The 72089-nt window shown below is 43.7% G+C and overlaps 3 protein-coding genes and 1 long non-coding RNA gene across 5 annotated transcripts in view; 2 read left to right on the top strand and 2 right to left on the bottom strand.

Annotated features, from left to right (window-relative positions):
- Positions 1 to 2897: 2897 nt before the first annotated feature.
- LOC115178901 (lisH domain-containing protein FOPNL) lies at positions 2898 to 4280 on the bottom strand. Its single transcript, XM_029740313.1, has 4 exons — positions 4197 to 4280; positions 3753 to 3950; positions 3534 to 3618; positions 2898 to 3397 (listed from the first exon to the last, which is right to left on the bottom strand). The coding sequence occupies exons 1-4, from the start codon at positions 4222 to 4224 to the stop codon at positions 3265 to 3267; spliced, it is 444 nt and encodes a 147-aa protein (XP_029596173.1). The 5' UTR covers positions 4225 to 4280; the 3' UTR covers positions 2898 to 3264.
- LOC115178902 (uncharacterized) lies at positions 3909 to 23419 on the top strand. Its single transcript, XR_003872714.1, has 3 exons — positions 3909 to 4034; positions 8301 to 8426; positions 23182 to 23419. It is a non-coding gene; the product is annotated as an uncharacterized LOC115178902 (long non-coding RNA).
- On the bottom strand, positions 4891 to 39887 carry LOC115178900 (multidrug resistance-associated protein 1). Of its 2 annotated transcripts, none has more exons than XM_029740311.1 (31): positions 39591 to 39887; positions 32406 to 32582; positions 31395 to 31520; positions 28599 to 28736; positions 24694 to 24816; positions 23454 to 23515; positions 23102 to 23233; positions 22379 to 22585; positions 21316 to 21493; positions 20881 to 21042; positions 20663 to 20755; positions 19678 to 19881; positions 16427 to 16573; positions 16249 to 16336; positions 15552 to 15621; positions 15346 to 15472; positions 15008 to 15184; positions 14723 to 14890; positions 14318 to 14471; positions 14117 to 14198; positions 13836 to 13953; positions 13414 to 13621; positions 11773 to 12083; positions 11330 to 11529; positions 9295 to 9421; positions 8925 to 9026; positions 8277 to 8423; positions 7919 to 8077; positions 7657 to 7823; positions 6855 to 7049; positions 4891 to 6676 (listed from the first exon to the last, which is right to left on the bottom strand). In XM_029740311.1, the coding sequence occupies exons 1-31, from the start codon at positions 39630 to 39632 to the stop codon at positions 6568 to 6570; spliced, it is 4500 nt and encodes a 1499-aa protein (XP_029596171.1). In that variant the 5' UTR covers positions 39633 to 39887; the 3' UTR covers positions 4891 to 6567. The 2 variants fall into 2 exon arrangements, with proteins under 2 accessions (XP_029596171.1, XP_029596170.1); XM_029740310.1 differs by having other exon boundaries at positions 14318 to 14513.
- Positions 39888 to 70610: 30723 nt separating this feature from the next.
- LOC115178313 (5-demethoxyubiquinone hydroxylase, mitochondrial) overlaps positions 70611 to 72089 on the top strand; it is a 2991-nt gene continuing 1512 nt past the window's right edge. Inside the window, exons 1-4 of the mRNA XM_029739445.1 lie at positions 70611 to 70807; positions 71189 to 71370; positions 71628 to 71742; positions 72003 to 72089. The exon at positions 72003 to 72089 is cut by the window's right edge and continues 53 nt beyond it. Coding sequence (XP_029595305.1) covers positions 70714 to 70807; positions 71189 to 71370; positions 71628 to 71742; positions 72003 to 72089 — 478 coding nt within the window. The 5' untranslated portion in view covers positions 70611 to 70713. The remainder of the gene's footprint in view (positions 70808 to 71188; positions 71371 to 71627; positions 71743 to 72002) is intronic.

Raw genomic sequence — 72089 nt, forward strand, 5'->3', positions numbered from 1 at the left:
CGCCATTGATACTGTGTCTACAGGAGCAGCAAAAATAACATCTCCATGAATTAACACTCAGTAAACAAACAGGTACAGGAACACCTGTTCATCTTATAGAATATGGTTAGCCATCATATTCATAACTAGTTTCTCTTTAGATGACTTGCTGAGGCAATGGCAGGCTATTCAAGTCATGTCTTTGTTACAGTACAGTTCAATACAACAACCTGTAACACTACAGTACAAGATATCTGACTGGGGAAACAGGAGGCAAGGTAAAGAAAGATATCTGACTCTGTGTATAGACTTGAGTTTCCAGGGCTCAGAGCGATGTCATACTCAGAGTGAGATAAGAATGTTGTGTTCCCTTTTATGGCGAAAGAGGAAATGAGGATGGGGAGACGGGTGAGAGAGGGAAAAGAGAGGCCCGGCCCACGGCAGCAGCAGGCAGATGTTTGTGTGACTTGCGCTGAGTCTAGGCCACACAGGGACGTCACTAGGGTTCTCCAGCTACGGTTCTGAGCTGCCCCACGGAACATGAGGAGGAGGGAGGGATGAGAGGGAGAGGGAGAGGGGGGTGAGATAGAGAAAAAGAGAGGGAGGAGGGACAGGGGCAGGGAAGGAGGAGAAAGTTTCCCACTTCATAATCAGTTTAGGTCAGGGATCATCAACTAGATTCAGCTGCTGGCCCATTTTGTCTTGAGCGGATGGTCAGGGGGCCGGAACATAATTACAAATAATAGACTGCAAATTGACCGCAAGAAGCCCAAACAGATATAATATTTGACTAAAACATAACCATTTCAAACATGACTTACATTTGTACACGATTACATATACTGAGTATAAAAACATTAGGAACACCTGCTCTTTCCATGACATAGACTGACCAGGTGAATCCAGGTGAAAGCTATGATCCCCCTTATTGATGTTACTTAAATCCACTTTAAGCAGTGTAGATGAAGGGGAGGAGACCGATTTAAAGAAGGATTTTTAAGCCTGGAGACAATTGAGACATGGATTGTGAATGGACAAGACAAAATATTTAAGTGCCTTTGAACGGGGTATGGTAATAGGTGCCAGGCGCACTGGTTTGTGTCAAGAACTGCAACACTGCTAGGTTTTTCACGCTCAACAGTTTCCATGTTTTTAAAGAATGGTCCACCACCCAAAGGACATCCAGCCAACTTGACACAACTGTGGGAAGCATTGGAGTCAACGTGGGTCAGCATCCCTGTGGAATGCTTTCGACACCTTGTAGAGTCCATTCCCCAATTAATTGAGTCTGTTCTGAGGGCAAAACAGGGCCTGCAATTCAATATTAGGAAGGTGTTCTTAATGTTTGGTATACTCATTGTATCTCTCTATTATGCATGGGAATACTTTGGAACAGATTTCCAAAATTAAAGTCACTTGGAGCTGATTTGCTGGTGTTTTTACAGTCTTGGGTGGCCAAATAGATTCACTGCCAGTTGAGGAATCCTGGCTTAGGTAAATATAGGGATTAGTAGAAATAGTATTGTTTTCATTCAACTGATATGGATATCTCTCAGAAATAATTTAGTTGAGAGGGAGAAGTGGACGTTTCCCATTTGATAATTTAGATAAACGGATGGATTAGTGAGTATTTCATAAATTGATATAAAGGAGGTGGTAATTTTGGTTGAAAAAAAGCTAATCTCTGTGGTAATTCTATTAATAGAATAGTGTTCTCAGTCAACTTACCTGGTAAAATAACGGTAAAATAAAAAAAATAGACCTTCTACTTGTGTAAATGTGAAAGCAGATAGGAGTTGCATAGTAAAGGGCTATGTCTACTTGGCTTGTCAACAATATGTCGATTTAATACTAAAAGGGTGAATGCATGCTGATTCTGGGCAAAAGTGTCTCTGAATCGGCATCCACTACACTGTTATCAGTTGTTTGAAATCTCCATCATAACTTTCCTAACATCAGAGAGGTAGACTATGTAGATAAATCAACAGAAGTCCACAGGGGACATTGTTCCAAGACAACTTCAACCTATTAGATTTTGGCAGCACTGGGAGAGCATTGCTCAAATCTTTCCTTATACAGCAACAGTACGGTGCTCTGACTGTAAACGTGGAAAAAAGGGTTCCAAGAGGGTTCTTCGGCTGTCCCCATAGGAGAACCCTTTTTGGTTCCAGGTATACACCTTTCAGGTTCAAGAGAGCACCTTTTTTTTCTTCAAAGAGTGTATGGTCATCTGGCCTTAGAGATAGAATTTATAGCAGCCATTTATCAAGTGAGAGAAATCAGCTCTTGTAAAGGAGTTTTATGCACTAGACTAGTTAGATTACATGAGAGATGTGATAGCAGGCAGGCCTATGTCCCAAACGGAACCCTATTCCCTATAACAGTGATAAGGAATCCCTATAGGTCCTGGTCAAAAGTAGTGCACTATAAAGGGAATAGGGTGCCATTTGGGACACAGCAGGATAGATGTGATAGCAGGCAGGCCTAAGTCTTTCATTACATGTGAGCTACAGCATATGTATACGTTATGATCTACAGTACATGCCTATATGCTAAGACCATGAGATAAAACTTGTATAAACATTCAATACCTACTTCATAAATGTAGGTTTTGTTTGTCGTGACCACAATATATATTCGAGACAGTTTATTGCCTCTGTGCACTTCTTCAGTGGAAGGTGTTTATCATGGAGTTTTATGAGAATGTGGGAGTGATGATACACTGTAAAAATGCCTGAATACTCCAGGCAGAATTATTTTGTGCTACTACTGCCACTGTGTGATGAAACATAAAACAGTTATAAAGTGATAAACCCATTGGCTACAAACAATAGACCTAATGCCAAAATAGAAATGATTACCTATAGATCCACATCAACAAAATCAACATGTGAAGCCTATACCTAAAATCGAAATTACAAATATGCTAAAAATGCTTTATTAAAATAAAAATTTATTAAAACAACTATTTATTTGAGATACATCTTCATGAGCAATTGGCACATAAAACGCTTACTACAGTATGTACAGCTATGCGGACATAGCAGTAGTGAAAAACTTACTCCATTTACAGACTCTCAGGGAACAAACAATTGGCCAAATGAAGCAAAATTCAGACCTGTTGATTTTAACCTGTTTTGGCAACATTAACACACACTACTAAGGCTTTCTTGACATCAACTGCAAAAAATAAATTAAAAAAAATAATAATAATAATAATAATTCGCTCAACACCCCCAGTCCCAGTGAAATCTGGAGTGACAGACAGGACACACCTGTGTTAACTTAAGACTCAGGACCAGGGAGTGTGTTAGGGTCTCTGGTCATTGTAGCAGGTGCTGAGCCCCTGAGAAACAGCTTCCCTCCACTGTCTCCACTGCTGCTTAGGAAGTGGGATAGCAAGCCGTACAGTAGAGGCCTGAAAATACACAATATGTATGTCTTTACTAGGCCTAATAGTAGTATTTACAGTTTTCAATCAGGATAGGATAAGTATTTCAGGTCTGGAATCAGTTTCCTGTGGCCTTTTATGAATCATTTCTAGGTAAACTTACACAGATCTGGAACTGGGGTCCTCCACCACTTTCAGCTCATTCGCCATGAACTGTCTGTCAAGTGGTACCTCAGGTTGACCTGATTCTGAAAAACATTGATTTGATAAGGTATTAAAATCCAACTTTTAATTGAATAACGGCGAACCTACCAACGGCACTTATATTCAGTTCTGAAATTGATTGTCATATGGTTGAATTGAACGCATGCATAATATTCACCTGCTGTCAACACTGACGCTGTGTATCGATACTTGTTGAATTCCAGGTAGTCGCGGATGAGCTCGTTGATTAGAAGGTTGTCGTGCGACAGCGCAGGACGCGGCTCGCTCTGATCATCGAGCGCATTGAACACCTCAGCTCTGATCCGAGCCTTCAGCTGACCCAACACACCTCGAGACTCCAGGCTCTCTCTCAGAGCTGGGAGAGAAGATAAGTTGTTGAAAATGGCATCATAAAAACATCTGCAACTTGTGGGGACATATTGATAACGTACAATTTAAGGTGTGTTGTTCTGTACGATAGCCAGGCAAACTTTGATAGCTAGCTAGCGCTACCTAGTGTCGTCTTACACTGTGCGTTGCACGAACTATGAAACAGTTGCAATTCGCTTCCGTTTAATACATGTAATATAGACTTTAAAGTGAAAGAAAGGACAATGCTTACCGCATTTCAGTTCCGTTATGGTCGCCATTGCAACAGGTATAAACAAATGGCGTTCGTGTCCCTCACCGAGTTCAAAGGGTAAACTGTTAGCTGCACAAGGTAACTTTTGCTCCCACCTAGTGGTGTAAATGGGTTACTTGCCTGGGCATGACCAAATCGGTTCCCACAGCGACAAAGTCAAAGGGGTCTATGTCGTAAACATTTATGAAAACAGAAATGAGCTTTTTGTTCTTAATATAAGGTCAGGTATAGGCATAATGTTAGCAGTGTGATTAAGGTTAGGTTTAAAATCACATTTTAAGTAGAGACATTGTAGAAACAGGTGGGGTTTATGACTTTAGCTGTGGTGACTAGTGCCTTTACTGTAAGCAAATTATGCCTACTGTCTGCATTGCAGGAGGTTGGTGGCAACTTAATTGGGGAGGACGGGCTCGTGGTAAAGGCTGGAGTGGAGTTGGAATGATATCAAACACATCAAACACATTCCATTTGCTCTGTTCTGACCATTGTTATAAGCTGTCCTCCCCTCAGCAGCCTCCTGTGGTCTGCACACCCTGTCAATGACAGGCTTTGGAAAATGTGATCCCATTTATATTACAGTCATTACATTACCCAACTGCCTGCAGTCATACTTGGCTCATACTTATATAAGGCATAATTGTATAAGGTTTCACAGACAAGACTCACAAAAACATTATTTTCAAAACAGTTTTATTATTTCCAGCATGAATTATTGCACAGTAAAATGTTCAATCAAAAAAATAACAGATTGAATACAAAAAGTATAAATATAATACAATCTCTTAGAATTTGAAGGCAACTTCCATGTTCATTATATCACAAATATTGTATAGTTTCTTCTTAGCATATTGTCTAAACCAGTAAGACAAAAATATTAAGGTCCTTTGACTTCTTTTGGAAAAGTCCATGTTATAGATATAAACAGGAAGGAATGTCTATTTACAGTTAGTCATAACTGGAACCAAAGGAATAACAACAATAACACTAACATTGAATGGTATGTGATGAGAGTCTGTTACCTCAATATGTCACCCATAGCTTTGAGAATTAGGTGGTCTGTGTGCGTGCGTGCACATGTGTGTCGCACCCATAGCTGTGAGAATTATGTGTGCGCGTGTGTGTGTGTAGGTGGAACGACTGACAGATGTAAAGTCGACAAACTTTTTTCCCTTTTTTTTTTTTTTACACATTTTGTCCATTGTATTGAAAAGTCGTTCTCTTCATTCATGTTGTGTTTCCCGTCACCACTGTAACTGTTGAATGGCCAGGTATTTTAGTCCTACATACCCGACCATACAGATTCTATTGACCATTTTATGTGTTTACTTAGACTGAAATAAACAAATACCGCAGAATAGTTGGATGCTAGGCTAGCTAAGCACCTTGGCTCGCTGTGTTTTCTTCTTTGACCAGACTCATAAAACACTGAAATGGTTGTGTAGGAATCAGACTGATGAGTGTGTTTGTGCGTCTGAAATGGCACCCTATTCCCTATATAGTACAAAACCTAAGAAAGTGCACTATATTCTGTGGAATAAGGTTCAATTTTAGATTGATGACTGTGAAAAGCTTTGTGTTTTCTGGGTTTTACAGGGTCAGCCCTTTAAGGCTAGTGGTCGGTCAGAGAATATTGCTCGACTTTCTCTAGACTTACCCTGTGGTTGGATGGTATGAGAATAGATATGAATTTAGTATAAACTTTTTTTTCTGTCTGATGAGTTGATAACACGGGGCCCTGTTGGAGGAAGACCCAAATGTCAGTTACCATCACTGATATGAACAAAATAGTCGGATTTGGTTGCCTGAGACTTCAACTCAACATCAAAGGTACCCAAGTGTTCTTCAAAAAGATGCTTCATAAAATGTAGCAGATCTACAAAAATTATTTGGTTCACATTCAGAGACAGAACCAAAGTCCTTTGGATTTTTCACTCAATCTGACTTTCAACTCCAAAAGTTTCACTGGCACAGCCTATATACAATACTTTAAATGTTTTCCTAGCAACAACCCATCTGCGTTCAATAAGAGCTTCATAAATTACAGTCTTTGAGATCGGGGCTTGATGTCTCTTTCCCCTTTCAAGCACCAGTTTGAGTGTGCGTAGGTTACATGTCTTTATTGTGACCAGAGAGCACATACTGTTCACTAAATCGTCATCAGCTTCACTTCTGGGTCATCTTTGGTTTACATCGACTTCAGTTCCGGGTCGTTCTAAAAGCATTGCTCTCAGGAAGAGTTTGAACTGCCTGGATCGTGGAGCTTGGAATGGCCGATTCTACGTGTTGTTTGGAAGAGCCATGGCCATCAGAATTTTCCCCTAGCCAGAGCCACCTCGGAGCTGGGTAGCTTTTAGACTAGCCCAGCCTCTCGGCACATACGGTAGAACTGTCCCCTGTTTGAGATGAGGTTGGTTGGGGAGTCCATCTCCGAGATGTGGCCTTTGTCCATCACTATCACTCTGTGGAAGGAAGAGAGAGAAGAAGTGTCAAATTCTGTGACTGAACCATTGATTTTGAGATGTTGCGACATCATTTGACTGGGGCGTAGTAGCTACTAGGTGTAGGAAAGGAATTGATATGCACATCCCAAACTTGAGAAACCTGGCACTGGGCAAAAAGTATAGCAGAGAGCCTTACCTGGTATAGTCCATGATGGTGTTGAGGCGGTGGGCAATGGTGAGCACGGTGCAGTCCTCAAACTGTTGTCTGATGGTGGACTGGATCAGGGTGTCTGTCTCCAGGTCCACAGCGGCCGTGGCCTCGTCCAGAACTAGGATCTTGGTCTTACGGAGGAGAGCGCGGGCCAGGCAGACCAGCTGGCGCTGACCCAGACTAGAGAAGGAGACAAATGAAGGAAGGTTGAATATTGACACTTAAACCTTTGATCACCAAAGCACAGAACATAGAGGTTGACAGATGATAGAACCAGATATAGTAGACCAGATTAAGCAAAAAATAATGTTCAATATAATTTTTAGCCCAGGAATAGGCTCAATCTGGATGCAGGACACCAGCCCTAGCCTATATGCTTTGTGTTTGGTCTTTGGTGGTTCTTTGTAGCTCAGTTGATATGTGTCACATATTGTTACGGGAGCGACGCAGGAGATGAGAAGCAGGTACGGGGAGTGAAGGTTTATTAGCTGACGGACATTAAACGGAACAGGAACAGCGCCTGGACAGGAACACATAACAAACACAATGCGGACACAGGGAACAGAACCAAGGAACAGACAGATAGATATACATGGGGTAATCAACAACGTGATTACCTCGAGCGCCAGAGGGGAAGAGCGGGAGCAGGCGTGACAGATATGCATGCCTAAAGTGTAGGCACGCATGACTGTAAGTTGCTTTGGATAAAAGTGTCTGCTAAATGGCATATATTATATATTTATATATACTATTATGTTATTTGGTCAAATATATCAATTGTCTGTACCTGAGGTTCTCTCCTCCTTCCGAGCACTCATAATTCAGTTTGTCAGGCAGGTTGGACACAAAGTTCTTGAGGTGAGCAAGCTCTAGCGAACTCCATATTTCCTCGTCAGTATATGTGTCGAAGGGGTCAAGGTTCATACGCAGAGAGCCAGAGAACAACACAGGGTCCTGTTGGAGGAAGAAGCAAAAGTCAGTTACCATCACTGTAGTAAGACATTTTGGGGGATTATCAAATAAAATCGATCAATCAATAACTGTAGTACCTGTGGGATGATGGTAATGCGGGATCTGAGGTCGTGGAGTCCGATCTCTGCGATGTTGACTCCATCGATGTAGATCTCTCCCTTGGCTGCCTCTAGGATTCTGAAGATCCCCAGGGCAAGGGAAGACTTTCCAGCTCCGGTTCTGCCCACAATGCCAACCTAAGAATGACAAATGAGACCCTTCGTTAGATAGGATCAAATAGTTTTTACTGGTCAGGTAACATGGCCCGGGAAAATACCCCTGGTCCTAAGTATGATAAAACTGTAAAAGGAGTATGTTGCTTCAGACAAAACTGAATATCATAAACAAAGCATTATGGGTACTGTAGAAGGCTACCTCATTCTAGATTGTACTGACCTTTTCTCTCTCCTGGATTTTCAGGGTGATGCCTTTCAGTGCCCAGTCCAGGCCCTTGCGGTACTGCAATCCATAGTCTTGGAACTCTATAGTGCCAGTCTGAGGCCAGGCCAGAGGCAGGGAACTGCCCTCCACGGTCCACACAGCCTGGTGAGTATAGAGAACAGTTAAGATTAAATGGATCTGTGTCTCTATATCTATGTTCTTTGCTCCTCTATGTCTATAGATCTAAACAGGTTAGTTGCACAACACTTCAGTTACTGTAAACCTTGCTAGATAATGGTTAGTTTGGCAAGACGTCAGATACTGTAAACCTGGCTAAAGAATGGTTAGTTTGGCAACACTTCAGTTACTGTAAACCTGGCTAGAATATGGTTAGTTTGGCAACACTCCAGTTACTGTAAACCTGGCTAAAGAATGGTTAGTTTGACAACACTTCAGTTACTGTAAACCTGGCTAGAAAATGGTTAGTTTGGCAACACTTCAGTTACTGTAAACCTAAAAAAGAGAATGAATAACACACATAAACCAGTAACTGCCGACATAACTTACAATGTTAATGTCATGACTCATGTCATGCATATTACTTATATAACAGCTCATTTCATTGGGGGTATTAGCTAACAGAGAAGGTATGCAGATGCTTACCTCTTTTGCAGTGTCAGCATACTCCTTCACCCTCTCAACAGACACAATGTTGTTCTCTACGTCTGTCCATGATCTCACAATCCAGCTCAGAATGCCAGTCACCTGCACAAGACAATTGCAAGGTTCAAATTAAAACAGAGCTCTCTCGTTTAAGGTAATATGCAGTTAGGATTGTGCAGCACGTAGGTAGGCTATTCTTCTGCTTTTTTTTCAGTTTGGTAAACCACACACCTTCTGATGCAATAAAAGGGATTGCCTGTAATGGGTTTTGTGTGATTGTAGCCGGGTACAAAATAATAAAAGGACTATTCTTTGTTGCTAAATGAGTCGTTTACCTATAATGACTACGGTATAGGGTGTAATATCTTACCTGGAGGGAGTGTGACACAGCCAAACCAACAATGCCAGGGCTCAGGGTGTCTTTCCCCATCACTGAGAGAATAGCTGCGGCTAAGACCACACCGTTACCGACAAACTCAAGATTAACTGCCAACCACCTGCGGATATCAGGAGATGAAAGCCTGATTAGTTGTGGAGAAAGTTTTGGCCTCCACCATTCATCATGGAGGTGTTTTGATTGTGTCAAATCGCCAGTTGGCAACCCATCCCTTACTGGATTAATTGACACATAAACAAACATTACAATGATTCCCAGTGATAATTCCCAGTGATACAGTGAGAGAAAAAAGTATTTGATCCCCTGCTGATTTTGTACGTTTGCCCACTGACAAAGAAATGATCAGTCTATCATTTTAATGGTAGGTTTATTTGAACAGTGAGAGACAGAATAACAACAAAAAAATCCAGAAAAACGCTTGTCAAAAAACGTTATAAATTGATTTGCATTTTAATGAGGGAAATAAGTATTTGACCCCCTCTCAATCAGAAAGATTTCTGGCTCCCAGGTGTCTTTTATACAGGTAACGAGCTGAGATTAGGAGCACACTCTTAAAGGGAGTTCTCCTAATCTCAGCTTGTTACCTGTATAAAAGACACCTGTCCACAGAAGCAATCAATCAATTAGATTCCAAACTCTCCACCATGGCCAAGACCAAAGAGCTCTCCAAGGATGTCAGGGACAAGATTGTAGACCTACACAAGGCTGGAATGGGCTACAAGACCATCGCCACGCAGCTTGGTGAGAAGATGACAACAGTTGGTGCGATTATTCGCAAATGGAAGAAACACAAAAGAACTGTCAATCTCCGTCGGCCTGGGGCTCCATGCAAGATCTCACCTCGTGGAGTTGCAATGATCATGAGAACGGTGAGGAATCAGCCCAGAACTACACGGGAGGATCTTATTAATGATCTCAAGGCAGCTGGTGACCATAGTCACCAAGAAAACAATTGGTAACACACTACGCCATGAAGGACTGAAATCTTGCAGCGCCCGCAAGGTCCCCCTGCTCAAGAAAGCACATTAACATGCCCGTCTGAAGTTTGCCAATGAACATATGAATGATTCAGAGGACAACTGGGTGAAAGTGTTGTGGTCAGATGAGACCAAAATGGAGCTCTTTGGCATCAACTCAACTCGCCGTGTTTGGAGGAGGAGGAATGCTGCCTATGACCCCAAGAAGACCATCCCCACCGTCAAACATGGAGGTGGAAACATTATGCTTTGGGGGTGTTTTTCTGCTAAGGGGACAGGACAACTTCACCGCATCAAAGGGACGATGGACGGGGCCACGTACCGTCAAATCTTGGGTGAGAACCTCCTTCCCTCATCCAGGGCATTGAAAATGGGTCGTGGATGGGTATTCCAGCATGACAATGACCCAAAACACACGGCCAAGGCAACAAAGGAGTCGCTCAAGAAGAAGCACATTAAGGTCCTGGAGTGACCTAGCCAATAACTGTAGTATAAACCTTCGAATAAACCTACCATTAAAATTATAGACCGATCATTTCTTTGTCAGTGGGCAAACGTACAAAATCAGCAGGGGATCAAATACTTTTTTCCCTCACTGTAATTCTTCAGGTGTTCTGCGCAGTACGCACCGCATAAAGAATGACAAATAAATCAATACATAATAGAGATAAGGTTATCCAAGCAATAATAATAACCCTAGAGTCGTGAAGAAAGAAATACAGATACATAAATACAGAAAAATTTCACGGAAGGCATTTAAAACCGGTCTGTTACAAAGAGAAGATTGAAGTGTGAGCGATATAGGCCTACACACAATCAATATGCATACATGCACTTTGCTATAGGCCTATGTCTGGAGCTAAATATTTGTATAATTTAATTATAGGTCGCCCCTTTTCTTTTATTCCAGGCTTTATTTTTTTTAAAATCCGAAAACGGAACAATGTACACCAGTCACCACACCAACTGGATATTTTATTTTTCCAGAGCATGTACTGCAAGGTGAATTTGTTGTTTCTATCAAACCTAACCTGGTGGCCACAAAGCGGGGAAAGTAGGAGGTCTGGTTGAAGTCGACCCTCTTGTTAGCCTGCACAATGAAGCGGTGCTGTTCTCCGAAGGCCCGTATGACACTGGCTCCCTGCACTGTCTCGTTGAAGTGGGTGTAGATGGGTGAGCGGCTCACCGACTCCAGCCTCCGCAGCTGGCAGGAAGTGGCCACGTAGAAACTCTAATGCACAACGGAAAAATAAAACATTACGTTTTAATGAACCGAAAGTACCAAGAGGTGGTGTATGGGTGTGGAAGTGGGTTTTCCACTCCAGCATTTCTAGTTGATTTACAGTATGTAGCCTGCCATTACTTAGCACTACTATGCAAAACCAACAACTTGCAAAATCTGCTATTTTGGTTTTCAAGAGTCTAAAACTATTATTCCCCCACAAAACGGTGTCTCAGTCGGTTAGAAACATACCTGAACAAAGGCGTAGAGAATGGCGAGGGGCAGGATGACGACCGCTGCAAAAGGTGTAGCCAGCATGACGATGATACAGACTTCCATCAGCTTGAAGAGGTAGCCCAGCATCATCTTGAGGCCGTCGGGGATCATGCAGTCGATAGCGTCGATCTCCTTGGCAAAACGGTTTAGGAGGTTCCCACTGGGGGTGGTCTCAAAGAAAGACATAGGGGAGTGGAGAACGTTCTTCAGGAGGTCCATGTGGAGGTGCCGGGACGCGATGATACCTCCGACCGAAATGGCCACCGTGGTGCCGAAAATAGCGATTCCTGAAATATAAAATTAACTGCTGTTATGATCCCTGCTGTTTGGCAACTGTGGTTTATATCATATACTGAAACTCTCAATCTCACAGAAGGACTCTTGGAGGACTAGTACAATGGAGGGTTATAACAGATCCAAATAAACAAACATTAGTGGGATTAAAGATGGAATCCGCATTAGGGGAAACAGCGCCACTGTCCGCCCCAGCACCTTCGTTGTTATTGTTTTTGTTTTGTGGACGAAACGAAGTTGAGGTGTGTCAAGCAGCGTGGTAAAATAAAATGCATTACATTTTCTGCTGTTCAGTCGTGCATGCAATAATGTCTGAGGGGGAAAAAACTGTTCGTTCTTCAGCGTAACTAATTTGTTGTTGTGATAGCCCCAAACGTACGTGGCAGTTTCACCATTAAGGATTCTAGCTAAACTGTAGTCTATGCTGTTTCACCATTAAGGATTCTAGCTAAACTGTAGTCTATGCTGTTTCACCATTAAGGATTCTTGCTAAACTGTAGTCTATGCTGTTTTACCATTAAGGATTCTAGCTAAACTGTAGTCTATGCTGTTTCACCATTAAGGATTCTAGCTAAACTGTAGTCTATGCTGTTTCACCATTAAGGATTCTAGCTAAACTGTAGTCTATGCTGTTTCACCATTAAGGATTCTAGCTAAACTGTAGTCTATGCTGTTTCACCATTAAGGATTCTAGCTAAACTGTAGTCTATGCTGTTTCACCATTAAGGATTCTAGCTAAACTGTAGTCTATGCTGTTTCACCATTAAGGATTCTAGCTAAACTGTAGTCTATGCTGTTTCACCATTAAGGATTCTTGCTAAACTGTAGTCTATGCTGTTTTACCATTAAGGATTCTAGCTAAACTGTAGTCTATGCTGTTTCACCATTAAGGATTCTAGCTAAACTGTAGTCTATGCTGTTTCACCATTAAGGATTCTAGCTAAACTGTAGTCTATGCTGTTTCACCATTAAGGATTCTTGCTAAACTGTAGTCTATGCTGTTTTACCATTAAGGATTCTAGCTAAACTGTAGTCTATGCTGTTTCACCATTAAGGATTCTAGCTAAACTGTAGTCTATGCTGTTTCACCATTAAGGATTCTAGCTAAACTGTAGTCTATGCTGTTTCACCATTAAGGATTCTTGCTAAACTGTAGTCTATGCTGTTTCACCATTAAGGATTCTTGCTAAACTGTAGTCTATGCTGTTTCACCATTAAGGATTCTAGCTAAACTGTAGTCTATGCTGTTTCTCTTCCTCCAAGTCAAAAGGACCTACTTTTATCTTTGGTGTCTTTTCCCAGTAAAATGCATTCACCACTGACCTTGTGCGAAGCCCAGAGCCCCGTAGACGGCCAGCTTCATGTCTGTGTCGACCTGGGTGCCGTTGACGATGGGTTCGTCGGCCCACAGGCTCAGCCAGTAGTTGTAGGCCAGCGAGGCCCCCTGCTGGAAGGCGTACAGGAAGACAATGGGGATGATGAAGGCCATGCCAATGGTCTTGAAGTACTCCATGTACATCTCCAGCCTCACCTGTGGTAAAACAAAGAGGCAATCAGTTGCTAGAAATTGACAAACACCTGTTAATATGTGAAAGGGGAGAAAGAAGCTCCGTTTGTTTTAAAGAAACAATGTACTGGAGCGCTCAAATGGGTACAACCTGTATGGCTATGGAGACTTTATAATTTAGTTTGAACCATTTTTAACCATAAGAGGTGCAGTCAAAAATCAGCTCTTCTAGACTCACCCTCCCAGTGTGTGCCTTGTCAACCTCCATCAGCTTTCCCAAGTCCTCAGGAACCTGCTCCTCGTCTATCTCAGACATGGGCTCCATACCCTGCAGGTTAGTACTGTTGGTGTCTCCCCTAGAGAACATAGAGGGGTTTCAGTTAGGTTTTTATTTTTAAGATGCTTGGCATGCTCAATGTGATGTTTTCTCCAATAGACATTTATTATGCCATTGAATCAATTAGAACCATGATATTATCAGGAAAATGATGATGTAATGTGCACTGGAAATGCACTTACCCAATGAGCTGCTCTTGGGATAGATCTCTTGAGAATGGCATGAAGTCTGTCACACTCAGCCGTGAGCTGGCCCTCCTGGCACCTGCAGCAATGGTACAAAATGTTCATTTACATGGTGAATAGCTTGTTGGTGAGAAGCAACTGTTTGTTCATCAATGGCGATAATGACTTCTCCCAAATTTCATTACAATGAGGTCCTACCTCTCTGTGCGGCGGTCTCTGTGACGCTCTCTTTACGGTCGTTGCTGGCAAACATACGGATGAAGTCTGCAAAGGCCCCTTGGCGGCTCAGCAACTCCTGGTAGGAGCCACTCTCTGTGATCTCCCCGTCCACCAGCACCAGGATGAGGTCCGCCTGGGGCAGGAAGCTCATCCCATGGGTTACTAGGACACGGGTCTGGTAGCATAAACCACAGGAGCAGGATTAATCAAAATAGACGATCAGCAGAACTAGCCTAATACAAATGGTGTATTTGATTTGAAGAATCTGCAAAATCATGCATTTCCATCTCAAAACCACACAAGGGACGTGTAAGCTTCTAATATTGATTTCTACAAGTGTCATTCTGACTGTTAATAGAGATAATATTTTGGTCATATTTTTACCTTATCTCTTAGCACTCCCTTGGGTCCGATGACTTTGTCGAAGATGTGTTGCCCCACATGAGCGTCCACAGCAGACAGGGGGTCATCCAGCAGATAGACGTCAGCCTTCCTGTACACAGCCCTTGCCAGGCTCACCCTCTGCTTCTGACCACCCGAGAGGTTCAGACCCTGGCAGGGAGAACAATATAGAAGAAGACATGACTCCAGATTCCAGAACATACTAGAAGACCATTTGATTGGCCATCTAGTGAAAGGAGGTGGAATTCCAGAAGATTATTTTCACACCTTCTCCCCAATCTCTGTGGAGTCTCCAGCAGGCAGGATCTCCAGGTCAGGCAGCAGAGCACAGGCATCCAGCACCCGCTGGTACCAGGTCTTCTGCTTCTCACGACCAAACATAACATTGTCCTGGACCGTGGCATTCTGGATCCAGGCCTGCTGAGGTACATAGGCCACTGAGCCCTGTGGAGACAGAAAAATAAATAGAAGAACATTAGCATTGAAGAAGAAGAACATTGAGTGTAAACCAGACCCTCACAGACAGATTGTAACACTGAAACTGAAATCCTTAGATTCAATATATTCAACTTCTGTTGCTTCCTATTTTAAGAGAACTTGTTTGCCTTAATTGAGACACTGCCACTCCTCTTCTCTGTCTCTCCAAGCATGGCAGACAGCAGGGAGGACTTCCCGCTACCCACATGGCCTACCACCGCCACCAGTGAACCCTGGGGTACACACACATTAATCCTGTAAACAGAGGAGTGGAGTTGAGTCTCTTAACTTAAACTTCAGAACTTGTGAAAATGGGAATACTGTTATGATTTACCTTTTAAGACATGGAGGACCTTCTTTAGTCCAACTGAACGTTCCATTGTCTATCAACACACCTTCCCCATCTGAAAAGAAAATAGAAAAACAGAGGGAGAGAGGAGAGAGGAACCATTGAAAAAAGACACTAATATTTCCTCTCTGCATACAGGCATAACAGTTTCTGCACCCGTTTATGCACCCAACAACTACCCAATGTTAAATATATAATGTCCTTTTAAGTGACATGTCAAATTGCAGTCTACACAATTACAAGAGGTCTAAAATTACAGTGTGTTCTTTTTACGAGCTGTCTTAAGGAAGTGTTGACGGATTACAGGCGAAGAAAACTGCTTTTATTTATCTGGAATCATACGTCTGACTGTCTAGAAGTAATTTACATTCAACCACTGGATGGCAACATCCTATCATTACTCAGTCTCCCCAGTTGACCTCGATCACAGGAAGTGACAACATAACATTACCATTAAGGGTTCTGGATAGAATGCCATGGATGTAAACAACAAATCTTCGGAGGCTTGTTTTTATTGGTTACGACAGGCAGAGGCAGACCACAGTTCCCACTGGGTAAGAGTTGCTATGAGTGTTTTTGTTGAATAATTGCTATAGGCTGATACAAAGCCCTTTGCTCCACTTGGAGCTGAAAGTTATAGGTCAAGTATGTCAACATACATGGCACCAGTAGGTGTTCTTACCAGTACTCAAAGGGGCCTTGGCTACATTGTCGTCTTTCAGCTCCTCAGAACACAGGTATTTCCCTAAGCGCTTCAGCGAGACAATGGCCTAAAATTCAAAGAACATTTTTTTTTTGAACAGCAGCACAAAACATTATACATTGGTTTGGTCTGTTGAATACTGGACATTGTATTTCACCTGCATGGTAGTGCTCATGGCAAAGGGTAGCTGGCTCAGTGGGGTCTTCAGAATGTTGATGAGAGCCATGGAGACAAAGACCTTCTGGGCATCTAGGACGTTCTTGTCATCAATCAGCACATAGACACCAAACATGGCAAAGGCAATCTGGGGGGAAAAACAAATAAGCATGATTGGGACATGGTGACCTGAAGCTGTAACTGTAACCATCACACAAAGAATTCAACAATTATACATTTCTACTGTGAGGCTTGAAGCTATTGATAGAAAAGAGTAGACCTGTATAGCCGAGCAAACACTGCAGCACAGGTATTATTTACCATGCATTTTCCAGTCAATTTTCGGTGTTCTGGCTTGTTAGGATGTTCAACAGAGGGTTACATTTATACAAATGTTGAATTGAACTTTTTTTAAATTCTATTTACTTATTTAATTAAATGTTTTGAGAGTTGTGTGTATGTGTGTGTGTGTGTGTGTGTGTATATATATATATATATATATGTATGTGTGTGTGTGTGTATGTGTATATATATATGTGTATGTATGTATGTATGTATAAATATATAAATATGTATGTATGTTTTAAGTCATCCCAAGTGGATGGGGTTGAGGGGGGAACATACACCTATACCTCCTTTTTTATATATTGATTTACTATCCTTAAAATATGCATATTGCACAAGATACCTTAGATAACTTTGGTGGTTCCCTCCAGAATCCCTTCCCTAGTTGTAAACTTGATTATGTTGGCCCTGGATAGAGTTCTACTGAGGTTCATTTGAACATGGTAGTATTTTGCTCTAGTCTAGGAGAGGTAGATGCAGCCTTCCAGCATAGGGGCCAGCATAGGGGTCCAAGGTTTTCTTTTAGGTATTTTGTTGTTTTAGCTGTTTTTTATTTTCTTTATATTTAATTACTCTGACCTTTCAGCACACTGGCCATGTGATCGTACTAACATTCATTTCTGATTGCTATGACTATGCCTAATTAACATACTCTAGGTTCCACATGCTTTGTCAGCTGGAACGTGAAAGGAATTAACCAGGTGGTCAAGCGTAGCCGAGTGTATGCTCATCTTAAATCCTTAAGTCTGGACATTGTTTTTCTCCAAGAGACCCATCTCCGGTCCAGCGACCATGATAAACTAAAGAGAGGATAGGTAGACCAAATATTTCACTTTAACTTTGGTGCTAAGGCCAGAGGGGCAGCCATCCTTATCAGAAAAGGCACCCCGTTTGTCTCCTCCAAAGTCATTTCAGATACTAATTGAAGATATATTATAGTCATAGGGAAATTGTTTAGCACACAGGTTATTCTGGCTAACCTCTATGGTCCTAACTGGGATGACGCTACATTTTTCTCTGACCTCATCGCAACACTTCCTGACCTTAACACTCATCATTTGATATTGGGCTGAGATTTCGATTGTGTAATGCATCCAAGTCTAGACAGATTCAGACCGAAGCCCAACAATGTAATTTCAAAATCAGGCGCAGTAATCAACTCATTTCTAGAATCCTATAATTTGTCTGATCCATGGAGGAGGAGCAATCCCACTGCTAAACAGTACTCCTTTTTTTCTTCAGTCTACAGCTCATACTCTAGGATTTACTTTTTCCTGCTGGACAATAGAATTCTTCATTTTGTAACTAATAGCCAAAATCGCAGTATCATTATCTCAGACCATAGCCCTGTCCAGCTAGATATCCACTTTCCGGACAGTACTGTGTCACATGGAGACTTGACCCACTACTACTATCCTGTAGTGCCTTTAAAAAATACACATCAACTCCCATTGATGTCTTTTTACAGATCAACTGCACCCCTGATATGTCTCACTCTACTGTGTGGGAGTCGTTAAAAGCATATCTAAGAGGCCAAATTATTTCATACACACTGTATGACAACAAACAGAGCACCAAATGCTTATCGGAGCTATCTAAACTGATTCTAGATGTGGACAACAGATATGCCTCTGCTCCGACTCCTGAACTCTACAAAGAGAGACTGCTACACCAATCGAAAATTTGACAATCTTTCCACCAAATAAATCACTTTGTTTTTTTGTGACCTATTTGTTGATAACACATTCGTCTCATTCCATACTCTGAAGGTTGACCATAATATTCCCAATACCCACTTTTTTAGATATCTGCCCAAAAACATTTCCCTTCATTTCCACTCGAGCCCACTAAGTGTCCAGTCGACAGGTGCTTAGATCTTAACCCGTATCTGAAGGACAAAATCTCCAGATTATATGACATAATACAGAACATAAATCCGCCTTCCTTGGCAAATACAAAATATGCATGGAAGCAAGACATAGGCGGCGAGCTGCCCGATGATATATGGCAACAAAGTATTGAGCGTATCCACACATCATCATTTTGCATAAGGCATGGGCTTATTCAGTTTAAGGTTTTGCTCATTCTCCATTACTCAAATGACAGATTGGCAAAAATATACCCAAATGTTGACCCCAAGTGTTTGAGATGCCACCAGAGTCCAGCGACTGTGGGACACATGTTTTGGTCATGCCAATCTTTAAGAGGCCTCTGGGACCCCATTTTTGAGGCATTCTCACATATGTGTAAACATTTGTATTACACATATGTACCCCACATGTTTTGGGGGCAGTGACCCCAACCCGGTCACTGCCATTTTTGGGGTACTTCCCCTAGACCAGAATGCTACATCACTGCTAGCTCACCACCTTGTCCTCTTTCACTGGAAGTCTGCAAAGCCGCCCTCCTTTATGCAGTGGGTTAAGGAGGTGATGTCATCTCTGCCTCTGGAGAAGGTTAGGTACATTGTGCATGGGTTCCAACAAAGTTCGACTTAACCTGGTCCCTATTAATACAATACGTGGAGAGCCTGTCTTTTACTTAGTGTAACTTGCATATTTTGGTAAGCGGTCATGTCTGTCCTAGTGGCCATTTGTGCTGCTAAGAATTTTTATGTAACTTTTTTCCCCATTATTTTTGTTTCTATTACTGTTTGTTTCTGTTTGTTTCTTTCCTATTTAACTTACTTTTATAGATGCCTTGGTGGGTGGGTGGTTTGGAGGGAGCGAGGGAGGGAGGGGATGGATGGATGGGAGAATGAGGCGTTGGGGTTGTACTGTTTTTGTTGTTATATCTGAAAATCTATAAAGTTTTTTTTTTTTAAAGAAAAAAGCAAAGAGTAGACACTGAGCTATACTCCGAAAGACCAAACAACTATTACTACTAGTTATATTGTATTGCACATACCAGGAAAGTGGAGGAGTTGAAGGAGGCGATGGAGATGGAGTAGAGGATCTGGGACTTCTTCAGGGCCTTCAGTTCTTTCTCCCTGTATCCCAGGACCTGCTCCAGAAAGGCCTTCTCCCATGCATAGAACTTCAGAATCTTGATCCCGTTCAGGATCTCGTTCATCAGCTTGATTCGCCCATCCATAAACTTCATCTGTACCTCCTAGGGAGAAGCATTCAAAGACATGGTTAAATAGATAGTCGGCCCTTCTAAAAAGAGGGAAAAAGACAGCAACACCACAAGAGAACAGCACAATAAAAAACCTATGGAAGTGTTGTTGCACCAGCATATTACTCATCTCAAGATGGCGCTGCAGTGGATAGTAGCCGTTTTACGGGCTCCTGACCAATTCTGCTATTTTGTGTGTTTTTTGTTTGATGAAGCATGTGACAAATAAAATGTGATTTAATTGGATTTTATAGACATAGAGTTGTCAGTTACAGCTGCAAATACTTGTCAAGTAACAGCTAATGTTAAGCACTCTACAGAAGTATGTACTTGTTTAATTTAATTAGAATTGTACTGTGTTACCGTATTGAACACAGTTCTTAGCAGTTTTACGACGAGGAAACAACAAAGCGGCCAGGAAAGCGGTCAGTGACATTCTACGACTGTAAGTTAGATTAAAACAGGCATTATTGCCAAAACTGTCTGTTGTTTTTCCAAAAAACAAATGAAAAATATAGCCTTTTTTAGCCCCTTTTTTTCTGTGGTTGTTTTTCAAAAGCATAACATGGTGAAGACATCCATCCAACCCGCACTCCCACACAGCTCTGCTTCGGCTATGTAAACCAGCTGTGGCATCCCTGACCAAACATGCAACATCACATTCTGATTCGGCTACTGCCTGGGGTCAAAGTAGCCTGGAAAGACTGTCTGGTCCCAGATCTTTTTGCACTGAGGTCAAAGTGCATATTAATCTCCTCATAGGACAAGTCCGTACCTGCAGTTTGCTCCTTTTCTTGGCGATGAATCCGTTGAGTGGGAAGATGAGGATGACGGTGGCAATTCCGGCTAGCGCAGATGGGCCTAGGTGCTGTAAAATGGCATCGATTTGCACAAGTCATCAAAAGCAATGTTTGTTATAAATGAGTACCAAAGAAAACATATGTCCGTCATCAATGAGTACCAACAAAACAGAAGTGACGGTGCCATCCATACCTGCCAAAGGAAGAAGAGGCAGAGGGCAATCTCGATAGGAGCCAGCCACACTGCGTTGAAGTAAACCACAAAGTCCATGAGCTTCTGAGTGTCGGCTGATACCAGGTTGACGATCTCCCCCACTGTGCACGTCCTCCTGGATGCACTGTTGATCACCAAAGACTAGAGGAAAAACCGAACAACCTCAAGTTAAACCTCCAGTAAATGAGTATTATGTAACACTTGGTTTCAATGTTTCCAACGTAAATAAACTATACCTCAACAATTAACATATTTATTTTTCAGTGTTTTTTTTTTTTGGTCCTTGGAAAAATAATATGTTAATTGTCGAGGTATAGTTTATTTACGTTGGAATTTCAAGCCTGGCATTAAGAGCCAATGTTTACAACGTGACGCCCAGTCACCCACTGTCTACTGGTTGGCACGACGACGTACCTTTCTGTATACCAGTCCCATCACGGCTGTCTTCACTCTCATGCCCACGGTGAAGCAGGTGTACATGTACTGGTGGTTGAACAGGGACTGGAGACAGGACAACAGGAACATCAGGGTAGCGTAGAAGTAACCCTTCCACAGGGGGGCGTCTTCTTCGTTCATGAAGCCCAGAAGAAGACTATTGGAAAGGGGATAAGGGTGAAAGAGAGAACATGGTAATATCATACAGTACTTCCTGTGGATACGTTCTGCATCATGTTTCTGGAGCCTTTTCAGCATACTCAACTCAACAGAGTCTTATTCATACTATAAAACATAAGCCTATACACTGAACATGGACACTGTGCCACTGCCAATGCAGTGCATTTAATGGAGTCATAAGCACAGACAAGTTACTGTTCTCTGTCAGCTTTGTTTACCCCTGTCATGTTCCTTCACTTTCACTGCTTTGCCATGCAGCCCTATGCGGACTATGATCATTAGTGTGGCCGCAGGGCCTGCTGGTCGACACAAAGCCGTCTCTAGTTGCACAACAGTGCTTCTCTTGTGGCTGGGCTGGCCTCAACACTTGGCTAGTGGCTCTCTTATTGTGGTCCACCAGAGAAACCTCAACCTTTCTGCCGTTTAGAGCCTTCTCTTCACTCTCTCTTTCCTTCCTTTCTTTCTTTTCTTCCCTCCCTTAAGCTAAGCTAATGTCCTTGACTCTCCATGTTGGGGCAGAAAGCTGTGGTCTCTGACTGCTTTCTCTTGACTGTAATTAACACTTCCACCAAGCCATGGTTGTGCAACAACAACAACAAGGTTCCTGTCTAGACTGGCATTGGGTGCCAGAGATGGGGTCAAGCATGGCGGATCAAGTTTTAAGGTTTCTAAATTGACATTTTAGTATGTATATCAATGTCAAGGGCATTGGAAATAGACGTGGAATCTGTCTGACTTGCAAGGGGTTATTGTGTCAAGTGTTGCCCAGTTTACGATGGCTTTGTTTACGATGTGATGCCATGGATTTTTGGGAGCTTAGTCTCCTGTGTAGAATTAACGTCAAACCCTTAGCCATTTTTACCTGAGCACCTGAGGGATGGCAAACATAAAGAAGTCGTGGAAGATGATGCACATCGTCCCAGTAAGGAAGTAAGGTCCGAAGTTCCTGGCCAGTGTCCTCAGCAGACAGAAGCCGGAGCTCTGCTCCTTCTGCAGCTTCCTGAGTATCTGGGCCTGGTCGGGCAGTCTGGTGCCCAGCGCCACGCCTGCCGCCATGGTCTTCTCCTGCCTGGAAAACAAACAGACAGAGAGGACATCTTGGTTTGATGGCCCTACATGTTGCCTATTTTTTTGAATATGAAACAAAGGGATGGAAAACATTCAACAACAGTCATTGTTGTTCATTTGACACATCTCCGATGCAAAAATGTGAAGAGAAGACTTTTCAGCAGCCATAAAAGGCATTATCCTGCCCACACGTGAGTAGAGGAGCGCTTAACGCAAGGTTTTGGAATTTAACAATGGGATCTTCAAAGCTAGTGTCTCGACGTTACAGTATGCTGTCCTTAGGGGATTTCTTTTGACCTATTTTCGGACTTAAGTGTCCCTTAGCGAGACAGCTTGTTTTTCCGATTACAACTACACAAGCTCCTCAAGGGACCTCAATCATCTAGAGTTCTAGGCATACACTATTCTGAAGTTTAACCACAATGTCAATGTCATAAAATTAAGTTTATTGATTCCTGAGTCTCTGAAGCTACAGAATTAGTTTGGCGAGAGTATGCATATTGTAATTGGTTCTTACTGTTGCAGTTTGGCACATTCTGTTGTCCACTCCTCTTCCAGATCAGAGATGATCTTGTCCGATGTGTCCTCTTCCCTCAGGTTCCACAGGTCTCCAGCTTCCAGAGGGGTACGATAACCTTTAACCACCAGCCTGAGGGGAACATCGATGATACACTGATTGTGCAAATTAAGAACACCTTCCTAATATTGACTTGCACCTGGTGTCATGGAAAGAGCAGGTGTTCTTCAGGTTTTGTACACTCAGTGTATAAGTTATACACAAACACCCACGTACATTATAAGATTGGCAGTATAAAAGATTTTTCAAACAAGTCAACATGTTGTTTGAGAGTTTCATTAAACCATCTTACCCAGTAAACCACCAGAAGAGCATCTTCGACAGGAAAGAGGCATCCTTGACTGGACATGGGTTCTGAAACAGATTAGAGGGTGAATGTCACTGACTTTGACCACCATGTAAATCTCTCAATGTTTAAAGGCTTTGGTAAAACATAGGATTCCTCTGTGGCTGACTGTAATGGTTCTATGATGTACTTGTAGAGTCTATTTACTGGATGCTAATGAGTTTAAACAGCATGATGCAGTAAGCTGGTCCTCAGTGGAAACTGCATGTGTAAATAGCTGGAGACTGTGGACAGGAGTAAAGCGCGTAAACAGTTAGAGTTAGTGTTGGAGCTATAGTTGGGAGGAGAATTTGAGGTCCATGCTGGGTGGTAACATGTCGTCACTGTGGCACCATGCTGAACACACACACCTACACACTAGCAATTTGTGCTCATGCTCGATCTTTGGCAACCTCTCTTCCCTTTACCGCCCCCTCACCGGAGGTCTTACTCTGTCTCTCTCTCCATCTCTCTCACTCTTCCTCTCCATCCCTCGCTTTCTCTGTTGTGACTGACTATGAGAATCTCTGACCAAGATGTGGGGAGAGCAGAGAACACACTAGGGTGTGGCTCTTGCACCAGGCTGTGGCTTCCAGTCCTCTGAACCTCACTACCGCTGGCCAACCGGGACAGATACTGAAAGACATTTAGGAGTTTTTTGGGACAGTTTGTTTTCTTGTTTTTCTCTCAAGATACAGTATCATGTCATGTCATGGACTATATAGGCTTCACTGTAGCTACCACTACCAAAGTCAAGTTGATTAGAACAGGAGTTGTTATAGTCGCTATGGTTGTTTGGTTGGAACATGATTCATCAGTCTTTTTTGATTGTACCGACCGTGAGAGAGTATGATTCCGTAAACCGCAAAAATACAGAACTGTGTTGGTGTAGTAGTGGTGTAACGATCGTAGCATGGTTCATGTGGTGTGTGAGTCGTGTGTATGGAATGGACAGAGTAGACAACACACATTCATTCATTCATTCATTCACACTGTCCTCATAGGAAAGTGGGCAGAGAGAGGAAGTGAATCACTTGAGCTTCCACCAAAAGGGAAACTCAGTGAGTGTGTTGACAACGAAGTCGAAAACCACAAGATGGCTTCTATTCTCAATCCCAGTCTCTGCCCAAGCATTCTCTCATGTTTTGGAAGGAGAGAGCATTTTGACGGAAGTGAAATATAGCCCACGTTCTGATCTAATTCCTACCTTGACGAGGACGGTTTTTCCCTCTGGAGGCTGGTCAGCGAAACAACACAGGAAGAGCTGGGCCAGTTGGAGTGAGAAGTAGGAGAAAAACGCTGTGTATCTCACAATATCGGTGGTGATACCCTGTTAAAAAAGAAAACATTGAATATTACATGATTTGCCTAAGTAAATAAAGGTTAAATAAATAAAATTGTCAACATTATCGTTGTAATTGCATTTCTCATGCAACATATAGTTGTGTAACCATTTGTGGGTTACTGAGACATGCATCTCTTGAGTTTTAAGACATAGGGAAATGGGTTGGTTACACACAGCATTGGAACTGTGGCATCAAGGAAATCATGTTTCAATTTAAATGCTCTGTCACAACTGGTAAAAATTGTATCATTAATTGTGACACTTTTTATTTCATCAGTGTGGGTTTGCGTGAGTTTGTCAAAATGCAAGCTTTTTTTCCCAGATAAAGATTTCAAGATTTCCCATACTTGAACTCAACATAAGGCACACTATATAGGACAGGATATGGTTATATGCCACGATCACAGAGAGACTCAATAAAGCTTATTTTGAACCGTAAAGCCAAATCGTGGTGTAAAACCAAAGTCTTTAATACGTCGCTTTATATAAATGAAGAAATAGTAAAAAGCTCCCTGCAGTCACGCTACGACCCATATCTGTAAATAGAGAGATTGTGGGTGAAGCAGACACAAACCAACCCTCCCTCCCTCTTTCTCAATGGAAGACAGCCAAAACAGTGATATTAACCGCGTATTATGTGAAATGTGGTTTTCACGTTATTCTTAACTTATAAGAGACCAGCAGGCCTGTTTTTGATGGCCCATATGTCAACCTAATGTTTACCCGTTTCCCTTTGTGTGAAAGTTAGAGCCATAGTAAACGGCAGTTGGAGTGATTTTGACATTTTAGTCATTTAGCAGACGCTCTTATCCAGCCCTTACAGGAGCAGTTAGGGTTAAGTGCCTTGCTCAAGGGCAAAATATTTTCATCTAGTTGGCTCAGGGATTTGAACCAGAGACTTTTCGGTTACTGGCTCAACGCTCTTAACCACTAGGCTATCTATAGGTACGTCTTATGATCAAATCAAATTGTAATTGTCAGATGCTTCATAAACAACAGGTGTAGAATTACAGTGAAATGTTTATGAGCAATGATAGCTTGGCTATGTACAGTACAGGGGGTACCAGTACCTAGTCGATGTGCGCGGGTACGAGGAAACTGAGGTAGCTATGCTTCCCTGTGGCTCAGTTGGTAGAGCATGGTGTTAGCAATGCCAGGGTTGTGGGTTCGATTCCCACGGGGGGCCAGTATGAAAAAAATGTATGCATTCACTACTGTAAGTCGCTCTGGATAAGAGCGTCTGCTAAATGACTAAAATGTAAATGTAAAATGTATATACGTAGGGGTAAAGTGACTAGGCAACAGGATAGATACACTGCTGCTATTGTCTATTACTGTATGTGATGAGTGTGTGTGTGGCGAATGTATGTATGTGTTGGAGTGTCAGTGTAAGTATGTGTGGGTAGAGTCCAGTGTGTGTGCATAGAGTCAAAAATAGTGCAAAAATGGTCAATGCAGATATTCCGGTTAACTATTTAGCACTCTTATGACTTGGGGGTAGAAGCGGTTCAGGAACCTTTTGGTCCCAGACTTGCGGTAGCCATACGGTAGCAGAGAGAACAGTCTATGACTTGGTTGGCTGGAGTTTTTGACAATTTTTAGGCCCTTCCTCTGGCACCACTTGGTATAGAGGTCCTGGATGGCAGGGAGTTCAACCCCAGTGATGTACTGGGCCGTACGCACCCCCCTCTGTAGCGTCTTGCGGGCAGATGCCGAGCAGTTGCCACACCAAGTGGAGATGCAGCCAGTCGAGATGCTCCCAATGGTGCAGCTGTAGAACTTTTTGATGATCTGACGGCCCATGCCAAATCTTTTCAGCCTCCTGGCGGGGAAGAGGCATTGTCGGGCGTTCTTCACGACTGTGTTGGTGTGTGTGGACCATGATAGATCCTTAGTGATGTGGACACTGAGGAACCTGAAGCTCTCGACCCGCTCCACCACAGCCCATGTGAATGGGGGAATATTTGGCCCTCCATTTCCTGTAGTTGTTGATGACAACCTCACACTATGTTGCGCCCAGAGTGCAGATAGGGAGAACAAAATAGATCTGGCCGCATAGTGAAAACAGGGTCAGGATAGTATGGGGCCAGGAGTGGGTGGTAATATATGCCTGTAAACATAGGTCAGTTGGTCTGACCAACGAGCCGAGGGAATTGGGTCTGCAAAACCAAACCAAACATGAACTCTGTACACTCAGACCTTTTAGCGCTGCAGTGAAATGTCTCATGTTGAGATACAGGAACTGTCTTCTAATGTTGTTGCTAGTCTACCAGAGGAGCTGGTGGTGGCCATGTGTGTGCACGTTTGAAATTGTGTCCGTCTATACACTGAGTGTACAAAACATGCTCTTTCCATGACAGACTGACCAGGTGAATCCAGGTGAAAGCTATGATCCCTTATTGATGTCACCTGTTAATTCCAATCAGTGTAGATGAAGGGGAGGAGACGGGTTAACAAAGGATTTTTAAGCCTTGAGACAATTGAGACATGGATTGTGTATGTGCGCCATTCAGAGGGTGAATGGGCAATACAAAATATTTAAGTGCCTTTGAACGGGGTATGGTAGTAGATGCCAGGCACACCAGTTTGAGTGTGTCAAGAACTGCAACGCTGCAGGGTTTTTCACACTCAACAGTTTCTAGTGTGTATCAAGAATGGTCCCCCACCCAAAGGACATCCAGCCAACTTGACACAACTGTGGGAAGCATTGGAGTCAACATGGGCCAGCATCCCTGTGGAATGCTTTCGACACCTTGTAGAGTCCATGTGCCGATGTATTGAGGCTGTTCTGAGGGGAAAAGGGGGTGCAACTCAATATTAGGAAGCTATTCTTAATGTTTTGTTCTCCCGGTGTATGTGACTGTGTTGAGTGGATAATACAAATACTGTATTTCCCAGTAGGTTGGTCCCAGTAGGTGTTTGCTGGCTGTTCCTGCCTATAAAAGTGGTGTTGACGTACCTCTGGTTTTACCCAGGGCTGCCATGTTGGGTTGTCTCACCATCACTATCGGTTTTACCTCAGAGCTGTCATTACCGCTGGCCTAAACACTACGTGTGGTAATGTCATACTGGAGGCGATAAGGATGTGATATGGATGTGTGTGTTTCTAAAAACGCGAATGCTGTTACTGCTTTGACAAAATACGAGGACAATGATTGCAGTGTCTAGAAGGAAGAGACACCGGATGAGAGGAGGGGAGTCTAGCAATCTACAGAGGCTTTAGGGAGACAAGAGTTGGCGGTGTCTGTCATCCACCCTACCAACACTGCAGGGTTTCCTCTGTCGACTTTGGGGAGGCAATGCATTTATACCCAAGTCATGCTAAGTCTAGACTAGAGAACACTTGGTTAATTTTGTGGAGTTACGAATAAAGCATAGTAGTCACAACAGCATCTCTATATCAAGCAATGCACTCTCTAGCCTCTAAGTCTAGACTATGGGTAGACAACCCTAGACCCTAGATAACCCTTCAGGCAAACTGGTTCTGCGGGGTCACTGAGTGCAAACCTAAGCAGACATAACAGTCAGGATGTAAGCGTAGCATATTCATCCAAGTAAATTGTTTCCTACGTTACAAAATGATTGTGTGTCATGACTGTTTTGACAGTAGTCTCTATTAACCTACATTCACATAGCGTGTGAGAATAATTTTGACTACTTGTAACATCAGTCATGCAGACACTGAGTATGTTAGTGCCTGTGTCATCACACCTGCTACTTCTCCCATAGACCATAGAGAATAAAGTAATGTTCTACTACCACTGTACCTCGTACATAGCCAGCTGGATCTTTGCCCGTAGGGGCACCAGGGAACACACCACCGCCAGGACCCAGAACAGGAAGAGGAAGACGGAGGAACGACAGCCTCGTATCCTCTCCAACTGGATGATGCATATGGCCAGGACCTGAGGAGAGAGTGGGAGAGTGAGACAGTGAGTGGGAGAGTGGGAGAGAGAGTGTGACAGTGAGTGAGAGTGAGATTAGCATGACTTGCATTACAACGGACAGTGAAAGTCAAGCGAGTGTTTTGAAAGGAGAGACCCCCGACTGAGGACTGGCAAGCGAGTCTACTAACTATTACTTTGAAGATGAAAATGAATCACTCAATAAATCCTCTGTATCAGCATTCACTGTCATTCCCAGTAGTCTCTGGGGCTGAGAAGAAAGCTGAGAAGAATCAATGGCTAAATAGAAAATATTTGTAAGGATTGGATTTGGCTTTTGTTGGTTTTGGAGAAAGAGGTTAGATTGGGATTTCCCTGACCACAGACGCAGCTGTTATCCTGCTGACTTCCTTCAATAAAACAACAGATGTATAGTACTATGCCCTCCACCCCTCCTTCCTTCCATCCCTCCGTCCATGCATTGCTTTTTGCCTTAATTGCACTACATTTATTTTCTCTTATTCAAAAACGTCTCTGAACTCTTCTATTTTGTTCGAATACAGGCTGTCGTTGTAAATATAATAACATTCTTAACTGACTTGCCTGGTTAAATAAAGGTTTAGTAAAATAAGTAGATAAAACAGGACTGATTCCATGTTTTGGGGCACCAGTGTCTATCCGAAAAATCCCTTGTCTTTCCACGGACTGTGTTTTGGCTGTAATTATCTCTGACTGTCTGTAGTTTGGTCAAGTTGAGAAGTCATCTAGCCTTGCCAGCTCATCACTAAAAGGAGAGTGTGGTTATAGAGTTGCATAATAGATACCATACTGGTTCCATTGGATCGGGATGGATGAGCCATCAAAACCACTGAACTGTCTTGTTTTTAAGCAACCAGCCATGATTATATAACGTTTCATAGATCAACAACACAAATATGGTGATTGTTGGGTTAATTTTCAGTTTCTATGCTTATTGTCTGACTAACCACATTGCAGGCAAAGAAACGGCCTCCAGCCTCATAATTACCAGTATAAACTCTTGATAGATCAACGACACCATAGAAACTAGCCTGGTCCCAGATAGTTTTGTGCTACCTTGACAACTCCTAAAGGTTATAGTGTGGCAAGACAGCACAAACGGATCTGGGACCAGGCTAGGTAGAAACACTATATAGAAAAATATCTATGCTGTGTGGTTGGATGTCAGGTTCATTTCCCAGTTTCTATGCTGCTTGGCCTGTTGCTTAACTAGCCACATTGCAAGCAAGAAATGGCCATTCCCTTCTGAGAGGAACCCATTTCCTTGAATGGAAGTCAGTGGGTGGAACTAAGTCCATTACTTAAACCTAACTCAATTCCCTACCTAGTAATTATACAGGAAGTCTGGGTCATTGGGGTGGAAAAATAACTCTGCGTCATGGTGTCGCTGATTACAGCAGATGGCGTGGCTTGCAAGCAGCTCTCATGGTAGGAAGGGAGAGCAACCATGACCACGAACCAGGGGTGAGTCTGTTTAATTTTTTAAAATTCCCATACATTGACTGTATATGGGTCGATGAGGACGAGAAACAAGCAAAATAACGTAGTTTCTTTTGGACACAGTGTTCCTTAGCTTTACGTATGGGAAACCAGAGGGTGGTGGCTGCCATTAGGGCTCTGTGTCCAGAAAATTATTGGCCTTGGCTTTTTATTTATATAGCAACCAACCAATCAACTGTAAATATCATGGCTGGTTAACTGTAGCAAGGTCTTGGATTTCAAATCCGGGTCCCTAATGTGATAAAAAGTGACCTTTTTAAAAATGGATGCCTTGTGTACCTGGTACAAGAGATGCATTCAGTATTTCTTCACCCAAACAGTTGCTGATATTGACCTAAGAGTCTGAGGTGACCACAGGTGGGCCAGGCTGTCTGATTTGGAGGGACTGAGTCTGTGCAGCACTTGTGTTCGGCCTCTGAGGGAGAGGGGAGTTATGGGTAGGGGGGTCATGGCTCTGTGAGTCAGCTACAGGAGGCACACTGCCCTACATCCGGCCTCCTCCGCTCCTCCCTCTATTCCAACCCCTTACACCTCTGCCTCTGTCTTAAATCTGACGTTATACCCCCCACACAGTAGTAAACAGAACTTTATTCTATCTAGCTGGACCTCCCATAGTGCACTGCACTGCTCTCCACCGACGTTCTTCTTTGCCTGATCCCAGTACTGTAAATCAGTGGGGAGGATGATCTGAGAGTAGAGTACAGTATGTCTTTGTAATCATTGTAAAAGTTGTCACACAGTGTTTATCGACAGAGGTCATGGAGTGCTTTACTTAGCCCCTGCCCTATCCAAGAGTAAATCAGGAGTAAACGACTCAAGCTGCTGCTATACGCATGCACCCCCAGGATCTTCTGTCAGGGAAGCCTCTTTCTTCACGATTGCTCTCTCCATCTACTATGTCTCAGTATCGCCTCTTGACTTCTCTTCCTTGACAGCAGATCCTTGGGGTGCATTCAAAATATATATCATGTATTTCACCTGCTTAAATAAAGGTAGGGGGGAAAAGCACCCCCCAGGATCTACTGTCAGGGAAGAGAAGTCAACAGCAGATACTGAGACATAAACAGTAGATAGAGAGAGAGAGCAATCGTGAAGAAAGAAGCTGAGACAAAGACATTGGCTGATGGTTACAGTACTTACCACAGTCAAGCTGCGTATGATGGGACTGAGGAGGAAGACCATGTGGTTTTGGATCTCATGACTCCTCTCCAGAAGAATGTAGAAGAACTCCACGAAGCCAAATGATGCCAGGAGGAACCCCAGCACCTGGAGGATGGACAGACACAGGGAGGGAAGCAGAGTGAGGCCTACAGTACTGCCATTGTGATTGATTCAAACGTTTTGGTTACTGGGGAAACCAGAAACATGCATCTTTAGCACCTAAATGACAATCTGGACTCTCAAGAGACTCTGGAACTGTCAATCCATATTGTCAAGCCGCATGTCTCCATATTGTAAGTATTTTATATACTTTATACAGTCTGAAGTACAACCACATGGAACATAACAGTAGAAAGTGAGAAGGGACCAATACATTTCAATGTACATGTAACCCTCTTGGAGTGCCATGTATGCCATCCTATAAACTCTTACGTTTGTCCTGTAAACTCTCCATGCTTTCTTGATTACTCTCTAAACCTTCAAGGCTTTTCCCCGCTGATATCCCCTCCTCTTGCTCGCTAAGGCATGAAATTGTCCCCGGCCGGCCCTATATAAACACTCACCGTGTGGTGCTTGGTTTTCACAGTACTTCACACTCATATTAGTTTATAGCAGATATGGTCGGTGCACTCGAACACTCGCCTGGTCTTGTATAATGTTAATGGCCATGCCATGTCTACTCTTGCGGTTTGGTTTAAGACTGGTCTTAAGGCTCAGGACTGTTTGGTGCAGGCTGGTTGTACTTTCGGGTTGAACCGTTGCACTGAATAACACTACAGGAGCATCCAACAGTGTGTGGGTACTGGGTATCTATTTTTCTTTCATGACTTTACTTTTTGTACCCTGCATCTGCAGGTCACTGGATGTGCTTATAAACTCAGGCTGGTTTGGCTCATAGAGATAGGATGACTAGAATGGACAATTCAAGTCACTGTTCTGTGATCATTGGACCGACCGTTGACCATATTGGGATTCTATGGGTTGGCTCACCGTCTTGGCGGTGCAGAGAGTGGATATTCGGATGCATCCACAGTCATGGCAGTAGAGTTTGAGGGCGTAGAAGGGCGCCAACAGCCAGAGGTAGACGCACGGGAACCAGACCAGCACCGTGTTCTGGAAGCACTCTGTCAGGTCCGGTTTGTCTGTGTACCACGTTCGATTCCAGTCCTGGAAAAGACAAAGATAGATCCGTTAATATGCAGTTTAAAATTAGGATGGTAGAGAGTGGAGGAGTAGGTTTCTGCACCATTCTCTGCACTGAGTAGAAGTCATTTCTTTCTTGACTCAATACAGATTTACATTTATGAAATGGAGTATTGTTCATTGTTCTCATGAGTTCATTTTAGGTACATCATTTCTCATTCAGTCTCTAAATTGGCTGTGTTCAAATAAATACAATTCAACCAATTTTCCTCCAAGCTTCGCCTACTGTACTGTCAACTTGAGGAACGTCAATTTGATTTATCAGTCTAACAGTTTACTCCTGTCAGGGTATTAGCCTAGTGACAGATTATTGAGGGCAAGGATTGTTAAATGAACTGCTTGAAGCAGGGCTGAGTCCAGTCCAGAGAAACTGGACGCTGGCTACAGTATAATGTCCCGGTCTGTGTATCTAGGCAATGGAGAGTGAAACCACAGCAAGTCAACATAATCTGCGTGCATTGGTTGGATGGTTGGAGCTTGGGAGTTTTTCGTCTTTTTTTCTACAGAGCTGAGTCAGTCCTGGAATATTTTAACCCACGGCTCCAGCACGTTTAAAAACTTTCCCCTTTGGAAGGGCGAAGTCAGTCAAAATATTACAGTACATGATGACGATACAAACCCACTTAGACGACAGTGGGATGTATTCTGTTTGTGCCGGCCGAAGTGTGTCGAGATTGCATCATGCAAGCCTGCAGCCCCCGGCGACGGTGGGCTGAAAGGAAGGAAGTCTGACTGTAAAAGCACCAAAATACTCTTAGCCTCTAAGTGCTCTGTTGTACTCTCACCTCTCCCTGTTTATCTCCTCTAAGCCCTCTAACGAAGGGCTGGGTGTCTGGCTGCAGTCTGCATTTTGGAGGAGCAAGAGGTGCCTGCCGAGTCGCGAGAGGAAGTGGGTTTAACTACTACGGTCGGATGGACTTGTTGAGCAGCAGCAATGCAGCATTGTGAATCATACATACACACACACACACACACACACACACACACACACACACACACACACACACACACACACACACACACACACACACACACACAGCAGCAGCTTGTAGCAGCGGGGCAAGGCAGACTCCCAAGGGCATAAGGGAGAGTGACCACAATTCATAACAGCTGCATGTTGGGTCATTACGCAACAGCAACACCAATTGTGTTACTTGACTGTAACAAATGTGTTATTCATTTCAGTTTAGTTTATCTATCCCACAAGAGGCAATTCTGCTCCTACTACATAAAATACTCCAGATCATGTGTGAGGAAATTCATCCACATACTGAATATTTTCTCCGTGTAACAGGTATTCTTCTGAAGTGCTAGATGGCTATTGACTCAATGAGTGGGAGTCTTTTTCACAGTCTCTCCTTGGCTCCTGTGGTCAATTTAGGCCTGCGAACAAACACTTTTACAACTTTTATATAAGAATCGTAAGTTGTCAAACAAACTCAAAAGCTTTTTCTTGGTCACCTTGCTCAGCGTTTTCTGAATTGGCTACAGAAGCTTCTTCCAGACCTTGGTTTGGATGGAAATGGAAGGTCTATTTTTACCTATCAAACGCAGTGATGTGAACTGAGGAGAGAGAGCCTGCATGGACTGTGTTGTGCACCTTTCAGTTGTCTGAGAGAAATGATACATTCTGATTCCTTTTTGATATCATTCAATTCTTCACTGTAATACTTTACGTCACTGCAAGCATAAATGTGTCTAAAGATCTCAGCCATTTGGCATATGGAGTGTATGTGTTAGCTAAATTGGATCTGTTCATTGTCATTTAGAGAATGTTGTAATTGTCTCGACAGGACTGTTCGTCACTGCCTTTGTCAAGTCTCCCAAATTGCAGAGTAGTTTTGATTTAAAATAATGTTTTCAAAACATGTTGAATTGCAGGGTTTCAATACAATCCCTCCAGTTTGCAGAGTAGGTGTTGTCTGAACCACACCTCTCTTGCTGAATGCAGGATTCTCTACGTCAAATTGTCATTATCCACAATGCAAGATAATAACATTTGATTGAGAGGGGATGAAATAATTCTCTTTTCACCTTTCAGCTCTTTGACTAGAACTGTTACCAAAGTCAGATTATGTTTTTGATGTAGCCGCACTACTCTGAAGGGTAATGGCCCCGGGCCCAGGGACATACGTTGCCATAAAATTACTACATATCTTTTATGCGTTCTATGTTTCACCTTCTGTAAATGTTTCATTTGGATGTTCCAGAGTTCTCCCATTCACAACATTCTGTTTTATATCTTGTCCCACGTTGGAAACTTTGTTAAAGAGGCAGCTGGCACAAGATTAGGTCGGCCACCTTTGTATACAGTTAGATTGGTGAGCTCTGAAGGGACATCGACTGATAATGGCCATGTTTTTTTCTGGCTTTGTTGGCAATATAACGGTTATGGCATGTTACTTGGTAGCAGATTGTTCTAGAAGTAGCAGACTGTTCTATGGATGAAATCTCAATTAGTGTTTGCATGTCTATTCCTGAATAAGACTGATATGTCAATATCAGGTGTGTGAAAGAAAGAGAAAGAAAAAGAGAGGGGGAATAGAGAGAATGACACAGGGAGAGAGCGAGAGGGGCACAGAGAAAGAGAGTGAGTGATGACAGGCGATTGACTGATACCTTTCTTCCTGGATCAATGCCATTCTCCAATTTTCGAATAAAAGTACACTTACATCAACGATAGTTCACATGTGTATCTGAATAAGGCTGGCATGTGAGTAGCAGGTCTGAGTGATAGAGAAAGGGGGGGGGGGTAGAGAGAGGGGGGGGTTGACTAGCTGGATCAGGGCCATTCTCACATTTTTTGAATCAAGATACAGAATGTGGAGCTTTGCTCCTATGTGTACTATTAGGGATTACCGGCAGCTGTCCACATACTGATTGATTCACATGCATTGCTGTACTTGATATTCTCAGATATCCTTACATTACCTACGGTAGCATCACATAGGATGCTTAAGCTCTTTGAGACTCCAATTCTCGTGCCACTATCCATGCCATCATTCTACTTAGATTACAGCCAGCACTCTACTTAGATTAGAATGCATGTCCAATACATAGATTTCTTCATTAAGTGGTATGCTAGTGTGGATATTGGAACCTCGTAGCCTAAGGTCTTTCTTGGCAAGGATTATTCCTGTCTGCCTATGTGCCCTAAGTGCACTTACATAGGTACCTATGGCTCTAATGTAATTTGAGAAAGGTCAATGCAGACACTGTGCAACTGTACCTTCCTTGTACCGCAGAGAAGTCTACCTGGAAAGTCTTCAGTAACCTAACTTTGAAATGCTTGAACTCTGAACTTACTCTACAGGTTTAAATGTGTCAACGTGTGCATGCTGGGACGGTTTAAACTGAATTCTTTCAGGACAATAAAGTCAACCACCAATGAGCACCTTATAGTAAATTGGCAGAACGTTAGTAAAGAAGACAATCCTACACAGTACACACTACTCTGCCAAGATGCATTTAACCCTGCAGAACAATACATAGTCCTGCCACAATAATTGCATGATACACTATATATACAAAAGTATGTGGACACCGCTTCAAATTAGTGGATTTGGCTATTTCAGCCACACCCGTTGCTTACCGGTGTATAAAATCAAGCACACAGTCATGCAATCTCCATAGACAAACATTGGCAGTAGAATGGCCGTACTGAAGAGCTCAGTGACTGTCCCATGTAGCACCGTCCAACAAGTCAGTTCATAACATTTCTGCCGTGCTAGAGCTGCCAACTGTAAGTGCTGTTATTGTGAAGTGGAAACGTCTAGGAGCAACAACGGCTCATCAGCCGTGAAGTGGTAGGCCACACAAGCTCACAGAACGGGACCACTGAGTGCTGCAGCATGTAGCGCATAAGAATCGTCTGTCCTCAGTTGCAACACTCACTACCGAGTTCCAAACTGCCTCTGGAAGCAACGTCAACTGTTCGTCGGGAGCTTCATGAAATGGGTTTCCATGGCCGAGCAGCCGCACACAAGCCTAAGATCGCCAAGCGTCAGCTGGAGTGGTGTAAAGTTGGCAAACATTGGACTCTGGAGCAGTGGAAACGTTATTTTGATGGGTCACGCTTCACCATCTGGCAGTGCAACGGACGAATCTGGGTTTGGCGGATGCCAGGAGAATGATACCTGCCCCAATGCATAGGGCCAACTGTACATTTTGGTGGAGGAGGAATAATGGTCTGGGGCTGATTTTCATGGTTCTGGCTAGGCCCCTTAGTTCCAGTGAAGGGAAATCTTAACGCTACGGAAATCTTAACGCTACATTCTAGACATTCATTACTCTTCTGGGAAGGCTTTCCACTAGATGTTGGAACATTGCTGCAGGGACTTGCTTCAATTCAACCACAAGAGCATTAGTGAGGTCGGGCACTGATGTTGGGCAATTATGCCTGGCTCACAGTCGGCGTTCCAATTCATCCTAAAGGTGTTGGATGGTGTTGAAATGCTTATGTTTCTAGCTCCAACAGTACAGTAATACCTAACAGCACAAAACAATACCCACAAATCCCAAAAATATCAGAACGAGCAATGTCAGAGTCCGAAATGGTGTGTATAGACCGTATGGACAGTATGTGAACAGAAAAGGTGTGTACAGCAGTAGTTATATAGGATTCAATGACAATATACATATGGCAGCACTATGTACATAGAGCAACTGTCTCTAAGGTGCAAAGTAGAGTACCGGGTGGGAGCCGGCTAGTAAGAGAGACTAAGTTCAGGACATTGTACTGGGCAGAGGCCGGCTAGTTGTGACTATTTAACAGTCTGATGGCCTGGAGATAGAAGCTGTTTTTCAGTCTCTTGGTCCCAGCTTTAATGCACCTGTACTGTCTCCACCTTCTAGATGGCTGCGTGGAGAACAGGCCATGGCTCGGATGGCTGAGGTCCTTGATGATCTTCTTGGCCTTCTTGTGACACCAAGGGCTGTAGATGTCCTGGAGGGCAGGCAGTGTGCCCCAGTGATGCGTTGGGCTGACCATACCACCCTCTGGAGAGCCATAGAGCTGTGGACGGAGCAATTGCCGTACCATGCGGTGATACAGCCTGACAGGAGGCTCTCAATGGTACATCTGTAGAATTTCTTCAGCCTCCTGAGGTTGTTGTGCTTTCTTCACCACACTGTCTGTGTGTATGGACCATTTCAGGTTGTCAGTGATGTGCACGCCAAGGAACTTGAAGCTTTAGATCATACCCCAAAGATCATACTCCCAAGACATGCTATCCACCTGAATCCGAATACCTGAGACTCGACCCAGGACCCGAGCGGGTCCGGATCCAGAATTCTAAATTATGTCACGGGTCTGGGTCGGCTCTGATATGATTGTCACGGGTTTCGGGTAGGTGGATGAGAGAGAGAGGGAGAGAGAGAGAGAGAGGAGCGTGTAGCTTGTTGTTGGCCAATCATAAGTCAGCAATGCGGCAATAGGCTACAGTCATAGAGCCTCTGTGTGTGGCAAAAGTTAGGAGATATCTAATCATTGGAAGATGCAATTAAAAGTTAAAGGAGAAGGATATGCTACAACGACCAAGAGCCAACATGTAGACTTCTGCTTAGTATTCTGAATGGAGTTGTTGTTATTTGTAACTGGAGGATGAGAAAGCGCATGCACTGCAGCCTCAATTAGCCTAGCTAGCTAAAATGAATTAGCTTTAATAGCTTCACCCGGTTTGATGCAGTCAAGACAGGTACTACGTCACCATGTTTGATGATAAATAACCTAGCTATGGCAGCTATTAGTCTACTATAGTGCGAGTCGGCTTGTTGGTTGGTTGCTGTCTCTCATCTCTTACTCCCTGCTCCCTGTGTCACTCGCTCACAGTTAAGGCTCCTCCACTGCCTAGTAGAGTGGCACCTCTCTCTCCCTCTTCTCACACTTTATCAGCTCTGGTTAATAAAGTAGCTTAACAAAGGACTTTTCTGCTGCTCCCATCACTTGGATCGGACCTGTTCAGGATTCTACCAGGTCTATACAGAAAGGGTCTAGTTTTCCTCGGGTTACTTCAAAACGGATCTGTATTTATGCATATCGGATATGGGTGGGAAATCCCCAGGTCCATTTTGGAATGAGACCAACGTTTTGGACCCGTGAAGACCTCTATTGCTAACCTCTCACCATTACCAATAACAGGGAAGGTTAGCATTTTTTGGGGGGGGTATGATATGTATGCCTCTGTAACTTTCTCACTCATCATGATTCATTCAGGATTATCCGTGATCATGGTAGCATCCACATTTTCCATTGTTATTTACTGTAAAAGCGAGTCCAAATGACACAATACATTATTTACCATTGATATCTATTGGGCACAAAATAATCTGAAACACAACCAAAACAAACTGCAAATGCATCCCACAAGTTTGGCTGCATCATGTTATGGGTATGCTTGTCATCGGCAAGGACTGGGGAGTTTTTTTTAGGATAAAAATAAATGGAATTAAGCTAAGCACAGGAAACATCCTAGAGGAAAACCTGGTTCAGTCTGCTTTCCAACAGACACTGGGAGAGAAATGCACCTTTCAACAGGACAATAACCTAAAACACAAGGCCAAATCTACACTGGAGTTGCTTACCAAGATGACATTGAGTGTTCCTGAGTGTTCTAGTTACAGTTTTGACTTAAATCGGATTGAAAATCTATGGCAAGACTTGAAAATGGCTTTTTAGCAATGATCAACAACCAACTTGACAGAGCTTGAAGACAGATTTTATTTGTCATACATTTTTAATCAAAGTTAGAATTTTTCTTCCACTTCCACATTACATAGTATTTTGTGTAGATTGTTGACCAAAAATGACAATTAAATCAATTTTAATCCCACTTTGTAACACAAAAAAAAGTAAAGTCAAGGGGTGTGAATACTTTCTGAAGGCACTGTATTCTAAATAGATTTCAAACAGTTAACTACCGGTACTTGCTCAAACAAGTGAACTTTTGAACATGATGTCCATCATGCACTCACCCATAGAGGATCCAGGCCACTGAGTTCACAAAAGGCATCCATCCACTCCCCTTCTCCTTCCTCCTCACTTCTCTCTGGAGTACAATATCCCTTCTCAGGATGGGCACAGGTACTGTATGAGTGAGAGTGTCTGTGTGTAAGACTCCTCTTTCTGAAGTAAAATATCGCTGCTCTCAGGTGTAGGCTTGTCACTCAGTGTGTGTCAGTGTTAGACTTCTCCTCAATGAAGGTACATTGTGTGTGTCTCTGTGTTAAGGTACACTGTATGTGTGTCTGTGTTAAGGTACACTGTGTGTGTCTGTGTGTTAAGGTACACTGTGTGTGTCTATGTGTTAAGGTACACTGTGTGTGTCTGTGTTAAGGTACACTGTGTGTGTCTGTGTTAAGGTACACTGTGTGTGTCTCTGTGTTAAGGTACACTGTGTGTGTCTGTGTTAGTATAATACTTATGTTAGTGAAGCCACTCAAGTGTTCTAGTGTTCAAGTCAAGTGTTCCTCTCCTCTCTCTCTCTGACACCTTGTGCTCCTCCAGCAGTTCTGAGTCCCTCTCTGTGTCTCCGCTGTTTATGAGTGTGTCTCCCTGTTAGGTGGGTGGAAGTATTTTTCTCTCTCTCTCTCTCTCTCTCTCTCTCTCTCGTTCTCTCTCTCTGTCGCTCTCTCTCTCTCTCTCCCCTCTTTTTCTCCAACGTCTGCTGGATCTTGATCAAAACACCACAACTTGCTACTCCCCCTTGATAGGATGGCAGTCTGTTCCACACCCAGAAACACTCCTCTCCTCCCTCTCTCCCTTTCTCCCCTCGACACCCGTCCTCTCCCTGTAGTTAAGTAGCAGCTTTATCTCCCTCTGTGACCACGAGGAGTTTTGTTTTTGCATTGACACAGTTAAGTAGGTGCGATTTTCAGAGTTCAAAGTTCATTCCTGGCCCCTTGCTGGTCCTAATAACCTAGATATGTATGTCCACCTGTTTGACATCTATGTAAACAAAGGACCATGGGAATGCCATGAATTTCCTACCAGCATTTAGGTGAGAAACACTGAGCAAGAGCGGAACACACGTACACATATATATATATATATATATATATATATATATATATATATATATATATACATATATATACACACACACACACACACATATATATCTATATATATGTATACACACACACACGCACAGTAATGATTTAGTAGTTCATAACTGTGCCATGCCACTCTAGCTAACCACATACACACACGCAGGCAACAGTAGTGTATCAGTGCCCCAGCCAGCACCATGGAGTTGACACAGAGAGAGAGGGTGTCATTTCTGAGATATATAGCCCTCCATGATGTTGTGTGGAATGCAGCAACTTACTGATTCGTTTTTTGGGGTGTGAATTCTGAGAGGAGATTATGGAAAGTGTGTGTGTAAGGAGTTGGAGGGTGGGTATGAGGAACTTTGTGTGTATGTGTATATGCGTGTGTGCTTGTTCATGCATGCGTCTCTGTGTGTGTGTGTGTGTGTGTGTGTGTGTGTGTGCGTGCATGTGCGTCTGTGTGTATGTGCGTGTGCGCTTGCTCATGCATGCGTCTGTGTGTGCGTTCTTTCGTTTATGTGTGTGTGCACGTGTGCGCATGCATGTGTGTGGGGCAGTTATTGTGTGAGGAGAGTGCCAGATGTGAGGATGAGTAACCTTGCAACACTTCCCTTTCCTCCAAACCTCAGCCAAACCTTAAAAAAAACTCACCACAAACTCTGACCCCAACAGACATCCATCCTCATCTGAACCTCATGGAATATTTTGCTAAACCCCAATAAAAACAGTGTCTGTGTCTCTCGTCCTTTAAGGGTCTTTGTAGTCTGCTTATAGGTACGGTAGTCTAACATCAGACACACTAACTGATGACCATCACCCTGGTGAAGACCCAAGGGAAAGTTCAGATGGTGCACGGGGAAAGTATGACAGTGTCTGGTAATACCGACACCACAGTAGAGAAACATGGAAAGAAGGGAGGGATGGAGGGAGGGCTAGAGGGAGGGATGGCACGGCAGAAGCAACCCACCATGCCCTCTGCTGTGTCTAACCACGTCCAAAGAGCGTGAAAGAAAATATGACTCTATTTTTCTTCAACGTGAATCATCATCGTCATAAACATATCAGTTCTTCTCAAGGTCACTTGTCTGTCCATGGTGTGAAACCTGGGGGGGAACACAACCGAATAGTCTCTCCCTTGGAGTCTGTGTAGAATCCAATGATATATTCAACTCAATATTCAATTAGATATATTCTATTAAATGTAACTTCAGGTGTTATGACGTGTTCTGGCCTATAGAATAAAAAATATATATACTAAATGTATTGAGTGATACTGACATAATGCGCATATTCTTCATTGGCCCCCTTTTTTTGTGTCTTCCTTAACAAAGGTCAAAGATGTGTCATAGTCGTTGTGCTTGATATCCCTCCTCTCAAGTGTGACTCGTTCCACTCTGGGTTGTTCTGTAACATCGCTGATAAGGCAACAGGGTGATAGTGACCGGGGGAGGGGTTTAGAGGAGAGCGATATCTCCCTGACCACCAGCACCACTATGGTAAATGTTTTAGCTTTTATCATGAAAGGCCATCTTCCTAATTACTGGGTCATCCATGTTTTGGTGTGTGTGGGTAACGTAGTCTATGGTCACGGATGCTATATGCTGTCTGTTGTCACATACAGGTGAAGAAATAGGATGTAGCACTACAATTCTCTAAAACATGACGAAGTAGTTAGATGCATCCAAATGACTCTATGGAATGAGGATGTTGTATATACTGTATAGACAGGACAGTATGTCTATGTATTGTGCATTTATAGTACATACTGCTATATATATATATACTGTGTATAAATAGTACCAGTCAAAAGTTTGGACACACCTACTCTTTCCAGGGTTTTTCCTTATTTTTACTGTTTTCTATATTGTAGAATAATAGTGAAGACATCAAAATTATGAAATAACACATATGGAATCATGTAGTAACCAAAAAACTTTTAAACAAATCAAAATATATTTTATATTTGAGATTCTTCAAAGTAGCCACCCTTTGCCTTGATGACAGCTTAAACATGATTCCACATATTTATTTTATTTAACCTTTATTTAACTAGGCAAGTCCATATGTGTTATTTCATAGTTTTGATGTATTCACTATTATTCTACAATGTAGAAAATAGTAAAAATATAGAAAAACCCTTGAATGAGTCGGTGTGTCCAAACATTTGACTGGTATACTGTCACGTCCTGGCCAGTATAAGGGTTAATTGTTATTGTAGTTTGGTCAGGACGTGGCAGAGGGTATTTGTTTTATGTGGTTCAGGGCAGTCTGGCCAGTCCGGCAGTTCAGGGCAGTCTGCCCAGACTGTCCCGAGTTGCCAGACTGCCCAGACTGTCCCGAGCCGCCAGACTGCCCAGACTGTCCCGAGCCGCCAGACTGCCCGGACCGTCCCGAGCCGCCAGACTGCCCAGACTGTCCCGAGCCGCCAGACTGGCCAGACTGCCCCGAGTTGCCAGACTGCCCAGACTGCCCCGAGCTGCCAGAGTGGCCCGACTGCCTGGAACGGCCAGAACCGGAGCCACCTCCTGATATAGGTGGGTTGGGGAGGGGGGGTGTAGCACAGTGCCGTCGTTGACGGCAGCCACCCTCCCTTCCCTCACTTTTAGTAGAGGGGAAATTTGTTTTGTTGTTTGGGTTTTTTTTTTTTTATTTTTTTTTTTTTAAGGTGCTTCCGGGGTTAGCACCTTTAAGGGGGGGGGTACTGTCACGTCCTGGCCAGTATAAGGGTTAATTGTTATTGTAGTTTGGTCAGGACGTGGCAGAGGGTATTTGTTTTATGTGGTTCAGGGCAGTCTGGCCACTCCGGCAGTTCAGGGCAGTCTGGCCACTCCGGCAGTTCAGCGCAGTCTGGCCACTCCGGCAGTTCAGCGCAGTCTGGCCACTCAGTCTGACTGCGCTGAACTGCCGGAGTGGCCAGACTGCCCTGAACCATATAAAACAAATACCCTCTGCCACGTCCTGACCAAACTACAATAACAATTAACCCTTATACTGGCCAGGATGTGACATATACCTGGTAAAATAATGATTAATAAACAACTCTATGGGGGGCCCTATAAAATATTTGACTTTTGAGTGGTACTGTGTGTGTATATAAACTCAGCAAAAAAAGAAATGTCCTCTCACTGTCAACTGGGTTTATTTTCAGCAAACTTGTGTAAATATTTGTATGAACATAACAAGATTCAACAACTGAGACATAAACTGAACAATGACTAACAGAAATGGAATTATGTGTCCCTGAACAAAGGGGGGGTCAAAATCAAAAGTAATAGTCAGTATCTGGTGTGGCCACCAGCTGTATTAAGTATTGCAGTGCATCTCCTCCTCATGGACCAGATTTGCCAGTTCTTGCTGTGAGATGTTACCCCACTCTTCCACCAAGGCACCTGCAAGTTCTCATGCATTTCTGAGGGGAATGGCCCTAGCCCTCACCCTCCGATCCAACAGGTCCCAGACGTACTCAATGGGATTGAGATCTGGGCTCTTCGCTGGCCATGACAGAGCACTGACATTCCTGTCTTGCAGAAAATCACGCACAGAACAAGCAGTATGGCTGGTGGCATTGTCATGCTGGAGGGTCATGTCAGGATGAGCCTGCAGGAAGGGTACCACATGAGGGAGGAGGATGTCTTCCCTGTAACGCACAGCGTTGCGATTTCCTGCAATGACAACAAGCTCAGTCTGATGATGCTGTGACAACTGCTGTAACTTGGGCAGTTGTTGCCATCCTGTACCTGTCCCACTGGTGTGATGTTCGGATGTACCGATCCTGTGCAGGTGTTGTTACACGTGGTCTGCCACTGCGAGGACAATCAGTTGTCCATCCTGTCTCCCTGTAGCGCTGTCTTAGGCGTCTCACAGTACGGACATTGCAATTTATTGCCCTGGCCACATCTGCAGTCCTCATGCCTCCTTGCAGCATGCCTAAGGCACGTTCACACAGATGAGCAGGGACCCTGGACATCTTTCTTTTGGTGTTTTTCAGAGTCAGTAGAAAGGCCTCTTTAGTGTCCTAAGTTTTCATAACTGTGACCTTAATTGCCTACCGTCTGTAAGCTGTTAGTGTCTTAATGACCGTTCCACAGGTGCATGCTCATTAATTGTTTATGGTTCATTGAACAAGCATGGGAATGTGTTTAAACCCTTTACAATGAAGATCTGTGCAGTTATTTGGATTTTTACGAATGATCAAAGACAGGGTTCTGAAAAAGGGACATTTATTTTTTTGCTGAGTTTATGTATATATATATGTGTGTGTGTGTGTATATGAACTCAGCCAAAAAAGAAACGTCCCTTTTTCAGGACCCTGTCTTTCAAAAATAATTCATAAAAACCCAAATAACTTCACAGTTTCCCTTGCTTGTTTTTTTGCTGAGTTTAGGTTGGAGTCATTAAAACTTGTTTTTCAACCACAAATTTCTTGTTAACAAACTATAGTTTTGGCAAGTCGGTTAGAACATCTACTTTGTGCATAACACAAGTCATTTTTCCAACAATTGTTTACAGACAGATTATTTCACTTATAATTCACTGTATCACAATTCCAGTGGGTCAGAAGTTTACTTACACTAAGTTGACTGTGCCTTTAAACAGCTTGGAAAATTCCAGAAAATGATGTCATGGCTTTAGAAGCTACTGATAGGATAATTGACATCATTTGAGTCAATTGGAGGTGTATTGGTAGTCTGGTTCATCCATGGGAGCAATTTCCAAATGCCTGAAGGTACCACGTTCATCTGTACAAACAATAGTATGCAAGTATAAACACCATGGGACCACGCAGCCGTCATAACGCTCAGGAAGGAGATGCGTTCTGTCTCCTAGAGATGAACGTACTTTGGTGTGAAAAGTGCAAATCAATCCCAGAACAACCGCAAATGACCTTGTGAAGATGCTGGTGGAAACAGGTACAAAATTATCTATATCCACACTAAAATAAGTCCTATATCGACATAACCTGAAAGGCTGCTAAGCAAGGAAGAAGCCACTGCTCCAAAACCACCATTAAAAAAGACAGACTACAGTTTGCAACTGCACATGGGGACAAAGATCTGACTTTTTGGAGAAATGTCCTCTGGTCTGATGAAACAAAAATAGAACTGTTTGGCCATAATGACCATCGTTATGTTTGGAGGAAAAAGGGGGAGGCTTGCAAGCCGAAGAACACCATCTCAACCGTGAAGGACGGGGGTGGCAGCATCATGTTGTAGGTGTGCTTTGCTACAGGAGGGACTGGTACACTTCACAAAATAGATGGCGTCATGGGGATGGAAAATTATATGGATATATTGAAGCAACATCTCAAGACATCAGTCAGGAAGTTAAAGCTTGGTCGCAAATGGGTCTTCCAAATGGACAATGACCCCAAGCATACTTCCAAAGTTGTGGCAAAATGGCTTAAGGACAACAAAGTCAAGGTATTGGAGGGGCCATCACAAAGCCCTGACCTCAATCCTGTAGAAAATGTGTGGGCAGAACTGAAAAAGCGTGAGCAAAGAGTTGTACAAACCTGACTCAGTTACACCAGCTCTGTCAGGAGGAATGGGACAAAATTCACCCAACTTATTGTGGGAAGCTTGTGGAAGGCTACCTGAAACGTTTGACCCAAGTTAAAGGCAATGCTACCGAATACTAAGGTGTATGTAAACTTCTGACTTCAACTGTATATATACACACACTATGCTTCTGGGAACATTTATTTGTAGAGTGCAGTGAGGTTCTGAGGACCTTTTACTCTGGTTCCTTGAAAGGTTTATGAACACTGAGAATGGAAATTATTGGTTATTTAGAGGTTTTTTAATAACTTCCTTACAACTTTTAATAACAATGCTATTGATGTATTTATTTTTTAACTGCAAGCACAGATAGGACACATGGCAATTCAATTCCTTAGGCATTAATAATGCAAACACATTTATTTTTTTATTGTGACACGACATCAGTGAGATTTGACCCTATGATCTTCTGGTTTCTATCCATGGAATTAGTCCACTGTTCCACTAGAAGGGAGCTAGCATGCCATGGTTTTTTAGACATACAAAGCTGTTCATTTCAGTCTGTTTAAACAGACCCCATTTCAAAGGAAACAAGTTATCATTAAGATCAGGTGTGGCCGATTAGTGGGCACGGCCAACACATCTGAACACACTTAACAGAGGATAGAGAGAGTTTTGTTGATGCTGAGAACGGAATGTATATATGTTTTTAAAAAACATTCTTGGAACGTTCTTACGTTTTCTTGTGTTTTTTTATGGAAAGTTTTATTAACGTTCTCTGAACAATTTGAGAATATAATCACGAAATAACCATAGGTCAACCACGCTCTCACCAAGCTCTAGGACACAGATGGTTGTCTGATGTTTTTATGTGCTATCTGGATATAGTGTAGTTTAATCAGTGTGACTAGAGCCAACATACCATTAACTCTGACAGGACCATCAAGCAAAGAGAGACAAATACATGCTCAACCCTAAAGTTCAACTCTAAACCCTACCAGCCGTTTCACCCACCAGACAGACCAGTTCCAGACAAAAACTAAAAATGACCTGTCTCAGTTATGTCTCAGGGTTCCAGAGCTCTGAGTTCTGAGTGGAGTGTTTTTACTGGGAAGGACATGGTCCGAGTCAACCAATGGCAATAACAAGGCACACACCACCACAACTAGGGGGGCCTTGAGAGAGACCATAACACCGGCCTGTCTGATGTTTATTTCACTATTCTCCACTCTGGTAATTGCTCAGAAGTGATACTTATGGAGAAGTTAGGCCTCAAACCCTGTGTTTGGCCCCATCTGTGATTAAAAACACACTCATCCGGGGGAATAAAACGTTTTTAAAAAGAATTGCGGCTAAGCTTGTTAGTCTTTACTAATCAACTCCAGACCAGACAGAGGAGTATGTTCTGGTAATTGAACGGTAGTAAAACAACGTCTGGTGCATTGGACAAATCGGGGAATCTATTTTCGGGGGGATTTGTGCAACATTAAGGAGCTCAATGTGTACCTGACTGCCACTTCACTTTACAAGTTCACATATACCGCTTGTGTCTCACAGGCGAGCAATGTGAAATTGGTCTGTTGTCTGTCTGTAACTGCCCTCTATAAAAGTCCATTGGTCAACGTTAACAACGTTAACTCTCACCTCGGTCAATCATAGGTGTATATTGGAGTCCAGAGGAATGCTTAATGTTACAGTTGTGTCCAGAATAAACTCTATTATCTGTAGACTTGGCCTTATAGCAAGACGTTTCAGCTGGAGAGAGACAGGAAAGTGGAGGAGGTCAGGATTTGGAGGTGTTGCAATCCTGCGAACCAAGGGTGCACATTGCACATGCACACACACACTTACACAATCTTCATGATATATGCCAGACTGTGTAAACCAACCACTGAGCCCCAAGGTGTATGTCTGTACACAAAATGACCATCTGGTCCAGAAAAGAGAACACAACACCATATAGAAAACAGCACTAACCAGCTGTTTACATCAATGGGGAGAGACTGAAGGTCGGGACGAGCCAATGGGAGGCTGTCGCTTGACTGGGGCCACTTGCAGTTACGGAGTATAGTAGCTGTGATGGTCTAGCAGTCGGAGGCAGAGGCCAAGCGAGAGATGAGGAGGGAGGTGGCGGAGGAGAGGGTGTCGGTACCAACTGTGCCCCTGCCAGCCCTGCCAGTGGTGGTTAACCGACCCAGGTCACCTACACTTCCTCTGGCCTCTCCTCCGCCTCTCCTCCTCTCCGCTCCTCCTCTTCCTCTCCTCCAGAGGGAAAACAGTCTAGTCTAAAAAATGGTGAAATTTTGGGCTCTTAAGTTGGGGCTGGAGTGCTAGGCTAGGGGGATAAATATAGCATCCGACCAGCAGCATCAACCAGGGGAGGGTTGGCTTTCGGCTGCTGAAACCGATTAAGAAACATAGCGAACAAAATATATATATATTTTTTTTTCATAAGCGGTGTTAAGATGTGTGGCTTGACTCCAGCTGCAGGCTATAAAATAAATTCAGATGTGTCAGCCTACGCAAGCTATTATAACTGGGTTCTGTCTTCCACTGCTTGCTTGCCCTCCCTCCCCCCATCTCTACCTCCCTTCCACACCTCACTCCTTCCCCCTTCCTTCCCTCCCTCCATCTCTCCCTCCCTTCCTCGCCTCACTCCTTCCCCCTTTCCTCCCTGCTGCCACTCTCTGCCTCCCTCTTTCGTTGAGTTTGGACTCCTGCCCCCCCTTCCCTCTCTCTGGTCCCTGAAGATGAGACAGGAGGGAGTGTGTGTGTGTGTGTGTGTGTGTGTGTGTGTGTGTGTGTGTGTGTGTGTGTGTGTGTGTGTGTGTGTGTGTGTGTGTGTGTGAGGCCTCTGTCTGTGTGTGTGAGGCCTCTGACTCCAGACCTTTCTCACATGCCACTGTGAGTGTCATGCACCAAAAGTATTTACCACCCTGCTGTCCTGGCACCTGCAATAGAGCCTTGCCTATTCAAAGAGACTGGATTTACCTGTGTGTGTGTGTGTGTGTGTGTGTGTGTGTGTGTGTGTGTGTGTGTGTGTGTGTGTGTGTGTGTGTGTGTGTGTGTGTGTGTGTGTGTGTGTGTGTGTGGGCGTGTGATACTATATAACCACAGGAGGTTGGTGGCACCTTAATTGGGGAGGACAGGCTCGTGGTAATGGCTAAAGCGGAATAAGCAGAATGGTATCAAATACATCAAACACATGGTTGATGCCATTCCATTTGCTCCATTCCAACCATTATTATGAGCCGTCCTCCCCTCAGCAGCCTCCACTGTATATAACCATATATACTGAACAAACATATAAACGCAACAATTTCAAAGATTTTACTGAATTACAGTTCATATAAGGAAATCAGTCAATAGAAATTAATTAATTAGACCCTAATCTATGGATTTCACATGACTGGGAATACAGATATGCAGATACTGTGGATCAGAAATTTTGAGGGGTTTTCCATTAAAATGTATAGAAATCCATGTGAATTTTGAATCAAATAACATTTTGCCACGTTTCGTAAAACAACAGGTGTAGACTAACAGTGAAAAATGTACATACAGTATCTACCTCAATGTCCTCTCCTCGTACCCCTGCACATAGTTAACGCTACTCATTGGCGGTGGTGTTATCGTTCTATTATTTTTCTCTCTGTATTGTTGGGAAGGTTCCATAAGTAAGCATTTCACTGTTAGTCTACACATGTTGTTTTACGAAACGTGACAAATAAAATGTTATTTGATTAAAAATATCCTAGCCTATTCATTTGATGATAGACCCTGCTTTTCTGAAGTTGCGAGACATTACAAGCCAAGAAATTGCGAGATACAGCTTTCCCACTGGGCACAGACATCAATTCAACATCTATTCCACATTGGTTCAACGTAATATCATTGAAATGAAGTGTAAACAACATTGATTCAACCAGTGTGTGCCCAGTGGGTTTGATTGCTAATAGATAGGCCTAGTGCACGACTGTCTGCCTGGTGGCCGACCTGCCTATACTGTGCCCCTCCCCTCTCTCTCAATCCCTCACTAGCTCACTATTAAACACGTGAATGTTTGTGTTCTCGGAAGTACTGCAACTAATCAGTCTCTTCAATTCCAAAAATACTGAATCTTAGGAGTCGACACTCAGAAATGGGAGTTGACACCCGGAGTCGACGCGCAAGGAGTCGAGGATCAATTATTTTGGAGTCGACACTCCACCACTACATCATCGACGTTAATAGTTGGAAAAATGACAAAGAAAGGCAAGCGACAGCAGCGAAGTTCTGTATGGCAATACTTTATATTACAAGCAAATGCAAACTTTGCGAGGTTCAATTGAGGTACAGTAATGGTAGTACAGGTGCAGTGCTTCAGGGTCGTACTGTGAGACCCAAACTGTTGCTGGCAGCAGCGCAGCTCCATTGTTAATTCATGTGGAATTGTATACATTTGAATGGAACCCCCCCTCCAAAAAAATTGCAGTTTAAACTTTAAGAAATGTTTTCCATTTGTCACATTCCTACTATCAGTCTCTTCGCCCATATGCCTCGACTGAGGCAGGCAAGCCTTTTAGTAAACATTGCTCACTTCCGTTAACAATGCTGTGGCTTTGGGGAGAAAAGTCAAAACAGACCCGGGTCCAACCTAAAATAGCATCGGTATGGAAATCATCAGGATGGGGATGGTCTCACCGTCATAATGGCCAATAACTTTGGAGACTGCTCCACTCGTCCTAATGCGGGCTGGGGCCCTTCCACCCACTCAACCGTGTTTCCCTGACGTAGGCAGGCTCCACAACGTCACAACGAGTCACGACACAGTGGTGTGGCGGTGAGACACTCTGTTGACACAGACGACCCGTTGGTTTTATTCAATGAATGGCACCCTAAGAATAGCGTCGCTGAAAACTGAGGGGGAGGCAAGAATGCGGTGACATTTATTAGTGTGACTCCTCGGTAAAGAATAATGGGATATTTTTCTGAGAGAAAAAACTATTAATTTTATACTGGTTGCATAATACCTCTTTCCCCTAGTTGAGGCTATAATCTGGAGACCCATTCTACGTGAGTTGTATAGGTTATGGTCCTAGTTAGTCATACACACAAAAAGCTTATTTCCCTCAAAAATGATGTTAAAAAAACATGTTAGCGAGCATTTCTCCTTTGCCAAAGTAATCCATCCACTTGAAATGTGTGGCATATCAAGAAGCTGATTAAACAGCATAATAATTACACAGGTGACCCTTGTGCTGGGGACAATAACTCTGAAATGTGCAGTTTTGTCACAAAACACAATGCCACAGTTTTGAGGGATCGTGCAATTGGCGTGCTGAGTGGAGGAATGTCCACCAGAGCTGTTGCCAGGGAATTGAATGTTAATTCCTCTACCATAAGTCGCCTCTGTAATTTTAAATTATTTGGCAGTACGTCCGACCGGCCTCACAACCGCAGACCACTTGTATGGCATCGTGTGGATGAGCGGTTTGCTAATGCAAACGTTGTGAACAGAGTGCCTCATGGTGGCGGTGGGGTTATGGTATGGGCAGGCATATACTATGGACAGCAAACACAATTGCATTTTTTATCGATGGCAGTTTGAATGCACAGAGATAGCATGATGAGATCCTGAGGCCCATTGCCGTGCCATTCATCCGCCGCCATCACCTCATGTTTCAGCATGATAATGCACGGCCCCATGTCGCAAGGATCTGTACACAATTCCTGGAAGCTGAAAATGTCCCAGTTCTTCCATGGCCTGCATACTCACCAGACATGTCACCCATTGAGCAAGTTATGGGATGCTCTGGATTGACGTGTACGCAGTATGTTCTACTTTCCCGCTAATATCCAGAAACTTAGCATAGCCATTGAAGAGGAGTGGGCAACATTTTTTTTAAATGTATTTTTTTATTTAACCTTTATTTAACTAGGCAAGTCAGTTAAGAACAAATTCTCATTTACAATGACGGCCTAGGAACAGTGGGTTAACTGCCTTGTTCAGGGGCAGAATGACAGATTTTTACCTTGTCAGCTCAGGGATTCAATCTAGCAACCTTTCAGTTACTGGCCCAACTCTCTAAAGTTGTGTGATGTTGTAGGTAGGGGTAAAGTTGTGTGTGGACCATGTTAATTCCTTAGTGATGTGGACTCTCGACCTGTTCCACTACAGCCCTGTCGATGTGGATAATTTTTCGGTTTGTGATGTTTCTTAACTTCAAGGATCCCAATTTCCTTGACACCCCAAGCGGATAGGTCAGCGACAATAAAAGGGATAGAGAAGATACATGTAAACACTGTGTGGCTTAAGGTGGAGCAAGCTAAAAGCAACAACAGTTAGCCATGATATCACTAATGTACTTATGAAATATGAGACAAAGGAATATACATTCTGACAAGCTGACATTCTGACAAGAGGAAGAAGAGTTTACCACACACTGTGTGACTCGGTACTTACACTGTAATGTGAGAATTTAGAAATGTGAAGGGGGAAAAAAGCGTACGTTAATTACTGCATCAAAGCTTTAATTAACGCAGCTTCCACTTGTCAGATACTTTTTAAGAGCCTTTAGTAGGCAAAAAATAGACAACCATTTTGTTGATGAGTCTTCACCACCTCCATTCTACTGGCTGCCGTACCTCCGCAAGACTGTGGTTTTCTTCAACGGTGTAATCACAACATCATTCCTCATCGTCATCACTTCCTGTCTATAGAGGGAGGTAAGACTAGAGAACCCTATCTGTCTGGACTCTGTCTGGGAAACAAACCAAAAAGTGGGTTCAGCTTTACTTAGCCAACTGTACTATATATGGGGGTTCAAGATATGGGTTATGGTATATTATGTGATTGTAGGGTTGTGACTAGAGAAGCCTGATTTGTCTGGAGTCTGTCTGGGAAAACTAACATGAAAGTGGGTTAAACTTGACCTACTGTAGGCTATCTAGGTGTAAGATATGTTCAGTTGTTCGGTTGAAATGTCCCACTCTATGCTTAAAGTAATAGTATATAATATCTTGTCATGTGACATCAAAATATAAGGTCCTATTAATACTATAATTCGTTATCTGGGATCTTCCTTTTCTAAGAAAGTACATTTTTAAGTAAAGAATGTAGTTGAAAGTTATTGTTTTGAATTGCGTCAAGCTGATTTGATTCTATCTGACTGAAGAAGGGAATCATTTATCTGGTCTGTCGAACTTCCTGGTCCACTCCCGTTGGTTCCTTCTATCCTCTCTCACTCTGCAGCTGTTTCCCATATGTGCCTCTGCAACCGCCTGTTGCACAAGAACAGCAGCGAAGCGACATGTAAACACAGCAATTACCCTAGAATAAAGTGGCAAAATAACGCCAGAGCCATTTTCTTAAATGTTTTTAACCAATATCTTTTCATATAGAACCAACCCAGGATAGCCCAGTCGACCTCTCGTATAGTCATTTTCCTAAACAAAAAAAGAAGGCGCCCTATCTCCTCCACCCCAAAACAAACTATATATATAACACATTAAGGTTGTGAAAAATTTGATGTAAATGATGTCACTTAAAAACACAAACAACAATGCACATTTAATTCCCCCTATATTCTGACCATCTCAGACTCACTTCCCGCCTCAAATTCACCGTAATAATAAACATGTGACATATATACAGTATGTGCACCCTATGGCCTATTGGGGCATTCATGGGCTTTTATTTATTTATTGAACCTTTCTTTGCCAGGTAAGTTGATTGAGAACATGTCTTTTATAGCAATGACCTGGGGAAGAGCAGGGATGACTGAGCCAAGCTGGAGACGATTAGGTGGCCATGATGGTATGAGGGCCAGATTGGGAATTTAGCCAGGACACCTACTCTTACGATGACTGCCACGGGATCTTTAGTGACCATAGAGAGTCTAGACACCCGTTTTAACATTCCATCTGAAAGATGGCACCCTATGCAGAGCACAGTCCCCTTCACTGCCCTGGGACCTCTTTAGACCAGAGGGAAGAGGGCCAGCCCCCTCCTGGACCTCCAACTCCACTTCCAGCAGCATCTGGTCTCCCATCCAGGGGACCGACCAGGATGGACCCTGCTCAGCTTCAGAGACAAGCTTGCAGTGGGATACAGGTTGGTATGTTGCTGGGATTTGGGCTGAGAAGTGAATTGGGAAGTTGTAAATCCGACATGACTGTTTTGAAGTGCTTTTGAAGTTGGACCAATTCTTCAACCAATAAAGTTTTAGCTAGCTTGATAAGCTAGCTAACAATGCTAATAATAAAGTTGGCTAGCTTGCATAAATTGAAAATATTGTCAAACTTGCTGGCAGTGGCGGATTTAGGTATAGGTGACATGGGCAGCCGCCTACGGCGGCACGGGGCGCCTGCACCCAAAAATTTGCACGATCGGTTTTCTATCGCTCCTTTGTACGTCACGTCAATGATATCATGTCACCATGTGGGACTGTGGGTCAACTAACCTTGTCAGAGTTGGCGCCCTAATTCTAGTTTGTGAGCTAGGCGGCTACTGCCTAGGAAGGTCTCCCACTCAGAAGTGCGAGTTGGGGAGGGGGGCGGGTGTAGGTTGACCTCAGGTCTCCCCACTGGAAGCCCAAGTTAGGGGGAGTGGGGGAATCTATCAAATATTTTGGAGCACCTTCTGGCACAGGCCAGGATGAGGAGCCATCTACCTCCTCAGCCACACAGGTGTCTTCACAAATGTTGTCTGAGCCTGAGGATGAGGATGAAGACCCGTTTGCTTCCACTTCCCCCCAGCAGGATTCTTCAGGTGTGTTTGTGCGCATGCGTGTGTGTGTGTGTGGGTACACACACATGTGTTTATGTGTGCATCCCTGCATAACATAAACAAAATCAATTATTTCCCTTTTGCAAAGTTTTATGCTTCCATATTGTAGGTAACAATGATGATTTTATTATTACTGGGTATGTATGTGGGATGTTCCACCACTATAAAACTATAAATGCTGTGAATAACGTGTGTAAACTAATGCCCATGTGCTCTCCATTAGAATCCCCACCAAATCCTGCTGCTAAGGATGCTTTTTTTGTGGCTGAAGTGGGGGTTCGCCCAGGGAGCCATACAAGCTACAACCACCACTGCTAGCTGGGCTTCATTATCTGCATTGATACGTTTGTAATTGTCAAAAACGGATATGTTGTCATCTTTTGGTTGAAAAGGTGAAAGGTCGTGGTGAAATGTCACAACTCGGCAACACGGGTAACAACATTTTCTCAGAGTTTCCCACTTGTAATTACGACTTGGAGAGTCGTTCAAGTGAAACTTCCCAGTCGGAACTCCGAACTTCCGATAACTCCGACAGCATGTGAACGCCCCATATGTGCTTTCGAATAATGTCTTAAAAAATAACCAACATTATACGTAAAAATATGAACTTGTTTTGACACTCGAACCCTTCATTTTCTTCCTATAGTTCCTCGTTAGTGTGCACTTCCTTGGAACCCTTCAGATAGCTCGCTATTAAACCAAGGATGAGGAGAGCTTAGGAGAGCTTAGAATTACATATAGAATCATAGGATCTCAATGGAAGAGACGTCCTGAAACTGTCGTTGTCAGTTACAGAACTCTAGGGGTAATTCCCATAATTCCACAGACATCCAGTGGTGTAAAGTACTTAAGTAAAAATACTTTAAGTAGTTTTTTGGGGTATCTGTACTTTAATATTTATATTTTTGACAATTTTTACTTTTACTTCACTACATTCCTTAGGAAAATAATGTACTTTTTACTCCATACATTTATTCTGACACCCAAGAGTACATTTTGAATGCTTAGCAGGACAGAAAAATGGTCCAATTCATGCACTTATCAAGAGAACATCCCTGGTCATCCCTACTGCCTCGGATCTGGTGGACTCACTAAACACAAATGCTTCGTTTGTAAAATGTACAATGATGTCTGAGAGTTGGAGTCTGCTTCTGGCTATCCGTAAATAAAAAACAAACAAGAAAATTGTGCCATTTTGTTTGCATAATATAATCAAATTTGAAATGATTTATACTTTTACTTTTGATACTTAAGTATATTTTTTTGCAATTACATTTAGTTTCGATACTTAAGTATATTTAAAACCAAATACTTTTAGACTTTTAGTCAAGTCGTATTTTACCAGGTGGCTTTCACTTTTACTTGAGTCATTTTCTATTAAGGTATCTTTACTTTTACTCAAGTATGAAAATTGGGTACTTTTTCTACCACTGCAGACATCAGCATGATGACCACATCCTGTGACTAACAGGAACAGGTAATGCTTGGTAAATGATAGGTTTTATGATAAATAGGTCTGGTTTGGTTTGCCATCACAACCCTTTAACCCTGGCCCTGCCCTGAGCTTACAGTTTTCTCTTAGCTAGCACTTAGCTAGTCTAATGTTAGCACTGATGATCTTTACAAATAGGAGAGAAAAATGTGGCTTATTTTAGGGCTTGACTCAATGTTATGTATGCTGATGTTGAACATTACTAGACTGCAAAACCACTGCATTAAGTAATGGATCAATCGTTATTTAAAAAAGAGTCTTCAAAACAAATAAGATAAAAAATAATACCTCATGGTTGTTGACACAAGTCTTTTAATTTGTGTTATATTGACTATTCAAATTATATCAGCTTGAGGTCTATCAACCCTCAACAGCATTGCATGTAGTTGATGTTTTCATGAAGAACTTTAGTTTCTCCTGTAAAACCATTGACATGTTCCTGCTTGCCTTTTTCTGCAACTAACTCCGACTAGCTCTCTCTTCCACTTGTGTAAACCCTAGAGTTGGAGATCTGTTTAGGAGTGCCATAGAAACCATACAACAACAAATCAAGTAATTGTTTTTTAGCCCAACGATTTCCTCTGTAATAGCAGTTATTATAAGGGTGGTTACATTGAGACATCCAATGTCCTACCTGGGTGAGATATGTCCTGACATGAAAAAATCGTTAACTTCTTCATCTACAGATGCAGCTCACACACAGATGCAGCTCACACTTATCCCTCTACAGAGGGATAAGGCCTTGAGCCTGCGTTTCTCCTGAGAAAATTACAACTTGAGCTACACTTTCAGACAGGCAATGGCGTATTTGCTCAACCCTAGACATAGCTACATTAAACACACTGGATCGCCAATGTTCATGAAAACAGTCTGTTTACAGTGCTTTAACAAGGTCTGAGTGCCGAGGAACGCAAAAATAAGTGATTTCTTGAGTGTCAACACTTCAATAATGCCAGAAACATCACTCTCCACCAGTTCTTATTCTTATAAAGGCCTCTATAAAAAGGGTTGGGTGGCTTCGGGGAGACAGAAATGTAAATCTGAAAATGAATTGTTAGCTTTTTACGAGACAACTTAGCCTTTTCCAGAAGGATACCGCTACAGCAATAAAAATGGTTGACTTTTTGAGAGTTTTGTATATGAGGCCGATGTTGCGTAACCCTTGATTTTTCTGTCTGTCGACCTAATTTTCCTTACCAGGTTAGGGGGAGGGTAATGTAGGAGGATTTGGGGCAAATTAAAGTACCCATTCGTTCTATACCAGGACCCGGTTTCCCAAAAGCATCTGAAGGCTAAGTTCATCGTTAGAACCATCAAAATCTATGAAGTTAGACGTAAGATGCTTTTGAGAAACCGGCTCCAGGCCTCTTTGTATAATGATTATGAAAGACATGTTTCCTGAATAGGTGACTTTGTCCACTTGTCATGTGAATAACATTTACAGACTTTGTCTTTAACAAAGGCTAGATGTCAGAACACCTGAGTGCCTACAGTTATCCAAGATGACAGTACGCATGCATGTATGTATGCAAGAAAACAATCACATGTACAGTGTGTACAGTTTGCGGTTCCTTGGGATATGGATTTTAAGAGGCCAACATGTTGAAACACAAAGACTCTCAAATCCACAGCGGAATCAAAACATATACAGTATGTAAACCACATGCCACTTTCAAACATAATAGGTACAACCCCATAGCATAGAAACGAACATTGTGGGCAATTGTGGTGTTTCTATGCATTGAGCAATGGCGGTACCCTCCTGACTTTGGGACAATATCAGTATCCAACAATGTCCAGCACAGGAGGCTGCTGAGGGGAGTGTAACGGCTGTCATCTGAAGAAGTGGACCAAGGTGCAGCGGAGTTAGTGTTCATTATTAGAATTTAATATAACCAACATGAACACTATACAAAACAAGAAAAGAGTAAACCGACAGCAAACAATCCTGTCTGGAACAAAACACTGACAGAAACAATTACCCACCAACCCAAAGGAAAAACATGCTCCTTATGTGTGACTCCCAATCAGCAGCAACGAGCTTCAGCTGTGCCTGATTGGGAGCCACACACACGGCCCAAAACAAAGAAATACAAAACATAGAAAAAGGAACATAGAACGCCCACCCAATGTAACACCCTGGCCTAACCAAAATAAAGAACAAAAACCCCTCTCTATGGCCAGGGCGTTACAGTACCCCCCCCCCAAAGGTGCGGACTCCGGCCGCAAAACCTGACTCTGAAGGGGAGGGTCCGGGTGGGCCTTCTTACGGCGGCGGCTCAGGTGCGGGACGTGGCCTCTGCTCCACCCTTGACGTCGCCCTCTTCGGTGGCGCACCTGGCCGCGCCGAAGGTCTGGTGGGCGACACTGACTGCGCCCGGCTGGCGGGCGGCGATGGTTGCGCCCGGCTGGCGGGCGGCGATGGTTGCGCCCGGCTGGCGGGCGGCGATGGTTGCGCCCGGCTGGCGGGCGGCGATGGTTGCGCCCGGCTGGCGGGCGGCGATGGTTGCGCCCGGCTGGCGGGCGGCGATGGTTGCGCCCGGCTGGCGGGCGGCGATGGTTGCGCCCGGCTGGCGGGCGGCGATGGTTGCGCCTGGCTGGCGGGCGACCCTTGTTGCGCCCGGCTGGCGGGCGACCCTGGCTGCGCCCGGCTGGCGGGCGGCGATGGTTGCGCCTGGCTGGCGGGCGACCCTGGCTGCTCTGACGGCACTGACCCAGGATTCACCAGGCTGGGGAGACATGACAGAGGCCTAGCCCTAGGCGTAGGCACAGGACTCACCGGGCTGGCGGGCGTCCCTGGCCACTCTGGCAGGTCGGGGCAGTCTGGCCACTCCGGCAGTTCCGCGCAGTCTGGCCACTCCGGCAGTTCCGCGCAGTCTGGCCACTCCGGCAGTTCCGCGCAGTCTGGCCACTCCGGCAGTTCCGCGCAGTCTGGCCACTCCGGCAGTTCCGCGCAGTCTGACCTCTCTGGCGACTGTTGACTGGCGGGCAGCTCTGACGACTGTTGACTGGCGGGCAGCTCTGACGACTGTTGACTGGCGGGCAGCTCTGACGACTGTTGACTGGCGGGCAGCTCTGACGACTGTTGACTGGCGGGCAGCTCTGACGACTGTTGACTGGCGGGCAGCTCTGACGACTGTTGACTGGCGGGCAGCTCTGACGACTGTTGACTGGCGGGCAGCTCCGACGACTGTTGACTGGCGGGCAGCTCCGACGACTGTTGACTGGCGGGCAGCTCCGACGACTGTTGACTGGCGGGCAGCTCCGACGACTGTTGACTGGCGGGCAGCTCTGACGACTGCTGACTGGCAGGCCTGGGGACACGCACCTTGGGCTTGGTGCGGGGCGCAGGGACGGGCCGGACAGGACTGTGGACACGCACCTTGGGCTTGGTGCGGGGAGCAGGGACGGGCCAGACAGGACTGTGAACACGCACTGGTGAACTGAAGCGTGGAGCCGGTTTTGCCACTCGTCCTGGCTGGATGCCCTTCCTAGCACGGCATGTGCTGGGCATGTCCACCGGACGCACCGGGCTGTGCGGGCGCACTGGCGACACAGCGCGCAACTCCGCATACCAAGGCTCCTCCAGATCATCCCTCTGCAGGTCCTCAATCAACTGCCTCATCATCTGTATCTCCTCCTCTGCCGTCATCCCCCACGAGAGCAGTGGTCTGGGCTCCTCCTCTGCCCTTCCGGACCACCCCATTAGCCCCCCCCCAAAATTTTCTTGGGGGTGTCTTCCGGGCTTCCTCGACCGACGCCAGCAACCCCGTCTGCTGGCCGGCGTCTCCTCCATTGACCGGACCTCCCTCTTCCGCTGCTTGGTCCCTTGGTGGTGGGTAATTCTGTAACGGCTGTCGTCTGAAGAAGTGGACCAAGGTGCAGCGGAGTTAGTGTTCATTATTAGACTTTAATATAAACAACGTGAACACTATACAAAACAAGAAAAGAGCAACCCGACAGCAAACAGTCCTGTCTGGTACAAAACACTGACAGAAACAATTACCCACCAACCCAAAGGAAAAACATGCTCCTTATGTGTGACTCCCAATCAGCAGCAACGAGCTTCAGCTGTGCCTGATTGGGAGCCACACACACGGCCCAAAACAAAGAAATACAAAACATAGAAAAAGGAACATAGAACGCCCACCCAATGTAACACCCTGGCCTAACCAAAATAAAGAACAAAAACCCCTCTCTATGGCCAGGGCGTTACAGGGAGAATAGAGCATAATAATGGTCAGAACGGAGCGAATGGAATGTCATCAAACACATGGAAACCATGGAAACCATGTGTTTGATGTATTTGTTACCATTCCACTTATTCAACTCAAGTCATTACCACGAGCCCATCCTCCCCAATTAAGGTGCCACCAATATAAAATCTCAACATGTTGACATCTTAACCCAAGCTAGGGAGAAGTTGACTAACAAGCTGTTGAATTGACTATACTTGTTTGTTGTTTACTTGGGGTTGACTTGTGTCACGTCCTGGCCAGTATAAGGGTTAATTAGTATTGTAGTTTGGTCAGGACGTGGCAGAGGGTATTTGTGTTATGTGGTTCAGGGTGGTGTGTTTGTTAAAAGGGTGTTTGATTTAGTATTTCTGGGGTTTTTGGTTTATGGTCTATGTTTATGTATTTCTATGTTAGTCTAAGTGTGTTTCTTTGGTTGATTAATTGGGATTGGGATTCTCAATTGAAGGCAGGTGTTTTCCCTTTTGCCTTTGATTGAGAGTCCCATATATGAGGGTGTGTTTGTCACTTGTGGGAGATTGTTCCGTGTTTAGTGTGTGTCAACATTACAGGACTGTCAGTTTATCGTTCGTTCTCTTTTGTTATTTTGGCGTTCATTTTGGAGTGAATAAATCTCAAGATGAGCTTACTCATACCTGCTGCGTTTTGGTCCTCCTTCACCGACGTAAACTGTGACAACTTGGGGTTTTGAAATCTATGCCCTCCAGCTTGGACACATAAACATATGACACACTCTGTTTTTTTGGGTGTCCTGACAGGACTGGGAGGACCAAGATCAGGCACGACATGTCATGTCGCAGCCAGGCAACGATGCCTTCCTGGCCCCCCTCTGTGAGCAGAGTTATGACCCACAACTTGGATACATAAATACATACATAGTCTCAGGGGGGGTGCTTCCCAAATGACGCCCTATTCCCTAAATAGAGCAGTGCTTTTCACCAAAAGTAGTGCACTATATAGAGAATAGGATGCCATTTAGGAAACAAACTGGGTGTCTGTCGTACCAGGACCAGACAAGACATGTCATGCCTTTCAGCCAGGCAGTGCTGCCTTCCAGGCCCCCCTCTGTGTACAGACGTGTTGACTCACTCTAGCCTAAGGGTCCTTAGCCTGAGCCCCACCACAGCTATGCACTGTCTGACCAGAACCCTGGAGCAAGGGTGTACACATACGAACATACACAAACAGAGAGACGCAGGCGTGTAGTACATAAGCACACACACACACACATGTACCTGCACACAGCCCTGATCCACTCACCAGTTGCAGACAACAAGGGGAAAACAACTGCTCTCTCTCTTTCAAGCTTTCTCTCAATCTTTCCCTCAGTACAGCAACTGCAAGGCACCCGACCGCAAGGCGCTCCAGAGGGTGGTGAGTACGGTCCAGTACATCACTGGGGCCGAGCTCCCTGCCATCCAGGAGCTCTATACCAGGCGGTGTCAGAGGAAGGCCCAGAAAAGTGTCAAAGACTCCAGCCACACAAGCCATAGACTGTTCTCTCTGTTTCCGGACGGCAAGCGTTACCAGTTCACCAAGTCTGAAACCATCAGGTCCCTGAGCAGCTTCTACCCCCAAGGCTACTAAATAGCTAATCAAATGGTTACCCAGACCACCTGCATTGACCCTTTTTTAACTAACTCTCTTGCACTGACTCTATGCACACACACTGGACTCACACATACTTACACTTACACCCCAACACACACACACCCACACTCACATAGCATGCACACACATGTATTTTGACGGCACACACACACTTTCACACTTACCACATACTCTGCTGCTACTGTCTATTATCTATCCTGTTGCCTATTCACTTTACCCCTACCTATATGTACATAGCTACCTCAGTTACCTCGTACCCCTGCACATCGACTAGGTACTGGTACTCCCTCATGTTATTTGTACTCGTTATTCACTGTGCATTTATACCTCATGTCACTATTTCTATTTTATATAACTCTGCATTGTTGAAAAAGGACCTGTTATTAAGCATTTCACTGTTAGTCTACACCTGTTACCAAGCATGTGACAAATAACATTTAATTCAGTCATGATTGAAATGAGACCACCTGCCCTATAATCCTTTGATGCTCGGGTCAGGTTCACAGTCACAGAGACACCAACGAAAGTTCAACGCCTTTTTACAAATCCACCGGGAGACAAGGCTAGACGGGGCTTGTACCTGCAGTGGCAAGAAAAAGTATGTGAACCCTTTGGAATTACCTGGATTTCTCCATAAATTGGTCATAAAATGTGATCTGATCTTCATCTAGGTCACAACAATAGACAAACAGTCTGCTTAAACTAATAACACACAAACAATTATACGTTTTCAGGTCTTTATTGAACACACTGTGTAAACATTTGCAGTGTCAGGTGGAAAAGATATGTGAACCCTTGGATTTAACAACTGGTTTGGCAGCAATAAACTCAACCAAACGTTTTCTGTAGTTGCAGATCAGACCTGCACAACGGTCAGGAGGAATTTTGGACCATTCATCTTTACAAAACTGTTTCAGTTCAGCAATATTCTTAGGATGTCTGGATGTCTGGTGTGAACCGCTCTCGAGGTCATGCCACAGCATTTTAAATCGGGTTGAGGTCAGGACTCTGACTGGGCCACTCCAGAAGGCGTATTTTCTTCTGTTGAAGCCATTCTATTGTCGATTTACTTCTGTGATTTGGGTCGTTGTCCTGTTGCGTCACCCAACTTCTGTTGCGCTTCAATTGGTGGACAGACAGCCTAACATTCTCCTGCAAAATGTCTTGATAAACTGAGGCAGCAAAGCAGCCCCAAACCATGATGCTCCCTCCACTATACTTTACAGTTGGGATGAGGTTCTGACGTTGGTGTGCTGTGCCTTTTTTCCTCCACACATAGTGTTGTGTGTTCCTTCCAAACAACTCAACTGTTGTTTCATCTATCCACAGAATATTTCGCCTGTGTAACATCCAGGTGCACTTTTGCAAACTTCAGACGTGCAGCAATGTTTATTTTGGACAGCAGTGACTTCTTCCGTGGTGTCCTCCCATGAACACCATTCTTTTTTAGTGTTTTACGTATCGTAGACTCGTCAACAGAGATGTTAGCATGTTCCAGAGATTTCTGTAAGTCTATAGCGGACACTAGGATTCTTCGTAACCTCATTGAGCATTCTGCTCTGTGCTATTGCAGTCATCTTTGCAGGATGGCCACTCCTAGGGAGAGTAGCAACAGTGCAGAACTTTCTCCATTTATAGACAATTTGTCTTACCGTGGACTGATGAACATCAAGGCTTTTAGAGATACTTTTGTAACCTTTTCCAGCTTTATGCAAGTCAACAATTCTTCTGAGATCTCTTTGTTTGAGGCATGGTTCACATCAGGCAATGCTTCTTGTGAATAGCAAACTCAAATTTTGTGAGTATTTTTATAGGGCAAGGCCAATCTCATCTCATTGATTGGACTCCAAGTTAGATGACTCCTGACTCCAATTGTCTTTTGGAAAAGTCACATACTTTTTCTAACCTACACTGTGAAAGTTTAAATGATGTATTCAATATAGACAAGAAAAATACAATCATTTGTGTGTTATTAGTTTAAGCACACTGTGTTTGTTCATTACTGTGACTAAGATGAAGATCAGATCAAATTTTATGACTCATTTATGCAGAAATCCAGGTAATTCCAAAGGGTTCACATACTTTTTCTTGCCACTGTATGTGGATCTAGCCAGGACAATGAACATTGGTCCTCCAGCACTAGACTGAGGCTCCATGCCACACCACTACCAGCCAGGCAGCCTGACAGCAGGAACAGAGCTGTCTTCCTTCACTCCAAACCAAGTGCCTGCTACCTCTTACACCTCCCACCGCCACAACCTACCCCCCGCAGCTCTAGCCCGCTGTTCCTGCCCCATCCGTCTTGCCCAGCCCCACATCCCTCACCTCAGCCCTGCCTCCCCTAGCCCCATGCTCCAGCCCCATCTCCACACCCCACGTCCCTAGCCCAAACCCCTCAGTCCAAGACTGCCCCACATCCATTGTCAGCCCCACACACAACCACGCTGCCTTCCCAATTTCCAGTCTACCTCACAACCAGCCTCAGTCTGTCTGCCTCACAGCCAGCCTCAGCTATTCCGTTAACTGCAACAGTCTCATCTCTGTTTACCCTGGGCCATCACAGCACCATCTCAGTCAGCCTCACCATTCCTCAGATGTCTCTGCACATTCTTTTATAAACCTGCAGAATGACGGTGTCTGACTGACTGACTGCTGCATGCCGGTCTACGTGTAAATCATAAAAGGCCCGATTCATGAAGTTGCTCTATAAAATATCAATGCAATTTATTGGATGTTTGTATATGATGATCATTCACTGTGGCAAAACTTTGAATTGTTGATCCACACTAAATGAAAGTTATTGGATATTTCTAGGCTTCTGAAGTTGTCCCAAGTTGTGTGGCCTAATATGTTTGTATAAGACTGCCATCTATGGGTCACGTAGGGAAATACTAATTATTATTTCATAACTGAAACAATAACAAAAAAGAGCGTCCCTGATAACAGCATACAGCAGTGGAGGCTGCTGAGGGGAGGATGGTTTATAATAACGGATGGAATGGAGTCAGCGGAATGGTATCAACCTCATGGAAACCATGTGTTTGATGTGCTTGATACCATTCCATTGATGTCATTCCAGCCATTATTATTGCAACGACCAATGCGGGGATGAGAAGCAGGTTCAGGTAGGTGAACATTTAATGAGGAACAGACCGGTAACAGGACAGGACCCGCATCAGCACACGGGTAAACAAGGACATATGACAATCAATGTAGAAGCAGGGAACAGAGCGGTGAACCAGACAGATATAGGGAAGGTAATGACAGAGGTGATTGAGTCCAGGTGCGTCCAATAATCGCTGACGCGTGTGACGGGGAGAAGGCAGGTGTGCGTAATGATGATGGCAGGAATGCGCAATGCTGGGGAGCCTGGTGCCTTTGAGCGCCAGGGGGGAAGAGTGGGAGCAGGGGTGACAATTATGAGTCGTCCTCCCCTCGGCAGCCTCCCCTGGCATACAGGTAGTTTAAGTTATATTCCCAATGCATTATTGGTGAATTATTGCATTGTTGAATGAGATTACTGATACTGTATTTTCCCCTAGCAAGTGTATTCCCAAAAGAAAGATGTATTCATGGAAGACGATAACAATGTTTTTGTATGTAAATATTTTTTTCTTTGTTATTTGACTGCCAAAAATGATTTGATTGGGCTATTTTTGGAGGGTAATAAATGTGCATTGCGAACGTGATGTCATTTGATTACCTGAGGAGGTCATACATGCTCTCCTGGGATTATTTAATAAGATTTAGAGTCAGGGGGTTATACTTTCTGGATGGAAACATGTAGTAATATTACCTTTTGTAAAGCCTGGTGAGGATCCTTCATGTGCTGATAGTTACAGACCAGTAGCACTGACCTCTAACTTGTGTAAACTGACGGAAAAGATGATAGTCAACAGACTGTCCTATTTCCTGGAACAGAGATGTTTATTGAGTCAATATCAAAGTAGATTCCGTAAAGGTAGATCTACCTTGGATGCATTAGTAAAGGTGAGCAATGAAGTTGAAAAAACTTTGGTCATGAAAGAAGTAGCCTAATGGCTACTGTCTTTTTTTTTTACATTGAAAAGGCCTACGACACAATGTGGAGAGACTGGGTATTGATGGGAGGTTATATAACTAGGGTTTGGCCTTCATATTGAATCTATTTTTTCGAGTTAAAATAGGATCCATTTTATGCAATGCCTATGGAGTTGACAATGGTATTCCTCAAGGCAGTGCTATCAGTCCTATTCAATATTATGATTAACAATGTGTTTATGAATGTGGGTAGGGGCATTGGGGCTTCCCTATATGCTGACTTTAGAGCTATTTGGAAGTGGGGAAGGAATGTCTCTCATGTGACCAAATCTATTCAACAATCTATAGTGGCTGTTGAAAGATGGTCGATTGACTGTGGTTTTAAATTGTCTGTGGCTAAGTCTTGCTGTATGTTCTTCTTAAAGAAGAAAGTTGCTGATTAATATACAGTTGTTTCTGTATGGACAGCCAATCGGTAGGCTTTCTACCTTCAAATATTTGGGTGTATGGTTCAATGAGAGATACATGGAAAGATCATGTCATAAATGTTGAAACAAAGTGTAAGAAGGTGGTGAATCTTATGCGCTCGGTCTCTGGTTATGAATGGGGTGCTGACAGAATCGCTGATGGATATTTATAGAGCTCTGATGAGGACGACAATTGATTACGGTGGCATAGTTTATGGAGCATCAGCGAAGACTTGGCTTCAGAGGCTGGACAGAATCCAGTATAGCGCTTTAAGGATATGTGTTCGTGCATTTAAATCAACATCTGTAAGTGCATTACTAGTGGAGGCAGGAGAGATGCCTTTGGACATACGCAGTAAAATAAAATCATTATCTTATTGGATTAGACTGAAAGGGTGTGAGGTTGATCAGCCCACTGTTATTGTTCTAGATGAATGTTGGGAAAATACTAGTAGACAAGGCAGTGGTTTTGGATGAACAGTTGGAAAGCTTGCTGAAGAGAGTGGTCTGAGGGAGTTGGAATTTGGCCCTTCTGTGGTGATGGGGGATGTTCCTCCGTGGTTACTACTGGCTCTTATTGTTGATCTAACCTTGGGGGGAAAAAAATAAAGATTGGCCCGATGTCAGTGATATAGGGAAACTGGTTGACAATTACATTAGTAGACACTTTTATGCGTTTTTACCTCATTTCACAGATGGCTCCAAGGACCCAGATTGTGGTCGCACAGGAGGAGGTGTTTACTTTCCTGAATTTGATGTGCAGATACAGTATATAGAAAACTAACAGATGAACTGTCTGTATACTCTGTTGGATTGTTGGCAATAGTAGCTGCCCTCCAGTGCAGTGGAGGATGTTCAACCTGTCAGAATTGTGCTCAGATTTTTATTTATTTTGTTTATTTCCCCTTTTATTTAACCAGGTAGGCCAGTTGAGAACAAGTTCTCATTTACAACTGCGACCTGGCCAAGATAAAGCATAGCAGTGCGACAAAAACAACACAGAGTTACACATAAACAAACGTACAGTCAATAACACAAAAGAAAAGAAGAATTTAAAGATCTGTGTACCATGAGTGCAAATGTAGAAGAGTAGGGAAGTAGACAATAAATAGTCCATAGAGGCAAAAATAATTACAATTTAGCATTAATACTGGAGTGATATATGTGCAGATGATGATGTGCAAGTAGAGATACTGGGGTGCAAAAGAGCAAGAGGGTAAGTAATAATATGGGGATGAGGTGGTCTGGTGTGCTGTTTACAGATTGGCTGTGTACAGGTACAGTGATCGGTAAGCTGCTCTGACAGTTGATGCTTAAAGTTAGCGAGGGAGATATAAGACTTCAGCTTCAGAGATTTTTGCAATTCGTTCTAGACATTGGTAGCAAAGAACTGGAAGGAAAGGTGGCAAAAGTAAGTTTTGGCTTTGGGGACGACCAGTCTGGAGACTGGCTAGGTCACTCCAGAACCTTAATGTGCTTCTTCTTGAGCCACTCCTTTGTTGCCTTGGCCGTGTGTTTTGGGTCATTGTCATGCTGGAATACCCATCCACGACACATTTTCAATGCCCTGGCTGAGGGAAGGAGGTTCTCACCCAAGATTTGACAGTACATGGCCCCGTCCATCGTCCCGTTGATGCGGTGAAGTTGTCCTGTCCCCTTAGCAGAAAAACACCCCCAAAGCATAATGTTTCCACCTCCATGTTTGACAGTGGGAATGGTGTTCTTGGGGTCATAGGCAGCATTCCTCCTCCTCCAAACACGGCGAGTTGAGTTGATGTCAAAGAGCTCCATTTTGGTCTCATCTGACCACAACACTTTCACCCAGTTGTCCTCTGAATCATTCAGACGTTCATTGGCAAACTTCAGACGGGCATGTATATGTGCTTTCCCTTGCGGGCGCTGCGGGATTTCAGTCCTTCACGGCGTAGTGTGTTACCAATAGTTTTCTAGGTGACTATGGTTTGAGCTCATTAACAAGATCCTCCCGTGTAGTTCTGGGCTGATTCCTCACCGTTCTCATGATCATTGCAACTCCACGAGGTGAGATCTTGCATGGAGCCCCAGGCCGAGGGAGATTGACAGTTCTTTTGTGTTTCTTCCATTTGCGAATAATCGCACCAACTGTTGTCACCTTCTCACCAAGCTGCTTGGCGATGGTCTTGTAGCCCATTCCAGCCTTGTGTAGGTCTACAATTTTGTCCCTGACATCCTTGGAGAGCTCTTTGGTCTTGGCCATGGTGGAGAGTTTGGAATCTGATTGATTGATTGCTTCTGTGGACAGGTGTCTTTTATACAGTTAACAAGCTGAGATTAGGAGCACTCCCTTTAAGAGTGTGCTCCTAATCTCAGCTCATTACCTGTATAAAAGACACCTGGGAGCCAGAAATCTTTCTGATTGAGAGGGGGTCAAATACTTATTTCCCTCATTAAAATGCAAATCAATTTATAACATTTTTGACATTCGTTTTTCTGGACTTTTTGTTGTTATTCTGTCTCTCATTGTTCAAATAAACCTACAATTAAAATTATAGACTGATCATTTCTTTGTCAGTGGGCAAACGTACAAGATCAGCAGGGTATCAAATACTTTTTTCCCCCCACTGTACCTGCTGGAGCGCTTACCCCGGGTAGGTGTTGCTATGGTGACCAGTGAGCTGAGATAAGGCGGGGCTTTACCTAGCAAAGACTTATAGATGACCTGGAGCCAGTGGGTTTGGCGACGGATATGTAGTGAGGGCCAGCCAACGAGAGCATTGAGGTCGCAGTGATGGGTAGTATATGGGGCTTTGGTCACAAAACGGATGGCACTGTGATAGACTACATCCAGTTTGCTGAGTAGAGTGTTGAAGGCTATTTTGTAAATGACATCGCCGAAGTCAAGGATTGGTAAGATAGTCAGTTTTACGAGGGTATGTTTGGCGGCATGAGTGAAGGATGCTTTGTTGCGAAATAGGAAGCCGATTCTAGATTTAATTTTGGATTGGAGATGCTTAATGTGAGTCTGGAAGGAGAGTTTACAGTCTAAACAGACACCTAGGTATTTGTAGTTGTCCACATATTCTAGGTCAGAACCGTCCAGAGTAGTGATGCTAGTCGGGCGTAAATATTACATTTGCATAAGTATTCAGACCCGTCTCTGAACAGCTATTTTCAGGTCTCTCCAGAGATGTTTGATCAGGTTCAAGTCCAGGCTCTGGTTGGGCCACTCAAGGACATTCAGAGACTTGTCCAAAAGCCACTCCTGCGTTGTCTTGGCTGTGTTCTTAGGGCGCTCTGGAGCAGGTTACTCTCTGTACTTTGCTTTGTTAATCTTTCCTTCGATCCTGACTAGTCAACTGTGGGACCTTTATATAGACAGGTGTGTGCTTTTCCAAATTATGTCCAATCAATTGAATTTACCACAGGTGGACTCCAATCAAGTCGTAGAAACATCTGAAGGATGATCGATGGAAACAGGATGCACCTGAGTTCAAATTCGAGTCTCATAGCAAAGGATCTGAATACTTATGTAAATAAGGTATTTCTGTTTTTTATTTTATATACATTTTTAAACATTTCTAAAAACCTGTTTTTGCTTTGTCATTATGGGTTATTGTGTGTAGATTGATGAGGACAAACATGTATTTAATCCAGTTTATAATAAGGCTGTAACGTAACAAAATGTACAAAAAGTAAAGTGGTTTGAATACTTTTCGAATGCACTGTATATAACAATGTAGAGTTAATGGAAACCGTGATTGACCACACATTCCAGGACAGTAGGTGGCGGCATGCACCTTAAACCTTTATTTGCGGGCCGCTATTAATTCATGGAAGAAGGAGACGTCATTTGACCGCGCCACCTCCACTAGCAGGCACATTTCAATGACAACCTGCATATGTAACATATGTTGATTACAGAATAATAGAGCCAAATAACTATTCACTTAGCAATGCAACGAGCCGTTTTTGCACATATTGCATTGCATGACTGGACGCATGTTTTCAGTCCTTTGAGGATACGGCAATGTTGTTTGAAGCACAGAGGTAGGCACTCAATGCTGTTTAGCTAGTTAGCTACAATGCTAAAAACAAGTCTGCTCAGTGTTCATACATGAATGCTGACCTACGAATGGCTTAGCTAGTCATATATAATTTGTCAGTGGTCAGTTTCTGTCTTACTTGCATCCTCATAGCCGCTCAAGTGAGCTTTGCAGCTAGAGATAGTTATTAGCTAACGTTAGCTAACAAACGAACTTAACTGGCAATTTCACCTTTTGTTTACATGGTGCTTTTGTAAGGGGTGGGACACTTCATTCGTTATAGCCATGTTGTTCTGCAAAAAAAAAAACGGTATTTCAAGTGACATGTTCGACTGCAAAGTAAGATAGCTACATATTTTAATCAACTTTTTCGTCCTGTTTAAAGCACTACCAGTACAGCTCAGTTCTCGGGCATACAGTGTGATACCGCCCCCGCGCGACGAAGCAGAGAAGGCTTTGCTGCACAGTATGTTGAGGGTGGACCACGCAGGGGAATACGGTGCCAACCGCATCTACGCCGGCCAGATGGCAGTGTTGGGAAGGTCACAGACAGGACCGCTTATTCAGGTACAGGTAGTCTGCATTACACATGCACAGATGTAGCTACTTTTCTTTCATTCTGGCAGACGACAATAGCCTAACTACTTGTTTTGTTTTTTAGATGAGTCACTATTGGCTACCATTCCAGTATCCCAAAGTTAACATTATGACAACAATTAAAGTGAATGGATGTAATCATGTTGTCAGTGCTTGGTGACCCACAAAAACAAAATGTTGACATTCCAGCATCCTCAATTATATATTCATATTCACTATGCTTCAAGGAAATGTGGGATCAAGAGAAGAAGCATCTTGCCAAATTCAGTGAGATCCTTGCAGAGAACAGAGTTCGCCCAACGTTGCTGTTGCCCCTCTGGAACGTTGCAGGTTTTTTACTAGGTAAGGAACAAGACAGTCAACAGTTGTCACATATGCCTGACAAATAAACAAAGGGAATGGATGTATATTTTACATTCTGAAATAAGTAGCCTAGGTTTAATGAAATAAAATGGGTCTGTAGGTAAGTACTTAAAAAGTGCTATTGTCATGTATACTGTGTCTGTGAGTTCTGTTGCAATAAGACAATAATCCAATACAACAGTATGATACATATGGTACTCGGGGGGGATAGACCATATTCTGTTGTGTGTCCCCCCTAGGAGCAGGCACCGCTCTGCTGGGTAAAGAAGGGGCCATGGCCTGTACTGTGGCTGTGGAGGAGAGCATTTCTGAGCACTACAACAGCC

The sequence above is a fragment of the Salmo trutta genome, chromosome 38 (genome assembly GCF_901001165.1).
Source record: "Salmo trutta chromosome 38, fSalTru1.1, whole genome shotgun sequence".
Classification (NCBI taxonomy): domain Eukaryota; kingdom Metazoa; phylum Chordata; class Actinopteri; order Salmoniformes; family Salmonidae; genus Salmo; species Salmo trutta.

Coding starts and splice junctions, on each gene's coding strand:
- LOC115178901 (XM_029740313.1), bottom strand. CDS start 4,224: ATGGCGACCATAACGGAACTGAAATGCG. Junction 3,951..4,196: donor CATAACGGAACTGAAATGCG/GTAAGCATTGTC, acceptor CTTCTCTCCCAG/CTCTGAGAGAGAGCCTGGAG. Junction 3,619..3,752: donor AGCGTCAGTGTTGACAGCAG/GTGAATATTATG, acceptor AATGTTTTTCAG/AATCAGGTCAACCTGAGGTA.
- LOC115178900 (XM_029740310.1), bottom strand. CDS start 39,632: ATGGATGCCTTTTGTGAACTCAGTGGCCTGGATCCTCTATGG. Junction 21,494..22,378: donor GCCATCCCTCAGGTGCTCAG/GTAAAAATGGCT, acceptor CCTTTCCAATAG/TCTTCTTCTGGGCTTCATGA. Junction 9,027..9,294: donor CTGTGTCACACTCCCTCCAG/GTAAGATATTAC, acceptor TGTCTTGTGCAG/GTGACTGGCATTCTGAGCTG.